Source organism: Mustela nivalis (assembly GCF_964662115.1).
Source record: "Mustela nivalis genome assembly, chromosome: 3".
Classification (NCBI taxonomy): Eukaryota; Metazoa; Chordata; class Mammalia; order Carnivora; family Mustelidae; genus Mustela; species Mustela nivalis.
In genome coordinates this window covers 49,230,888-49,302,976 of record NC_139022.1, presented here as the reverse complement: position 1 = coordinate 49,302,976, position 72,089 = coordinate 49,230,888, and the positions used below count along the sequence as shown (strand labels likewise).

Here is a 72,089-nt window from a genome sequence, read left to right as displayed (position 1 = left end):
AATCTTTAAAAAGAGAGAGAGAGAGAGATGCCACATGTTCTCTTGAAAAAGAATTCCATGTCCCTTAAAGCTTACAGTTGACTTTTCAGGGAGGCTGTTTGAAATCCTCTTGGGTCCAAAATGAACCCAATCCTATTTTTTGTTCAGAAAAGAAATGAATCTTTGTTAAGGAGGTTGTTAAACATCCTCTTTGCAAAATATATGCTCTCCACTCACAATTTTACATGAAGTCCACTTCAGTTAAAGAATCTGAACCTTTTTAAAAAGATTTTGCTTATTTAAGAGAGAGACAGAGAAATAGAGAGAGAACAAGCAAGTAGAGGGGCAGAGGGAGAAGTAAACTCCCCACTGGGAAGGGAGCCCAATGTGGGGTGAGATCCTAGACCCTTGAGACCATGACTTGAGCCAAAGGCAGACAATTAACCACTGGGCTACTCAGAAGCCCCAAGAATCTGAATCTCTTTAAAAAGGAAATTTAAGGGGCATCTGGGTGGCTCAGTTGTTAAGCGCCTGCCTTTGGCTCAGGTCATGATCTCAAGATTCTTAGAATCAAGCCCCACATCAGGCTCCCTGCTCGGCAAGAGGCCTGCTTCTCCCTCTCCCATTTCCCCTGCCTGTGTTCCCTTTCTCATTGCATCTCTCTGTCTAAATAAATGAAATCTAAAAAAATAAAAAGGAAATTTAAACAATCCAAAACTAGAAACAACCAAAATGTCTATAAACAGAGAAATAAATTGTAGTAGATTCATATAAAGGAATACTAAATAGCAATGAAAAATTGTGTGATATACACAAAAACATGGATGAATCTCAAGACATTATGTTGAGTGAAAGACATATACTTCCCAAATAGGTCTAGAGGGCAATTGGATGTGAACTTTTCACAGCTATTCCTATCAAGGTACTAGATAAGTGAGAAGATTCTCCAGTTGATAAGAAAAAATTAATAGGTCACCTTATATTTATTTGTACAGGTACAGATCAATCCCCAAGGCAGAGAAAAGGAGCTTTCCAGTAACTAATTAATCCCAGCCAGGATACCCCAGAATTTATGGGATGTACAAAAATACTCCTGTTCAATATTAATGAGACTGTGCCAGTTTCTTTAAGAAAAATGGGCTTTGGAGACAAAAAGACTGTCTACCATCAACTAAAGAGTATTCTTCGCCAAACTTCCTCAAATGACTTCACTTCTTGAAGGTAAAAGGAAAATTAAGTAAGATGATTTATTTGGGATAGTCAAGGGATGTCAACAGGTAAAAATCCCGAGATGAGATTCTCTCTCAGAAATCTGCATGCCCAACACATATGCAGAAAAATGACTTTGATTTCGTTTTGAAGAAAACACTTTCTCAGACACATAACTGAGTCTTCAGTAAGCTATTCCACCATTCTATCAGGCTATTTACTTCTGTGGTATCCTAATTACCATAGAAAATGGCAAAATCTTTATAAGCATTAGGAAAGAAAGCCAATCATTTGGATGATTCTTAATTACTTAGAATTTTTTTCCTTTCCCTTTAACTTTAGAACGTTATGACTCTTGATTGAATGGCAGCATTGATATGTGGCCCTTTTGAACTATGGAAGGGGAGAAGCATAGGGTTGGAGTGGAGAGAGGTGGGGTTGCTTACCTAGTGTGTCCTTGGTGCTACAGCAAGGGCAGAGAAATGTATTAGGTGACTGTCAGAAGAGAAAATGGGACATGTTAGCAGACTTGAGACACTGTTAAAATGATAGATTCCTAGTCTGAATTATCTACCAGCTCCTGTATCAGCTTTTTACATGTAAGAGCTTGAGGTCTCTGAATGTGATGACCCTCCACTCTGATATCAAAGCCATGCACATTATGTATGCATCTGGATGAATTAAATAGCTAAAGAAATGTTCATGGGCTATTGCATCTACACCAAGGCAGAAACTCCCCCGGGGCTTAATTTATTTTGGCTAATGAGTACGCTGGGCATTTTATCTAGACGACATACATGAATTTTGATTAGTTTCACAACTCCAGAGCAATGATTCTCAGAATGGATAAAGATGGAAGTATCTGTGTCATTAATCAAGGACTCGTAAGTATCACTAAAAAGCATCCATGGCAGAGGAAGCTTTCACTAACCAAATGGACAAGAAGACACCTTCTGTGGATGTCAGTCAGCCTCTCTCCTCAGTCACACTGGTGCTTCTTTAAGTGCCTCTGTGCAAAAGGGTCACGGTAGCAGGGATAGAGGCAATACATAGGCTTAAAAAAATACCCAGGCTGATCTACTGTTACTGCTGAGTGCTTTGCTTGCACACAGCAAAGACTATTGCTGAGCTTCCATATGCCAGGTGGACAACCTGATTGATGACAGATTGATTACACTGGACCTCTTTTATCACAGGGGGGACAGCATTTTGTTTTCTGAAGGATAGACTCATATTCTGGATATGCATTTGTGTTCCTTGCCTTTAATACTTCTGTCAGCATTACCACGTGTAAACTTACGGAATGCCTTATTCACCACCATGGTATTCACCATTCATCATTCATGGTATTCACCACAATATCACTGTGAATCAAGAAACTCATGTTATGACAAACTATATTAATGGGCTTATGCTTATGGAATTCACTGGTCGTACATGACCCTGAAACTACCAAACAAAAAACAAAAAACAAAAACACCCCCCCCCCAAAAAAAAACCCTATAGAAAAAAAAAGGACCCTGAAACAGACTTGATAGTCTGGTGGAACAGCTTACTGAAGTCTCAATTATGATGCTAGTTAAGAAACAACATGCTGAAAGGATGAGTATTATCTTATGGAAGGTAGTATATGTTTTGATTAAACAGCCAATAAATGGTGCTGTTTCTCCCATAACCAGAATGTCTTAATCTGAAAATTAAGTGGTAGAAGGGGGTGTGGCTAATCTATCACATTAAATAATTCTTTCTCAGAGTTCCTGCTTCCCTTCTCTAGTTTGAACTGTTCTTTTTTGCAAGTCTTGGTTCCTAAAGGAGAAATAATACCTTTACCAGAGAACAAATCAAGTTTCCATGGACTTGGAAGTTGAGACTCTACTTATCTTTTAGGTTCCTTGTGCCACTGAACAAATAGACAAAAGGAGAGGAAGAAGATGCTCTAATATCTGGGTCATTTCTCCTGATTACCACAGGGAAACTGTGTGCTACTTCCCTGGGGGTGGGAAGACTGGGATTCTCTTCAGTGTCTTGTCAGACTTCACTGGTAAGAGGTTGCAAGAGAGAGACTGCAAAGCTAGTGTGGGAAGACAACATTACTTTACTTGTTTGTTTCCTGTTCTAGACAGTAGCCCTCCAGCTGCACTTCTTTAATCTAGACCAGTGATTCATTCCATAAGCAATGGTTGGTTCTTGTTTGCATATATTCCAGACTAGGACCTCATAGCATTCACTCAGAGGCACCAGCACTAATTGGCCAATGCTGCCAACGACTGATATGAGATTTAATTCTACCTCAGTGTGGCAATGCTCCAAGTTCCTGAGGCACATGTACCAGCCAGGTAGCACCACTGTGCTCAGAGCTCTGAATTCCAGATCCTTGGGAGCTATGGCAGGATGGGATGCTAGACAGTATGCTTGCCTCTCTTCCTTGCTTCTTGGGATAACATGTTTTTTCCCTTTTACTTTCATAATTTCTTCTGGGCTTATATTCATTTAAATAAATATTGATGTCAAAGTTGAGTACGGAGGCCCATCTAAAGAAAAGAAGAAAATGAGGTGAAGGAGAAGGCATTGCTTCTGGAGTGAGACTAACACCAGGATCCTTGCAGCTTTGCAATGAGGGGTCTGATTTGATTTGGTGATTCACTTTCCTCTCTTTTTCATTCAATTCAACTGGCTGGAGCAGATACCTACTGAGGAGGTATTCAAGCCATCATACACATCAATACTATAAATGAGTAACAGCCCAGCTTTGTCTGTCCCCAAGTGACATGGCAGGGACATGCTTCTCACATGCAAGACAACAGGAGATAAGACATGTGCAAGGAACCAACTGTGAAGTGTTTTTTAATATCTGTCACACAGTGGCAAACAGAAAGTGCTGATATATGTGCATGCACTCAGGTATAGTGACAGGTCCACTTAAAGCTGGCGACAACCTGCCTAGGAGCATTCCAGATCTCAACACATACCTGGAGACCATTTACTGAATTACCAGTGGGTCCTGGCACACATCAACTGAAAAGCTGTGCATTATTTTACATGAAAACAAACACGTATATTATGAAGTGTAAAAAAGAAGTTTCCAAAAAAGTTGCCAAATTATTTCAAACCTATGACCCCCAGACACAGACTGATTCTTAACCATGAGGTTACTTCAGCAGAACACCATCTAAGAATGGGGGTCAAACAAACCCCCTCAGACATACAGCACAGGGAGGTGCCCAAGAGACATGCAATCCCACATGGGTGATAAAAAAGGGCTTTGTTGTGGATATGGCATTTTCCAAGAGCTCCGGTGAACACTGCATTTTTAAAACCAACACTTCAAAGCTGAAAAGATTCCAAAGCTTCCATCAGTACTGCTGTCAGGTGAGGCTTAATCTAGAAGCAATGTTTTCTCCTTTATACTTGGATATTGACAGAGAGGGCATCAAGAACATGGGAATAGGAAAGCCACATTGGAATATTTCAAGTAAGCAGTGTTAAGTGCCTAAAGATTACCATGTATTCAGGAAAGGAATGGGCTGAGTGTGGTTGTATTGTGGAATGCAAAGGAATACGCCCAGTATTGTGTTGTATTCTGGACTTGCATGGCAGAATGGGGCAGTACTCAATCCAGTGGCAACCAAGGGACTGGAATGTGGACAAGACAGAGCCAGGGATTACAGATACACTCAGACCCGAGAGGTGAGGGTATGCAGCCAGAGCAGTGAGAGGAGAACCTCTCAAATTCCTGTCTTTTTCTCCATAGTCTTCCTGTTTTCCTGATAACCGTTCACTTCATCACTTTAGATACACCTTATAAATGGTCAAAGAGATTATAGTTAAGGAGATAAGGTATGAAATAGTTTAAAGCCACTCATTCCACTAATTCCTGTATAGTACAAACCTTTGGCTTGAGAAAAGTCGGGAGTACAGACATCTTATAGGATTCTTACTGGTGATTCAGTTTTCCACAGCCAATAACTTTCTGGTCACTGAAAAGGTGCCAAACAATACGGGTTTTTAAGGAGTTTGGTGGTTATTATTTTTGAAGAAGGGAGAAGGAAGAGATATATTTTTAAGTTGCTATAAGTTTAATGAGAAAAAACAAAGTACTCTACATTCTCTGTTATTTACATTTGATTTCTTCCTGATTCACTTAAAAATGCAACATTATGGGGCGCCTGGGTGGCTCAGTGGGTTAAAGCCTCTGCCTTTGGTTCAGGTCATGGTTCCAGGGTCCTGGGATCGAGCCCCACATCGGGCTCTCTGTTCGGCAGGGAGCCTGCTTCCCTTCCTTGTTCTCTGCCTGCCTCTCTGCTTACTTGTGATCTCTGTCTGCCAAATAAATAAATAAGTAAATAAATAAAATCTTAAAAAAAAAAGCAACATTAATTATTCCCAGAAAGTGAGGTAACATATCTTCTCTCCTTCAAATATGGCATTTCCTTTTCTGTCACTTCTTAATGTAAAGTAAAATTTATACATATGCCTTTAGTTTTAAAAGTAACTGTTCTTTTTTCTGAATGTAGATATTTTCATGTAGATGATAACTTGAGATAGTTTTTAATTCAATATAAAACCCTTGAAAATATTCTAGCCTTCCCTAACACATTTCTTTTAATATTAGGGCTTACTGCTTTGCTTTCCATCTGTTGATTGAAACATTCTTTGAATCCTTAACTTCACAGGGTGTTGCTACTGACAGATAAAGTATTGAAAAGGACTCATCAGCACTTTGCCCACACATCCTAGACTACATCTGAGTGACTTTACTTCCTCATTCTGAATAAGCAGGGTGCTCCAGGAATCAACAGAGGGCACTCTGCCCAGCCATGGTTGTGGCAATGCTATCATGGGTATTAAGGCATGTGTCCAAACTCATCAAGATATACAGATAGATAGATAGATAGATAGATAGATATAGATATTACATGTATGCAATTATACCTTAAAGCTTTAAAAAGCTCCAATTATCCAATTAACTACTATGTTCATAATGACTTAGTCAGTTGAATGAGGACCTGAGGAGAACACGGTAGGCGAGAGCAATGAGACCATGTGGTACCAGCCCTTAAAATGGAGAAAGCCTGCAATTTAAGAGGCTATTAAAAAAGCAAGTTTAGGGACGCCTGGGTGGCTCAGTTGGTTGGACGACTGCCTTCGGCTCAGGTCATGATCCTGGAGTCCTGGGATCGAGTCCCGCATCGGGCTCCCAGCTCTGGGGGAGTCTGCTTCTCTCTCTGACCTTCTCCTCGCTCATGTTCTCTCTCACTGTCTCTCTCTCAAATAAATAAAATCTTTAAAAAAAAAAAAAAAAAAAAAAAAAAAAGCAAGTTTATAGGGGAAGCTGGGTGGCTCAGTTAGTTAAGCATCTGACTTTTGATCTCAGCTCAGGTCTTCATCTCAGAGTAATGACTTCTAGCCTAGCATTGGGCTCCATGCTAGGCATGAAGCCTACTTTAAAAAAAAGAAGGCAAATTTATGTAGGACAGCAGGGTCACATTCATAGATTTTTGCCACAAATGTTATCTATGGCTTTAAACCTATTTTCCAGATTCTTTTCTAAGAGCCAATTCAAAAAGTGTTGTGTTCATCACTCAGAGCTACTCAGAGATGGTGAACCAGACTCATAAGGCAGAAAAAAATTGGACTATTTGGACAATTTTAATTCCTTAACATAGTTGGGCACCTGGGTGTCTTAAGCCTCTGCCTTCAGCTCAGGACATGATCCCAGGATCCTGGATCCAGGCTCTCTGCTCAGCAGGGAGCCTGCTTCCCCTTCTTTCTCTGCCTAATTGTGATCTCTCTCTCTTTGTCAAATAAATAAAATTTTTTAAAAAATAATCAATAGTTTAAGAAGAGGGTTTTTTTGGTATTATGAACCAAAAGACAATGTCCGCTGCTAGTGTAACAGCAATGCCTGCCATTTCTTTCCTTCTAACAGCATCCCAGTTTCATGTTTAGATAGTATCCATTGCTTTCTTTCCACAGCCTTAGGGGCTAAACCATGTCCGGTCTAAGTTAATCTTTCCTCTTTATCAGTGACTAGCCAACTGGTAGCAATGTGAGCCAGGTCCTTGGCTGGTAGTTGGAAGTTTTTCCAATTAAAAGAACAAAGCTTCATATGAAATAATAATTTTGCCTCTCTCCAGCTTTTCCTGTTTGGGAAGTTTTGATGAGGTCTGATGTCTACAGTTGTTGGTAGCCATCTTGAGACCACAAACTAAGACATGAGGAACTTTCTTTCATTTCATAATTTTTATAAAATTTCATAAAAATGAAATAAAGAAAGCAGGGAATAAATACTACATCCTTTATAGTATTACTGAATAATTCTTGATGTATAAAATAGATAAGGCCCCCCCCATTTGTTAAAATCATGGTTAACTGTGATTTTCTGTTACTTAATCCTGAAATTGTTTTTAACTGATATTGTTTCTCCTTTCAGGGAAGAGGGTAAGTGTGCTTTTATGCGTATGGAGGTAAATATTGTATTATTATTGCTACTGTTATTTTTGCTGGGAATTTAACATGTGGAATAAGGGTATGTGTTGAGCAGCCAAGCAGAAAACTATGGGAAGACCAACTATTGACACCAAATACCTTGTATACACTCTTTCTATGCTTGGAGGATTTTCCACTTAAAATCGCTGCAACCCTAACATAGAACTGAGAAACTTTCTCTCTCAGCTTCCTTTGTGACTTGGGTATGGGTGTGAGCCTTAGATTGTTCCCAACTGGATGTGCCCTCGTGACAATATGAATTTTCAGTCTTTGCTATGGAGGAGGTGCTGTATGTAATCTGTTCCAGTGAGGTGATAGCCAAGAACCCCCGCCTTCAGAGGCACCAGGGACACCCAGCATCCAGGGCCAGTGTTGGCCACACAAGTGCTTTGGGATGATGGACATTATTCTCAGCCACAAAAGCCATAAAAAATTTGGAAAGATTCCTAATGTTCTTTAATAAATTTATCTTCTGGGCGCCTGGGTGGCTCAGTGGGTTAGGCTGCTACCTTCGGCTCAGGTCATGATCTCAGGGTCCTGGAATCGAGTCCCGCATCGGGCTCTCTGCTCAGCAGGGAGCCTACTTCCTTCTCTCTCTCTTTTTCTGCCTGCCTCTCCATCTACTTGTGATCTCTCTGTCAAATAAATAAATAGAATCTTTAAAAAAATAAATTAATTAATCTTCTGCTGAAAATAGGTGAAACTGATTCTAAACACCCACAGTGATACATTTCATTATATTACCAATTTAAATGTTCTTGATTTATCATTTCATTGTCTTAGCCCAAAGTTAGCCATCTACCTAGCACTAAATGAACTCAACAGATCACTGATCCCAACTAACCTGCAGTTGAATAGGATCCCAAAACCAGAGAGTTGCTCTGGCCCCACTGGCCTTCTGGGAGGATCTGAGAGTAGTAATAACTCATATTCCATATTTGGAACATCAGGTTTTGAGGCATTCTCAGAGATGGGCATTGGGTATTGCATACATTATACTACATAGTAGCACCTTTTGGTGAAGTTATGTGTTTTGTTTACCAATCAATTAGGGCAGTAATTCTCAATATTTTTGGTGTCAGCACTCCTTCACTCTTAAAAATTACTGAGGACTTCACCAAGTTTTGGTTATACACATTATATCTACTGATATTTTCTGCATTTGAAATACTGAGATCAAAAAGAGTCAAATAATTTTAGTATTATTATGAAATGTTTTTTCATAATACTTTGCTATTCCTCTGAAAGGATTTCGGGAACCCTCAGGGAACACTGGCCCACTCTATGAAAACCACAGAATTGGATATTTATTGAACACCTGTTGTTTGCCCAACATTGAAATGGACTTTGTAGCAAATTTGGAAGTTCATCGGAGGGCACAAGCAAAGGCAGAGCCACAAGAATGTAACTGCCATATTGGCAAAAGAGGAGGAAACCAGCCACTTGGAAGATGAAGAAAAAAACAGGTATTTTCCTGTATGACTTAAATTTATCCTAAGTGCCTCCAGACAGTGCTATTTGTCTCGGGGTTTTGCTAATAAGAACTATTTAAAAAACAAAACAAAACAAAAAAAAAGAACTTTTGTTTCAAAAAAAAAAAAAAAGAATAATTTTTCTTACAAATTAGTATTTTTTTAAGGCTGAAATTGGTTTCAGGCAATACAAGGTGTGGTATATTTGTTAAGTGATTGTCATTTCCCAGCAGGAAGGGGAATGGGTAATTTCCTTCTTTGAGCTCTGGTAAAGGGTAAAGAGATAAGCTAATTGGGAATATGTCTCTCTTTGACATTTAGTTCATCTGGAATCAAGTAGATTATTTCTGTTTATTGCTGAAGGAAAGTGAAACTCTCCACCCCGGTATTCCTCATGCTTTCTGGGAAACCCCAAACCATTCAGGTGAGGATTTCTTCTGCCAAGTGCTGCCCTTCCCACGACTTCCTGGAGGAGTTCCAGGCTAAGCCAAGCACGAGATGAGTCAGTGCCATTTCCACGGGTCTCCTACTCCAGCTCACGTCAGCCATGTGAGAAGAGAAGATAGGACCTGGAGACTATCTGCTCCCCTCAAAAAGCCAATGCAAGGGACCCACATTCCAGTAAGTGTGATCAGGTCAAGTGGTACCTGGAGGTTTGTGGAAAGGTCAAACTTTGTTCAGGCAGCAAATACAACTGTAGCTTCCAGGGGTCACTTTCCAGAAGGAAGTGAAATTCTTGCCAGACACATAGGATATATGTACGTAACAGTATGTACGCATGGATGGATGGAAGGATGGTAAGATACTTGTAAATTTTATTTGAAAAATTAAATGAAGAGAATAAATAGAGTAAAAAAAGAAACTACCAAGAGTACTGAAATCTATGTATAACAAAACTCAGAATCAACAGTTGTTAACATTTTATCCTGTTTTGTCTAATTATAAATAAAACACAGGATAGAATGCAGAAAAAGTTCAAGGGCCAAGCTTCCACACATCCCCAAAGGTAATAACTAGCATGCATTTAGTCACCCCTGATTTTCCACTGCCTTTTTCATTTCCCCTTGGTCTCTGAATTTTGTCTCTCTCTGCACCACCACCCGCCTACCACTCACCTTTCTTTCAAGATCCATGGCAGTTGTCCTCTTCTCCATGCAGCCTCCCCTGACTCCAGAAAGGCAGATGCTGTGCAGCCTTTCCTCCTCCATGGCTCATCTCCGGGAGTTGGGGGTCAAGAACCTCGTCTCATTTGCAATGGTATCTCCAACATCTCGCTGAACTCCACACAGAATTACTGGATGAAACAGTGAGGAGAGGGAGTGAGATGTTTGAGAGAGAAACACATACATCTACTTCCTCACTCCTTATAGTCCTGGCTTGTGCAGTGCCCAGTGCCCTTTACCTTACCTACCTCATCTCCTTGTTCTTGTAGCAATAGACATGAGCAACTCATTCTGTCCCCTGCCTCCACATTCCCATCGGGTCAGACTGTGTCCAGTTTGCCAAGAGAGAACACTGGCATTCAGCCCATTGGGGAACTGCTCTTGGATCCATGACCGGTGGTTAACAAGCAGGGCAAGACTGAGTCCTACTCTTCGTTTCCTTGATTCTGGCCAACTAGTACCAAACAATTTCCTCCACAATAAAGAGGCAATGTCTTCCAAGAAAAAAGGTAGGTTTTTTCCCTCCCTAATTATTTTATCTCTTCATATCCATTGTTTTGAGAAGTTACCAAAACTTTAAAAGGAGAACGGCATCAAAAAGAATGCTGGCGTCCTGTCATAGGGTACTTCCTCCCCGCCATGCAAGCATACAGGGACGTGCCGAAGCACCTGAGAGCTTCGGTCCGCATGCGCCCTCGTTGTGCACATGCGCAAGCGCACGCATGCACGCATGCACGCACGCGCACACACGGAAGCACACGCACGCACGTTCCTCACTTTGAAACAGGAACTCCTGGCAACCCGTTTTGCAGGTTGATGGCGTAGGAACAGTTTCTCTTTCATCTTTGCTCTAAAAGAGAGCGGAGGCAAAAGGACTTGCAAAATAATGTAAACAAATGAGCTAAAATTAAGGACCAGGGTCCTTGTGTGTTTTGTTTTAAGCATTTCAAGAGCATAAGATAGCACCTGAGCTAGAGTATGTGCTAAGTATCTGATGAGACAGAAGGAATAAATTAATGAAGGCAGGAGTGCAACATTGTTCTGGATAGGGAAGCCGTCACCTTTTGGTAAAATATACTTTTTTTTTTTTAACAAGTACTGAAATTATTTTATTGATTTTTAAAATAAAAATTTTTGCATAATAAAAATGCTACTGCTAGTAATCACTTCTCCCTTTGTAATGTACATTGGCTAACTTTTCTTTTCTTTTTTTTTTTTTAAGTTATTTCCAGCATAACAGTATTGTTTTTGTACCACACCTAGTGCTCCATGTAATCCGTGCTCCCTCTATAATACCAACCACCTGATACCCCGACCTCTCCCCTCCCCCCTTCAAAACCCTCAGATTGGGGTTTTAAGGAAATTCAGGCTGGGCAACCACTTGCCTGCCACTCATTCGTCCAGTGGGCTTGCACAATATTTACGCTGGAGAGCAGGGTGTGACCAGGAGTGAGGAAACTTGGGCCAAAATTCTAAGACAAGATGTCAGATTTGTAAAGTTCAGATGGAGACAAAGAGCCAAAATAAATGAGTTGTAAATACTGGAATTGAGTCAGAGATAATGGGAAAAACTTAAATGGTAGCAAAACAAAACAAAAAACAACTAACCAAACAAAACAACCCTAATTTGAAATACCCATTTCTGGCCCTAAGGCAAATAAATGATATTCCTAAAAATTATTTGTCTAGTATTTATGCTACTTATTTTTTCCCCAGTGAACATTATATCGTTGTTATCTACATATCTTGCTGCCAAATAAATCTTTTTTAAAAATGGAGATGAAAACTAAGTATTGAGCATTGAGTGTATCACTTCACAGGCATTTAGTAGAATTCAGTTGGATAATTGGAACTGGGAAATTCAGCATACAGTACAGACACTGAAAAAATCCCACAGAATTCTTTACATAACATTAAATTATCATCCATAAGCCTTCATACTACTGGACTTGGAGAAGGGGTGGAAGGTACAAAATTACCAAATAACAAGTCTCTATCTCTTCCACATTATTTTAGGCTTTTCTGAATAGTGAAATTTTAAGTTCAAATTTTGTTCCCTCTCAGTACTTCAGCCCAAGGTGACATGTGGGTAGAGGGAAAGCCATCTATGTTGCCAGATCCTCCCCTCCACTTCCCTCCTCCCACCATCCTTACCCTACTTAGCCTGTGCCCTCAATCTCAGCCAGCCTTCCAACTGTGCCCTCAGCTAGGATGGTGCTGCTATACTCTGCTCGGGGTCACAGCTCACTCTGCCACAGTGACACTATAGCCAGCCAGTTGGCACCCTACTCTCAACTCTGTGCCTTATTTCCCCTCAGAAAGCAGATGGAAACTTCCAGACTGTACATAACTCACCCAGTCATGGAAACCTGTATGAGCTTTCACAGGCCTCTCCCCCAGCCTAACTATGTCACTATACAGTCACCCCTTGACTATGGTTCAAAGTTTAAATGGGCTCATGTATCAGGATTTATATAATCACTTTCTAATTAGTTTAAGGGGAAAACATGTAAATTCAGAGCTGATTTACCTCAAGTTTTGATCACTTACATTCCTAGCACAAATAAAATTCTAGCACATAGTAGATCCTCAGTAAGTATCTGATGAGTCAGGGGGATGAGTAGAGATCTTGACTATACAGTTAGACAATAATGACAACAAAACAGAGCTCTAGAGACTGGCAGTTCTTAAGAAATCTGTGGATCTGGAAGTAGGTAAAGCCAGTATTATCCCTGGACTTTGTAGAGTCCTATGTATGAGTTGGATCTCTGTCACTTGCAACCAAACAATGAATAAAAAGGCATAACCCTGTGGAGAGGGTGGTTGGGTTATGGACATTGGGCAGGGTATGTGATATGGTGAGTGCTGTGAGTGTGTAAGCCTGACAATTCACAGACCTGTACCCCTGGGGCAAATAATACATTATATGTTAATAAAAAAAGTATAGCCCTTATATAACTTACACTAATAAATTTCAAAATCTAGATTAAAGTCATGATTTGTAAGGAAAATATAATTTACCAATACTGGCTTGAGGAGAGACGAATTAGTTTAGTAACCACAGGAAAAAACTAAATAGGAAAAATCTCAATAAAGACTTTTTTTTCCCTTTGGTTAAGCAAGTATTTGTTTTTTTTTAAAGATTTTATTTATTTGTGTGTGTGTGTGAGAGAGAGAGAGAGCACAAGTAGGGGAAGCAGCAGGCAGAGGAAAAAGCAGGCTCTTCGCTAAGCAAGGCGCCCAATGCAGCACTTGATCCCAGGACCCCAGGATCATGACCTGAGCTGAAGACAGATACTTAACTGACTGAGCCACCCAGGCATCCCTGATTAAACAAGTTTTAAAAATATATCAAGGATAGGGGCACCTGCCTGGCTCAGTCAGTAGAGCATGTGACTTGATCTCAGGGTCATAAGTTTGAGACCGATGGGTGTAAAGATTAAAAAAAAAACCAACCAAACAAAAAAATACCCAAAAAACAAAACACAAGGATCAATAACTCTATGAAACAGAAAAAAAATGCATCAGTTTCATCTTACTTATAAACAGTTCTATCCCAAGAATAAAAATAACTTAATGTTAGAAATCTTTGAACAAAATTCAAATTATACCCATTAAAGCACATCCTGAACCTCCAATATATGCTGAAAAATCACTTGATAAAATTTTATACTTCCTAATTTTTTAAGTAAAAAATTAATAAAATAGAATTTAACAAAGGATATCTACCAGAAATTCAGAGCATATATTATCCTTAATGGTGGAACATTAAAAGCATTTTCACTAAAATGTGTAACAAAGCAAATATTTGTTACACATCGCTAGTATTCAACCTTCTGGGCCAGACCATAGCTAAACCAATCCTAAAAACAATCAAATAAAACATGAATATTGTATAGGAAATAAAAGACTCACCAACTGCCAAAGATGGACTTCTTTTGGATTTTTTAGGTAAGGATATGTCAACAAACTTTTAAGAATTCGACTGCATTAACAGATTAACATATAAAAATCAAATTGCTTTTACTGTGACAGCAATGACCAATTATAAAATACATTAGAAAAAAGGTATATTTTACTATAGCAACAAAAACTAAATGTCCAGAAATAAATTGCAAAAAATGTATGATGATATAAAGATATCTTATGAAACCAAGCCTACAAAAGCTTTAGCGTAATGAAGACCTAGCTTGTTCTTAAAGAGAAATACCATTGTAAATCTCTCCAAATCCTGTGAATTTAGCACAACCAAAAACATAACTTCAAGATATGTTCACCAACAGTCAAGAAATTTTTGGGAAAAACATTAGGATGGTAAGTGTTACCTCTACCAAACCTGATCCAAACACCACAAAACTAGAATCAAATGAATATATTATTTATTTGGGATATCAAATACCTCAATTAAAGAATTTAGCACATAATAAAATAGCATTTCAAAACAGTGAGAAGAGTAGACTTCAATAAATGGCTTCAGAACTTCTAAATAAAAGTAGCTCTAGACGTTACTCTTCACAAAAATCAATTCTTTTTATTCTTTAAAGATTTTATTTATTTGACAGAGATCACAAGCAGGCAGAGAGAGAGGAGGAAGCAGGCTGCCTGCTGAGCTGAGAGCCCGATGTGGCTGGGATCATGACCTGAGCCGAAGGCAGAGTATTTCACCTACTGAGCCAGCCAGTAGCCCCACAAAAATCAATTCTTGATGAAGATCTCGCTGGACGCATACATAATAAATGTCTTAGAATACAGAATATACTTCATATTTTGGAATAAGTCATAAAAATTTATCAATTTGAATATATAGAGATATAAAACATTTATTAAGAGATACCATGTATGTCAAATACAAGTGACTGAGTAAACACTGGTAACAGATATAAAAGACTAATACCTGTACTATATGAAAAACTAACAAAAATTAATAAAGACAAATCATTCAACAGAAAAATGAGCCATACTGGGAAAAAGCAATTCACAAATATAAAAAAAAGATCTAAAATAAACATATGAAAAGATGCCAATTATTACTAGTGCCAGAGTTTTTAATTAAAACAAAAAATATTTTATTCATTAAAAAATTTTAAAAATCTAGTATCAAATGTCCTTAATGATATGGGGAACCGGTATTCATTCATTGCTCAGAAACTGTAAGTTGGTAATAGCCATTTTGGAAGCCAACTGAAGTATCTTTTTAAAACTGCCTAACTCTGGTCCAGAATTCAAAACCTAAGTATGTACTACAGAGAAATCCTTTTATGCAGATAGAGTCACACAGGATGATGTTCTTTAGCATTATTTGTAATTAGGGAGTGGGGAAGGAAACTCTCTTAAGTGTCCATTTTAGGATAAATAGATTATGGAATGATTTTTTTTTTTTTTTTTTTTTTTTTACAAAAGTACAGAGATTAGGTGTGATTATACTGAAATAAGCCAAATAGAAAAGTTGTGGAATGATATGCATATATGTAAAAATTAAAACTATACATTTTATTTTCTATGTTTATATACACCATGTATATACATGCATAGACAAAGGTCGAGGTGAAAGTTAACAATTGACTTATAGGGAGGATATTAGCATTGAAGGTGACTGCCAAAAGTATTTATTTCTGATGTAGTCAAATTACAAATAATAAATTTGTAATTTCAAATGTAAAGAAAAAGCAGTATACAGAAAATGATACATTTTGGGGTGCCTGGCTGGCTCAGATGGCTAAGCATCTGCCTTCAGCTCAGGTCATGATCCCAGGGACCTGGGATCAAGCCCCACACTGGGCATCCCGCTCAGTGGGAGGCCTGCCTCTCCCTCTCCCACTCTCCCGGCTTATGTTCCCTCTCTCGCTGTGTCTCTCTCTGTCTAATAAATAAATAAAATCTTAAAAAAAAAAAAAAGAAAGATAATGATACATTTTAAGAAAAAATATACACTCAAAATTATTCTTTGTATTTCTTTCTTTCTTCCTTCTTTCCTTGATGTAAACATAAAGGAGAGGTTCTGGAAGACTACCTGCCAAAATGATGCTACTACTATACAAAGATACCTCCAACAGAAACAATACATTCAACTCCTATATTCTCATTTAAAAGAGGTAAATTCAGTTCAAGATTTGTAAAAGCAATACAATTATCAGTTTAGAGTTCTTATTATTTTGTTTAGTTATTTATTAACATTCACATGGTACATGAGTATATACTAAAATTTTGCCATATCTTTAGAATTTAGTATTTGGGGCAGAGAGGAATATAATTTTTAAAGTTAGACTTAAGGCATTAACATTTCAGTCAATAGTTAAGGTTATACACTTTCTTTAAAAAAAGATTATTTGAGAGAGAATGTGAGAGAGAAAGAATGTAAGAGAGAGAGAGCATGAGACGTGGGAGGGCCAGAGGGAGAAGCAGACTCCCCACTGAGCAGGGAGCCCAATGTGGGACTCCGACACGGGTCTCCGGGATCATGACCCAAGCTGAAGACAGTTGCCCAACCAACTAAGCCACCCAGGCGCCTTAAAGTTATCAATGATAAACTCCTTGTAAGGACTGTTTTTTCTGGAGATTATGTAGTAAAAGCTTAATTCTAATGAGAATGATATTGGCATTCATATACAATCAGTTACATTTTATGAATAACATTACTTTTGAACGTATAAACTAAAAATTGTTTCTAGAGGTCTGTTCTTAGAATTACTTTTTATAATGTAGATTAAACTTTAAAAGTATTACCACATCCATTATCAATTTGGCTTCCAATTATTATATAAATTGCCTGTAGCAGTATGGTTTCTCTCACCTCTACAAGAGCAGAGCAAAGAGAACACCAAAGCAGTCATATTGCATTGTATCTTAAAGACCTAACACGTAAGTAGCAATTGTCCCTTGCTTTTTTCTGCTCCTATTTAGGAAACTGTTTGCATTTGTGATAGCATAATCCCACCACAAAGTCCTCTATCAACCTCTCATATTGAGGGGGCTTCAGTTAACAGGTACAAAGACTGGAAGTTTATTCACTCATTTGTGACCTTAGCTATATCCTTGAAAGCCTTTTTTTAGTAGCAAGGAAAGGGGACATACACAGGAGGCAAAGCAGCTTCCATGATGACCTCCCAACACTTTTCCAGGTAGAGGAATTGTTTATTTTTAATTCATATTTGCTCAAGTCTCAAATCATGAAAACACTAAGAGAAACCGCCAGAGCTCACACAATGGTTAGGAGAGAAAAGTATACAGGCAGTAGTTTCTTCCAAATAAAAAGGCATCAGTAAGGAAGATACACTCTGAAGGGTATCTTCAATGGAATTTAGAATTTCCCTCCCCTATCCTAGGCCATTCAGCTGTCTCCTACAGCAATTCACCTTCCTTATAAAATAGCAAGTTCCTTTAGAAAGGCTCCAGTGGAGAGAACACCAGGGTGGTGTTATAAACCTTATCTGTCACTGAGATCCCAAAATGACCTTAGCTAATTCCTCTTCCGCATTATAAGAGGGGTGCACTAAAGTCTGAGTCAATGCTCAATGACCATGTTTTCATCAGAGGCCACCAAGGAAGGAAACATACCTTTTTATTTCACATCATGAAGGCCCTCTTATAACTGTATCACATATCAGTTTTGTCTTCAATTCAGCAATATTTTACAAGAAACACCTAACATCTCTTACATTACAGGTGTTCAAAAAATAGGAGCTGATGACAACATTTCAGTCATATACAAGTGACTGATGTGAAGTGACTCAGAAAATAAGTCATTTGAGTAGATTCTATAAATCTTTAAAACAAAAGGCAAGTATAATTTTATTTCAAGAAAATATTTAGCATTTAAAGTGAAGAATGACTACTAGTTAGTAGTGCTGGCATTTATTTTCTTTTCACGGTGAAACTTGGAAAACAAGGTATGAGTTAAACTGAACCCATTTAATATAAAAGTCTTAGTCACTTAAATTTATCTTTATAACAAAGCACTTTTTATGTAATTCAAAATACACATGCTTTGATTGAAGAGTGACTGTAAATGGATCCAGTTTTCTTCCACCTGTGATGACAACTTCATCATTTCTTCTAGAAGTACTGGCTCTGAAGGAAGCATTTTAAGGTGTAACTGAAATAAAAAAATATTATAATATTTAAGAAAGTTAAAATTTTGTTTTTTCTAGATTCAACCTTCTTACCAAGGAACATCGTAAGATACTACTATGAATATTACTTCCTTAGATGCTGGCTTATTACTAGTTCCCATTTCCCTCTCCTCTATCAAACTTTATTGTGAGTTCCTTTATGGTACTGTCTGTCTCTCCCTTAGTAGAACTGAAAGTTATCATCATTCTCCTCCACCTAATGAATCCCTTGATACAAGTCTAGAAACAAGGTCCCAGTTCTAACACTAACTCCCTATTTCTGTGCTTCTTTAGGTTTCTCCTTTCACTGGAACCTATTGGTAATGAATGATTGATGGCTCTCTACTTTAACATCTAAGGATTAAAATAAATTTATACACAGGAACTGCAGTTCATTTGGGAAAGGATATAGAAAAAATATGTAGCATTTCTATTTTTTTCATCCTATATGCTACCATCTAAATATCTACTTCTAAAATAAATTTAAGTAAGTGAAAATTCATTTTATATATTCATGGGATAGAGGAAGTATTTTTTAATACTAAAAGTCAACATCATCTACTTCCTTCAATATAATATACCACTGAAATAAACATGAGTTCTCCCATTATATTAGTCATAAAAACAACTGTTCTCGACAAATCACCTGAAACCCCTTCAGCCAGGATAGAAGTATTTTGATTCCACCAGCAGAAAAAAACAAAAACAAAAAATAAACATGAAATCTAATTTTCTCTTCATGATCATAGAAAAACTGCCAAAATACAATGACTTAAAAAAGTTAATAGTTCAGTATACCGAATCAAATGGATAACACAGAAAAGTCAGGGGGATGAGTCAAATTGTACTAAGTAAAAGAAAAGACTACAAAGCTGTGCTATTTAGCTATCCAATACAATAACCACTAGGTGAAGATGGCCATTTACATTGAAATTAATTAAATTTCTATAAAATAAGAAATCTAGTTTCTAAGTCACATTAGCCACATTTTTCAGTGCTCAGGAGCCAAATGTATGAAGTGGCTGCCACACTGGACAAAGTGGATAGAGAACCCTGCCATCGCTGCAGAAAATTCTATCAGAGAACATTACCCTAAGGGAAGGCAAGCTGAGAAGTACCATGTTTCATTAGACTTACCTTTAGAAACAGTGCAAGATATGCCTGGGCTAACTCAAAATCACGCTTCCTGTCCAACATCATCCCGATCATTTTTAAGAAGCTCTGCATAACTTCTACAGATCCACCACAATCAGGAGACAGGCTTCGCAGCTCTGTTTCAATTCCTGATGGGCCTAATTCTTTCAGAAGGTTAAGAGCAGCTTCATCTGCATTTTTAAGAAGAATCCAGTTATTACCTACAATCACTTCACTTAGGAAACTATAGTTTCATTTCATACCCAAGCAACATACATTTAAATTACACAGGACATTCTTTCTATGGCTTTATTTTTTCCTGTTAAGAAGTAAAATGAACTCCAAATTAAGTAACAATCAGTATAAATGATTAGAGCAATACAATAAGAAGGACTTAAAGCACTAAAATTTTTGCATTTAAGTTTTCTTTTCCTGCTGCTCAAGCTGTTAAAGAAAATCTAATTAATGCCTAGTAACAGACACTTCAAGATGGTCTTACATCAATCAGATGGTCACACAACAATCAGAACAAATACAAATATGAGAAGGCTGTAAGTACATACCAAATTATTAGAGTAGTTGCATGGAGAATAGGATGAGGTGGGGGAATTTATTTTTCTTTCCTTTTATTGTTATAAAATTTTTTAAAGTACCAGATGATTATTAAGAAATACTAAAAATACAGAAATATCTAAGAGGGGGAACAATTCCACCTTATTCTTACATACCCCAAATTTACTCCTTTTCTCTAGAAATAAGCATTTCTGATTTATATGCATCATAAGAATACATATTCTATACACTTACAACTATTCTGTAATAGGTATTTGATATTATAATGGCAATGATTATGCTTTTAGCTTTTAGAAAAGAAGTAACACCAATGATAAAACTCTAACAAATTTTATTTTCTGTCCTTCAGTCTACACTAAATAATAGTGCTTTTCTTCTTTGCCTCTCCAGAAATATAACAAGTTACTTCTTTACGATCTTGCTATTCTTTAGTCATCTACAATGGCCCATCAGCACCATTATTTGACTTTTGCCAAGGTGGACTCGAGTGATGCTGGTATGAAAACAAAAGCATTTGGATCCCAAAAATAAGAGGATAAATCAAACAAAGAGAGTGACTGTGATTCTGATAATTGCTTATAGTTCTTATTATTTATCATTATTAGCTACAGGTTGTAGCTTTCAAAATTTAAATGTATTAACAATAAATACATTTTAAAACTGCCTTACTGGGATAACTTGGGAATATCTAAAAATCACCTAAGACAAGTCTCTGCTGTATTATAAACTGTATTTGTAAGTAAAAACAAAGAAAGAGATGGGGGTGGGGAAATAACTAATTTTCCATATAGAAAGTGTGAAATGTTCTCAAAAGGTAATTATAATATTGATACTCATCCAAGTTTAGTGTTACTCGTTTAACATAACAGTACAAAAGCTAAAATTATTTCACATTAAAATCAAAATTTCAATCCTTTAAAGATTTTACTATTTTCTTTGAGCTACTGAAAAATCTGCTAATATCATTCAATTTCTCTTCATATAAAGTATATTGATGATATTTGGTAAAAGATTTTATAACTTAACTTACATTTATTATTTACTAGTCCTTCTTCAAGTTTCAAGCAGAAATCTGATTTTTGAGCCAAAATTCCAAGATTTACCACTTTCGACTTAAACAAAAACAAACATACATTATTGCAAGAATACAAGTGTAACAAAAAAAATTATAGCTTATAATTAAAAGCTATCATTAATTTACTGTGTATCTTAATACTAGGTCTTGATAAAGAATTACAAATGCAGAATACAAAACACACCCTATATACTTAGAATCCTCCAATTTGGTTTTTACCTGATGGGGATCATTATTTTGTTCAGGTGCAGCATATCTGGGTACAAGGCCAGGAACCGTTGGAATAAAAAATGGTGCTGATTTGGGTACTTTGGGTGGTTCCTTTGGTTTATTCTTTTTCTGATTAAGAGAAAATGAGAAAGCGAAAAAGACTAATAAGTCCTTGCCAACAGTTTCTAATACTTAATTCCAAGTCAATTTTAAAACAAAGTGCAAAAAGTAAAAAGAAGGAATGAAACTTTCTCAAATTTGAATGCCAAAATAAAATGTCAACTGATGAATATCACAGATATCTTTAAACTAGGGTTCTCAAGGCAGACCTCTAGTACCCTTGCTGATAAGGCAGAAGAAAAATGACAAGGTTCAGGAGAAGCTCTCAGAACTCTCATTTTCCTCAAACATGATTTACATGAATATTTACGTAAAGAAGTAACAAGCAATTTTGAACTTCTACAATCTTTTTCACAAAATGGACTAGAAAACAAAACTTACGTAAATGCTCAACAGTTTCTTACATTTTTTTTTCTCCAAAAGAAATTTGGAGCTAGAGGTAGACTTTGCCATTAGAAATAATTCAGTAAATTTTCTTATGAAGAATAGCCCTGATTCTTCTAGTTCGTTGGAATTTCTATGGATTTTTCCTTCGTACTTTTTGTTTTTAAAAAGCAAAAGAACACTATTGCTCATTTATAAAATTACAAATTTTATAATTTATAATATATGTTATATAATAAAATTATAAAAATCATAAAATTATAAAAATGTTAAGTGTTAGTAAAATTTTAACTTTAGTAAAATTCTATCAGGAAAACCTCCACTGGAATTCCCACTGACAGAATTTAGTTTTGGTGACCATATGCTACACGTCACTCACCACCTCAGGAGTATCTGATGAAAGAGCCTTTCTATGGTAATCTGCCTTTATTAGGAGACTCACAATTTTACCTTACACTATTCCTCTTCCATTCTTTGGAGCTATCATACAAGATTCGTTTTTTGAAAGAAAACCAAGGATACTCATGGCTTTGTGAAGCCACAGCATAAAAGAAAGTTACTACATGAAAGCAGGACAAGGTACTGCCAACTGCAGGGTAAGCATGGCCCTTCTTGGGGGTGGTGGAGACTGCAGAATGAGTCACAGTTACACTTCTAACTCACTGTTCTTGAGTTAGAAGGGACAGAGTCACTGAGTTGTAGATATAAACAGAAGGCTTTTATAAACATTCGGTGCACGTGCCCCTTCGGATCACTACATTTGTATCTTTAGGGTAAATACTCAGTACTGCGATTGCTGGGTTGTAGGGTAGCTCTATTTTCAACTTTTTGAGGAACGTTCATACTGTTTTCTGTCTACAGAAACTATGGAAAGAACTCAGATCCATCAACAGATGAACGAATGTCCATCAACAAATGAATGGATAATAAAGATGTGCAATATACAGATAGATAGATAGATAGATAGATATACACACATACGCACAATGGAATATTATGCAGCCATCAAAAGAAATGAAATCTTGCCATTTGCAATGACGTGGATGGAATTAGAGGGTATTATACTGAGTGAAATAAGTCAATCAGAGAAAGACAATTATCATAAGATCTCTCTGATATGAGGAATTTGAGAGGCAGGGCGGGGTGTTGTGAGGGATAGGGAAGGAAAAAGTGAAACAAGATGAGAGCAGGAGGGAGACAAACCATTAAGAGACTCATAATCTCAGGAAAGAAACTGAGGGCTGCCAGGGGGAGAAGGGGTAGGGAGAGGGTGGCTAGGTTATGGACATTGGGGAGATATGTGCTATGGTGAATGCTATGAATTGTGTAAGCCTGATGATTCACAGACCTATATCCCCGAGGCAAATAACACATTATATGTTAATAATAAAAATAATAAAAGAACAGAAGGCCTTTGCAGGTCCACAGGGCTCTGGAAATGGTCTAATCTCACAAGGAAAACCAAAAGGAGAAAAGTTACCCACAGGACAAATACAGAAATTCTAACTTCTACCATTCAGTAAGAAATAAAAATATTGGAGATGTTAACGTATTTCTTCCATAAAGATCATTCACTCAGGTTTCTAAATAAGTTTTTATGCAGAACAAAACTGTATCTAAGCAAGGAACAGAGTGGTCCAAAACCTAATCTCAATTAATTGGGCATTATTTTGATTGCTCCATTACACACTGATCTACTTGGACTTTTCAATGCATTGCTTTTAAAGCTATCGCATAAAGTATTGCCTTTATAGCTGACACACTGGACAACATGATGGAGAGATTTTACAACTATGCTCCTACACAACATACTTTAAAGCGAACATCCAATCTCTCAAAAAGTGAGCAAGTAAAAAGAAGCATATTTAACTTCTGAGAGGAAAATTAACATGTGAAAACTTTTTCCTTAATCGAGACATACATACCTTTTCTGGTGCTAAGTAATCAGCTACAAAACAAATCTTGTCATAGTTATCTATGTCAATTCTTTACATTTATGCCCGGCCTAGCATGTGATTTAACACATACATAACCTCTAGTGAATATGAATATGTATCTATCCAATCAAGTTTCATAAAACAATACTTCCCGTTACTATCAGAGGATAAGCTTAAAAGTTTTCTATTCTAGTTTATTCTTTTCAATTACTTTTGCTACTCACAAATGGGGATCATAAAATATACTTTGAAAAACACTAATTATGCCATAATTATCCTTTTTTTCCATGTAAAACTATAAATACCTCAAAGACAAAGGAGCTAGGTTTTTTCCCACTGCTGTTGCCCTTGGGACATAATCTAGTGATAAGTTCATATTAAGTTATATGCCTGGACTCAACACAGCAAGCTATAAAAATTTTCTTGGCGTTGACAGAGTAAGGTATGGAATGGTAAAGGGTAACTAAAGTTTAATTAAAGACCAGAGAAAAGTCTTCTGGTCCCCAAACACCTAGCAATAGAAATGTCACACATCATGGCAGCAACTTTTTTTCCTCATTTTTGTAAGTACAAAAAAGTTTATTAGGTTAGATTTAAAACATCTAATTTTTAATGATTCTGCAGTTGCAGGCTATACTTTTGCTCAGTGCCCTCAAAGTCAATTACTATAGAGAAAGAATCCTATAATCACACTGGACCACACAGTCTTCAACTAAATGATATTTTCTACTACCTTAGGCTTTACTTCTGAAACCCTCCAAGTAGAGGAAGCTATCTCTACTAAAGAAAATGTTTCTCCATTGTGTTTTTAGGGACCAGTATTAAGTGTACTACAGCATTACCTTAATAACATCAAGATTAAGAAGGTTCTTCCACCGTGATTCAGGGAGGAGTGATAGAGTCACTAACTGCTCATTCAGCTGTTCTGGGGAATCATACTCTATCATTTCATCACTTGGTTCTATGGTTTCTTCCAATAATTCCACATCTTAAAACAAAAAATTTTCAGGTAAAACAAATTAATGCAGAACGAAAGTTTTATCATATAAAAAGGAACTTACTTTCTTCCAAATCCATTAGTATTTCATAACATGTCCACTGAGCAGAGCCTTATAAACTCTATTGACTTTATTTCCTCATTTTCTCATATTATCTACAACTCCCATCACCAGACCCACTGGTATATTATTTAATTTCTTATCAATACCACATCAATTATATTTTTGCATTAATTAATGAAGTCATTCAAAATATTTCCTAATACTCAGAAAAATACTTTAATTGAATGCATTAAACTCTACCTTCCCTCAAGTTAGGTTTATGATATTACACTTCAAAACTACTGTTTTGTGATTACCTTGAGTTTGACAAGTACCAGGAAGCATCACTACTGAAGGAACATAATCTGTGGGAAGCGGCCGTAGTGAAACAACTGAATACAGGGAAATATTGGACCTGAGAAATAAACATACAAACAATATTTTAAAACTTATAAAAACAGATTTTTTCAAAGAAACTTCAATTACTGGTAATAATCACTACTATCTTATACTTGGCTTCAGATTCCAATCACAAAAGTTAAAAAAAATCTAAAAGTCAATATTAATTTGAAAATGCCTTGATTCATGTCATAGATGTCATCATAAGAAAGTTGTGCATAAATATTATTTATTAATGGAGTCTTTATTTTTAATGTAATACAAAAAATATTTGAGAGATCAGTAGTGGATAATACTTTTATAAGATAACATAACCTCCATATATTTATATCATTTTGACAAATGGCAATCTCCATTTAGAGAAATCATAACTGAGGGAAAGATGGAGTCAGACAGTTAAGTCAGAGAGAATATGCTGATTAGATTCTTTGGGTTGCTGAAGTTATGGACTTTCCCTTCTCTAGAATGGTCTTCTAAAGTAGTTATGTTTCTGCTACTTGACCCTGTAGCATGGCCTTGGATGACTCATCAAGATGTAGATACTGCTCCCAAAGAGGGGTAATCAGATTCTCTTTCACATACATTATAATCTGGAATGTAAAATAATAATTGGGAATGTCAGGTTCTGAGTTACATTAATATATATATATTAATATATTATACTCCTGCTGACATCCCACAGATACTCTTCTCTTGTCTTGATTGTTCAAGCTTCTTAAATGCCAGGAAATACTCTACTTTGCACATTAAGGTGGCCAGAGTCCAATTTCTAAATATATATCATATATTTATTTTCATATCCTAAAAATCTAATTATAAAATTTTTAATTATAAAATTTTTAAGGATTAATTTCCTTCTCTTCTTTAATAAGAAGAGTTAAAGGAATTAAACATGAGAACTCAGAAAATAGGTAAAATTTTTCTAGATCAAGACGATGGACCATTTATTTTGAACTCTTACATGTTTATCATCACCACCATTATTATCTTTCCATGGTTATGTAGAGTTATATAACTAGAATGAATCCTAGAAAGGATTTTGATCATACTTATGGCTTATTCTGAAGATAAGGTAAGCTGAGTTGAAATGTTGGCCAAAGTTATAAAGTGGTCCTCGAGCTGTATCTAACTGGGGACTCCCCTTCCCTAGTATTTCAAAATTCACTTAACCTTTCTGCAAATAAAAGCTGAATATGATAGGGGCACTTGGGTGGCTTAGTTGGTTAACGGGTCAACTCTCGATTTTGACTCAAGTCATAATCTTGGGGTCCCAGAATAAAGCTCTGCATCTAGCTCTGCACTTACTGGGGAGTTGGCTTGAGAATTCTCTCTCTATCCCTCCCCCAACTTGCATTTTCTCTCTCTCTCTCTCTAAAATAAATAAACCTTAAAAAAAAAAAAGACAAATGCGATTGATAAAAATCAGTCATGTGGTTTAGAATTTCACACTTAAGCAGATATCTAAATTATCAAGCAGATGTTGAATCAGTCACAAATTTATGGTGAATTAACTCTAACTATGTGAAATTTCTATTTTATAAGTTAAAAAAAGAAAAGCTAAATGGCAATGTTAGCAACTATGATTTTCTGACAATATCATCCTCCTCCTCCTTACCCACAATAGAAATGTAAGAAATAACTTACCAAAGATAAATTCCAAGGTGATCCACGTGGGAAGTGGCCAGAAAGTCACCAGTAGGAGACATAGTAATGTTGAGAGGAGCGGAGTCCAACAAAAAGCTGTCTATAAGGCTATAAAATGAATTATAAAGTTATGAAGTATTTAAGCTCTACCAAAAAAGGACATAACTCACAAAATATATCTTTGCTAAAAGAACAAGGGATGAGAGTCAAAGAAAATACTCATTTTTGATTTTCACTAACCAATACCAGAAAGCTATCACTAATAGAGCTCTGTCAAGTAAATTAGTATGTAAAAATAATCTCTCTTAATAAGAAAGACGGAGAACATTAAATATACCAATTAACTGAAGAAAGAGTTTTAGCAATAGGGAAAATACTAGAGGAAATGCTCTATTTTTCTGGAACACCATTTTGCCTGACTGACTTGGGGACAAATTCTGAAGATGTAACATATTTAAAATAAATCTGATTACCAGTACTATCCTGTATTTTTGTTATTCCAGTGAAATTTTAAAAAGGCTTAGGCAAGAAAGGGAAGGAATAAAATAAAATGGCTGTAAAAAAGAGAAAGAAAATAATGGAAAAAACTTTTGAGCACTTCTACCTATTTTCCAAATAGGTAACCTACTATATGTGAAACATGAAAATTCAGTCTGTAAAGCATAACTATAAAACAGCTTATGGAAACCAGTATCACATCTTTGAAAGGCTTGGAGGAGTTAAAAAGTTGGGCAGGAATGAGGAGGAGTGATCACACCCAGGTAGGAGACACAAAAGAGGATTCTCAAGAGAATGAAATGATTGAGATAAGCCTTACAAATGAACAGGATCTCAGAGGATGTTGCTAGTAGAGAAAGTACTTCCTGGCTGAGGGAACTGTGAAGGTAAAATAAGAGGAAGTGCAATTGGGTATAAGCAAGAAGTGATTTGGTACATAATAGGTACATAAGCATAAGGCTGCAAATAGCACCTTAAATACCAAACACTTGAGTTTGTTTTTATCTTTTAATCAGTGGAAAAGTCACTAAAGGCTTTTGAGCAGATAGTGGTGCAATTTTCACTTTCACAAGAAAATCTGCCATCAGAATGTTGAATATATGTGAACAGGAAGTATAGTGAGATTATGGTAGCAGTCATCTAACCTAGCAATAAAGATCTGAACTAGAATGGTAGTAGCAGGAAATGAAACAAGGTAGATTTAAATAGCAAAAAGAAAGATCTAACCTGGGGCACCTGGATGGTTCAGTGGGTTAAAGCCTCTGCCTTCGGCTCGGGTCGTGATCCCAGGATGCTGGGATCGAGCCCCATGTCAGGCTCTCTGTTCGGTGGGGAGCCTGCTTCCCTCTCTCTCTCTGCCTGCCTCTCTGCCTACTTGTGATCTCTGTCTCTCAAATAAATAAATACAAATCTTTAAAAAAAACAAAAAAAGAAAGGTCTAACCCACTGGAATCTTGCAGAGGAGGCTTCTTACACAGGCTGAATGTGAGTACTTTGTATACTTTAAGATAAGCATATGGGTTTTAGTAACAGCAAACTACATTATTCACTGAAGCCAATACATTATCCATGGGAAAGCACAGCAAAACAACTGAAGTGTAAAATCCACATTAAGGAGCACCTGCGTGACTCAGTTGGTTAAGCACCTGACTCTTGATTTTGGCTCAGGTCATGATCTCAGGGTCATGAGATGGAGTTGCATGTCAGGTTCCATGCTGGGTGTGGAGCCTGCTTAAGATTCTCTCTCTCCCTCTCCTTCTGCCCCTCCCCCTGTTCTCTTTCTCTCAATCTCTCCTTCCCCCTCAAAAAAATTCCACATTAAATAAAATAAATTATTTCAAGAAAAAAAATGTAACAGCAGTTAACACTTTTTAGTTCTTCATGATAGGAAGTACCCTAAGCACTTGAGTCTACTTAATTTAATCTTCACAACCCTCTGAGGCAGATATTGTCCTTACTACAAGATAAAAAAAATGTGGTCCAGAAGATTTAAAAACCTGTTCAAGGTGGAAAGTAACCAAGCCAGAAGCAGTCTGAACTCTTAATCACTGTAAATTCAGCAAAACTGAAAGTAAAGATACAATAAACAACTCAGTAGTATATACAGACCCAGAGGATGCTTACATTGGTGATTCATGGAACACAACTCTAAGCAGCTCAAATGTAAATGAAGACTGTTCTGTGGTAACACTGACTTGTTCATGATAAAATCTCTTTCTCAATTTGTTCAGAGTGATTTAAAATGTAACCTTTAAATAATGAATGCAAAATAAGAAAACAAGACTAAAATAAGGAGCACTGAAGATCCCCAGTGACGTGTGCTCGGGACAATGACTACTGTTTAATTCTTAGTATGGGGAAAAAGATGAGTAATAACCTGTCTGATTTCTGTTCAAACCTACTTTGGAGGTTCAGAGGAATGGCTTCCCTAAGGGATTAAGGTGATGTGGGAAGAAGGGAAATATTTGCTAAACACTTATATGCAGAGACAGTTAAATTATGTTAATTCACTTAATCCCAATAACCCAGAGCAGAAACATCATCTTAGTGTATATAGATGAAAATGGAACCTAAATACAACAATTTCAGATTTCACCATTTGTGTCTTGTTTAATATTCATTAAAAGTTATGTGAGGGCTGGGGCGCCTGGGTGGCTCAGTGGTTAAGCCGCTGCCTTTGGCTCAGGTCATGATCTCAGGGTCCTGGGATTGAGTCCCGCATCGGGCTCTCTGCTCAGCAGGGAGCCTGCTTCCTCCTCTCTCTGTCTCTCTGCCTGCCTCTCTGCCTACTTGTGATTTTTCTCTGTCAAAAAAATAAATAAATAAAATCTTAAAAAAAAAAAAAAGTTATGTGAGGGCTGAAATATCCTAATACATTTAGAATCTGTTAAAAAGAGAATCTAATGCTTAAACAAATTTATTTTACTTGATACTGTAATTATTTTGTCAAATTCTTTGTACAACTTAATTTCCACAGTTGTTGTGTGTGGGTGGATTACGTAAAAGCATCAAACAGAGAAAGGTGGTTTCCACACATACAGTGTATTTTACACTGCCACATTAATTCATAAAGTGTTTATGGCTTAATAAAGGCTTAATCCCAGACCTAAGTACCATCTAGCCTTCTGCTTATCCCACAAAATGAAAAGTCCTGGCTAAATTGTATTTTTTTGAGAGAACATTAATAAAATTCCCATTCTAATGGATCTGATTTTTAAGCACAGAGATCTGCATATACAGGTAATATTAAGTAATTTATTTTCTTTTTAAAGATTTATTTTTTTATTAACATATAATGTATTATTTGCCCCAGGGGTACAGATCTGTGAATCATCAGTCTTACACACTTCATGGCACCCTCCATAGCACATACCCTCCCCAATGTCCATAACCCAGCCACCCTCTCCCAGAAACTCTCAGTTTCCTTCATGAGATTAAGAATCTCTTATGGTTTGTCCCCCTCCTGATCCCATCTTGTTTCATTTTTTCCCTCCCTGCCCCCATGACTCCCCGCCCTATCTCTCAAATTCCTCATATCTGAGAGATCATACGATAATTGTGGTTAAAGATTTATTTTTAGAGAGAGAGAGCAAGACAGCACACACCTATAAGTGTAGGGTGGGAGAGAAACAAGGTGAAAGAGTCTTAAGCAGACTCTGCACTGAGCACAGAACCCACTTCGGAGCTCAATCTCACGATGCTGAGATCATGACCTGAGCCAAAACCAAGAGTCAGATGCTGAACTGACTGCCTGACCACATACCTCTAAGTAATTTTCGACTATATTTTAAACAAATGTAGACAGTGTCTAGACAGTTCAATCTTCAAAATGAGAGAATTACCTTACAAAGGTATCTTTAATGAATAGAATGAGAGATGGTTTTGCCTTAGTGAGAAAGTCCAAAACAATGTTCTATTCCAACTATTTTCATGTAATGGTCCACAGAAAGCAGAGGTCAGAGGGCAAGGAATAACAAAATGCAAAATTTGATTAAACTATTTACTTTTATAATTTTCTTATCCCAAAGGGGTTCAATCCGAACTTCTAATATATTAAAGACAACCAGAAATAAGAGGTGGTAATGGTAGGGGATGGCAGATAATTTCAGAGATAAAAATTTCAATTCTGCTTCTCAGAGAATCTTACAAACACAAGAATATTTTTAGCATTTCAAACACTTTGAGGAAACTGTTCAGAATCTATGCAATTTGTTTTAGATAGGTACTACAAGAGATGGATATACCCATATGTTGCCACACTCAAAGGTTTGCTCAAAGATAGTCTGACTTTTCAGACCATATAATAAGTAAATTCACTCTTTAAATATTTAACATGTTATAAAAATGATGAAACTGCTTACTGAAGAAAGAACTAGGAATATCCAAAGACTACCCTGGTAACTGTGTTTTTTGAAAAGAGGGGGAATCTGGGGCGCCTAGGTGGCTCAGTTGTTAAGCGTCTGCCTTTGGCTCAGGTCATGATCCCAGGGTCCTGGGATCAAGCCCCACATCAGGCTCCCTGCTCCACTTCTCCCTCTCCCACTCCCTCTGCTGTGTTCCTTCTCTAGCTGTGTTTTTCTCTGTTGAATAAATAAATTTAGAAGAAAAGGGGAATCAAAAAACCCAACAGTTCCCTATGGCCATATGACAAAATACTGATCTTCACTTCCTTATTACCTTCTACATCAACAAAATCAATTCACCCTTAGAACATGACACAACCAAGAAAAGCTGATTACTGCAACTATTGGGAAATCTGTTTCTTTCTCCTATGCTTATCAGAGCAAAATTTCACTTAAAAATTATGCCACCTTGGGTAAATGGTATCTCTGAGTCTCCATTTCCTCATTTGTAAAATGGGACTAATAACAGTACTAATACCTACAGCTATTAGGATATTAGGGAAGACAAAAATAAAAGCATATAAAGTACCTGGCACTCCTGCCAAGTGTTAGCTTAGTTGCAATGAGGCAGCATCAGTTGTGATACTGCTTTCCAAGCTCATAGCTGAACCAAATAAGCACCTATGTTTTTCTTTTTTAAAATATATTTTGGTTCAATCAATTGGTGTACAAATTATTAATTTTCTTTTAACAATCCCTATGTGACCCATTTCTTGCTTGTGTGTCTCCCAATGTCCCTCTGTATTCACTTAATATTGTCTCAGTGCTCATCTAAAAATAAAATATCAGAGAATGGAAAACCTGTCAGATTTAAATCTACTCAGTTTTGGGCACCTGGGTGGCTCAGTGGGTTAAGCCACTGCCTTTGGCTCAGGTCATGATCTCAGGGTCCTGGGATCGAGTCCTACATCGGGCTCTCTGCTCAGCAGGGAGCCTGCTTCCTCCTCTCTCTCTGCCTGCCTCTCTGCCTACTTGTGATCTCTCTCTGTCAAATAAATAAATATAATCTTTAAAAAATATATAAATAAATAAATAAATAAATAAATCTACTCAGTGTTTTACTGAAGTAAGAAATTCAGCAAAAAGGCCAAGGTTGAATCAAATACTGGTGGCTTTGAATGCTACTTGCAGATCATAATTCTTCCATTCCAAAGATAAACTTTTACCACTTTAAAAAAATATTTTGCCAATTTAGAACGAGTGAACAATAACCCATCTCTTCCACCTACTGTGAAGTGAAACTAAAAAGGTAAGTAAAAAAGGCATTATGCCAACTCTGTTACTTGTACAACTTTCCTACTTTAAAGAAATTCAATCATAATATTCATTTTTACAAGACAGTGAAAGTTCAAGGAACAACAGACTACCATAATTCTCCTCAGGTAGCCTTCAAAAAAAAAGGGTTTTTAAAAAATTTAGGAAATACCAACTTTATGTGAACTAATTAAAGCCAGAAGACACAACCAACTAATTAGATTTTGTTTTACTATATTTTAAGTGAAAGAGACACACCTGTTGACAAGTGTCCCTAGTTATTAGAGCTGGACCCATTAGACACTGTTGCTGTGCATATTCCAAATCTTGTATGTATACTGGATAGACAGCTGTGCCTCATTCCTGTATGAAACTTAAAGGGAAATGAGTACATCAGGGTTTTTCCTTTCTAAAGGTCAAATTACTTTCAGGAATGAACTTATCAATTCCTGAGAAAAGAGGAAGTACAATTGGACAGAGCTTTATTTAGGAGTATTTCAGAGGCTTAAAAAGTACCATCTTCCTTCTCACTTTCCCCACCTTTCTTTATGGTATGTTCCTGTCAAAATGAACACGTCACTGTTCCATCACTACTTTCACACTCACCTAGGAAATTCTGTTAATTGATATGATTTTAAACTGTGTCTATTCCTATAAAATTTTCAACAATAAAGTTAGCTCCCTTGCTCGCTCTCTGTAGGTCTCCACTGTTCAAATTATTTATCAGAAGTAGGAAATTTTTCTCTTTAAATGCTGTTTTTGTAACAAGTTTGACTATGAAACAGATTTCTGAACATTGCTGGGTTTTACCCAAATCTTTAAGAAACACTTTTTCATTACTTTAAGGTATCTAAACCATCTTCTTTCGAGAATTATGTTAGAGACAGAAAATAAACAATATACACAAATTAAAGTTAGGGTTTTCAGCCTTTTAAACTAAATTCAATATAAACAATGACAAAAACACACTCAACAGAGTTTGCAGTTCTAAAGTCAATCTCTATTTTGGAGTATCAAAAAGGTCAAATGAGCTTTCTTAAAGTTTATGCAACTTACTTCTATATCTCAATTTTGCAGGAGAGATTGCATTTTCCTTACTACTATCTTTTATAGCACTACTTCCTGCTGTTTAAAAGATCAAAAATCCTCCAAGAACAAAATATAGTAAGGTCAGAAAAATCCCCAAATACATTCTCATTCAAAAGGGACACAACCGGGACGCCTGGGTGGCTCAGTTGGTTGAGCAGCTGCCTTCGGCTCAGGTCATGATCCCAGCATTCTGGGATCGAGTCCCACATCGGGATCCTTGCTCCGCAGGGAGCCTGCTTCACCCTCTGACTCTGCCTTCCACTCTGTCTGCCTGTGCTCACTCTCGCTCGCTCTTTCTCTGACAAATAAATAAAATCTTAACAAAAAAACAAAAAAACAAAAAAAAACAAAAGGGACACAACCATTAACTATAGGTAAAAGTTACAAGTAAAGACAATGACTGAGAAATCTTCTGACAGAGGTTAGGGATTTAAAAAAAACTCACCACCCAGATGGAAGGTCCCAAGTTCTAACAGAACAATCCATTGAAGCACTTATTAACCAACGACCATCAGGACTGAAAGTCTTCAAATTAAAAAGAAAAAAAAAATACATATATAATGTGTAAAAGCTTAATGTCTGTGTATTTAACAGCTTAAAGAATGTAAGAAATGAAAGTAAGATGCAGGCTTCATGAAAAATAGTTTTCATGAGTAAAATTTAGACCACCTTATTTTATAAAAAAGAAGGTACTATTTCTTATATATCACTGTCTGGATATAGGTAAGAGTTAAGGTTTTATACGAATTACAAATAGCTTTAAAAGTTAACAGTATCATCCAATTTTCCAGAGGAAAAGATTACTCCATAATCTTTCATACTTAGGAGACAGTTAACAAACTGACTACAAAACATTTTTAGCATTCTGAGGACATTTAATTAGAAATATTTTGTTAGCCTAATTTCATTTATAAAGTTCTATAAAACAGAAGTTCCACTAAAAAGTCTATATATTAGACTGACTTTCTAAGAATCCAAAATGATTTTGAAGAATATAAATTCTCTTAAAATATTAAAGTCACTAAAGAATAACTTCTACTTTTACTTGTAGCTTCAGTTAAAAAACTTTTAAAATGATGTCTAATTTCTAAAATATAATTTAAAAACTACAGTAATCAGAATTTCAAAATAAATTTAAATAATAAACTACTTATGCTACCTTAAAATAGCTATATTTGTTCTCTTGATATAAATATAAATAATATTTATGATATGATATAATAATATGACAATATAAAAATATGAAAAATAGCTCTCATTTTCCTGTAGCACATATGGGGCTTAGATCAGCTCATATGTGAAAGAAGACCCCAAAACAAAAAACTTTAATTTTTATAATGGTAGATTATTTATCTAGGATTCTAAACACACCACAGGGATTATAAACATCTATATTAACAGCTGATAATGGGATGAGCAGACTCCAATCTGTTCACTTGGTTGCAATGATATAGTGGAAACTCAATCTTAAGGTACCATGAACCCAATTTACAGAATAGTGCACATTAACAAAGGAGGGAGAAAAATGACTCTCAAAGGCAAAGTTACGTCATAAATCCTCATAGATTTAATTGAACAGGAGTAGCTTATTACTAAATTGGAGATAATCCAGACACACAAGGTCAAAGTAACATCTGCAAAGGAAAGAAACACAAAGACCAAGCTGACACTGACTGCTTTCAAAAATGCATCCAAAAATTTCATCAAAATTACTCCACTCCTGCCCTCATTTCTATAGATGCTATCACAACAAATTCTGTCAATGGGTAGTTCTGCCAATCTCCTATCTGCAGAACAACACAATTTCCTGACATTTTCCCCCTATTTTAAGGAAACAGGTAACCATTACAAATTCTGACTTCTGGTGTGAGAATGGATAAATAAACGTAGCTGTTGGAATTGCCAGTGAATAGTTCAGATATTGTTTTAGTTTTTTCCTGTTTTCAAGTAAATTAAGGGGTCTGTAATTGATGAAAAAGAGCAATATATATTTAATATAGTCCTTACTTCTATATCTCAATTTTGCAGGAGAGATTGCATTTTCCACTTTTCAAATTATCATATCCCATTATATCATATCACATATCCACTATAAGAACATAATACCAAATTACACATCATATCACATATCCTATTATGAGAATGTAATAGTAAGCTCAAATACATTTTTACTGATTAAACTATTTCAGAGCTAAGAAATACAAACTAATTTTCTCACTTGGTAAATTATATACTCATATTAAGATTTTTACTAAAATCATCAAGAAATAACATTGAACTAGAATAAACCAGATACCATATACTTCAGGTTCCTACTATTTGTTACACATGCAGAAAATCAGAAATGAGTTCTCTCGGCCTAGTTTAATATTAAGTTAAAAATGATATACTTAGGTTTCAATAGGCCATTCATTCTCCAAAGTATACTTTAGCCTTATTTAGAGTTTAAGAGAAAAAGATGAACTCTAGGATTTATACTTTCCCCATCCTCCCTGATGGGATTAACTCCTTGAGAAATATTAAACTTTATCTTCTAAATTTTCTTTAAAAATCTATTCTTTGGAAATTAGTTTCCAAATTATTTATCTTGAGTATCTCAAATGATAAATTTAATGCTACTAAAAGATAATAGTTATTTTTACCCTAAAAAGAAACAGAATTTAGCCAATTTCTATTTAAACATCAAAAGTTCATTTTACCAGGTCATTTATTTGGCCTTGGTGTCCAGAAAACTCTCTGACAATCTTCCTAGTTTCAATGTCCAGAACACTAATGGAAAAGTCATCCAAAGCAAGTCCCAGAATGCCACTAGTAAGATAAATACACAAGTGTTAATAAAAAACCAACAAACCTTTAACTAAAAACTCAGTCATTTTTATTTTGCTAATAATCTAGTATACCCATGAGGAACAAGCAGAATTCTGTCCTTTTACATTAAATGTCTAATTTTCTCACTTGGTTAATTAGGTACTCATATTAAGACTTTTACTAAAATCATCAAGAAGAAAATCCATAATCATTAAAGGAAAAACTTTACCTGTCTCTATGTAGCAGCATCATATTTGGAGATGAGTCAAGGCTCATAGAATGGATTAAAATTTTGTTTTTAAAGTTCCAGAACTTGAGTAATCCTTCACTACCAGTTGTAATCGTCAACTGGTTTAATCCATCCACTGCAACACCTCTGACAGATCCTTTATGAGCTTAAAAGCACATGTTAAAAGAAAAAAGAAATAAGAATTGGCATTGCCTCCCTGAACACTACACAAAGTAATTCCATCATTTAAATATCTAAGTTCCCTTAAAATCTTTAAATTAAGCTGGATTCCAGGGAAAAGGGAGATTATTATATTGCTCTAGCTAAAACAAACCCATCAGGATGATGCTACAAAGATGAAGATTTTCTGTTTAATGCAAGGGGAAAAAAACAAAAATTTTAATTTGAATAATATTCACTTTCCCCTAATCTATCAATGATTTCATTCTCTTTAAGTATTTCAACATGGTGTTTATAGTAGGTGTAATGGCAGTAACTGCCAGATAGGGTTGGCAATAACCCACCTACAACTTTAGCAAATGGCCTGGCACTCAAGAATTTAATAAATGCCTGAGACAGTTATTAGCCTTGTATCTTTCTACATTATTATTTTTTAAATAAGAAAAAGGAAATGAATTCAATACCTTGATCCTCACCAAAACTTCCTCGATGTATACCAGACTGCATGTTATATACATCTACAGCTCCTGATGAGAGACCAATTACAGCAAAGTTTCCACAAGAAGTTATATCTACTGCCTTAGAAAGAAAAAAAATTTAAACAAACAATACAGAAAATAAAATTTTTACTGTACTTTATCCTTTACAAATATCTTTTTACCTATTAATTATCTCTTTAAAAAAAGAAGCATGCTAAATGAATTGCCTCATTAATTTTCTTAAACACAATGTAATTATACTTGGACACATAGGAAATAGCTGCTTGATTCTATTCCCATTCTTGAAGAAGTATAAAGAAATATTATCCAAGAAAATAAAACATAACCAAAGTTAACTCAATTGAAATGTACGAACTTAGGAGAACTATATTTTTTTTTTATAAGATTTTATTTATTTGAGAGAGATTTATTGAGAGAGATCACAAGCAGGCAGAGAGGCAGGCAGAGAGAGAGGAGGAAGCAGGCTCCCTGCTAAGCAGAGAGCCTGATATGGGGCTCGATCCCAGGACTCCGAGTTCATGACCTGATCTGAAGGCAGCGGCTTAACCCGCTGAGCCACCCAGGCGCCCCACGAGAACTATATTTCTGTTGGCCTTCCATTTTTAATTTATTCATAACAGTGCTAAAGTCAAAGTATTCTACTGCTTAATTTCTTTATGTTACCTTACTTAAATAACTGCATATACAGCGGATATAAAACTGAAAACATATCATTAGTTAGCTTGTCCAAAGAAAAGGCCCAAAATGTCTTGATTATACCTACTAGGAAGGGACTACATAAGATATTCCATAGAAAACATTTAGTTTGTAAGTAGTTTCTGTAAAATAACTCATATTTTAATATTAAAATGTCACAGGGGTGCCTGGGTGGCTCGTTGGTTGGGCAACTGCCTTCAGCTCGGGTCATGATCCCAGGGTCCTGGGATCAAGCCCCGAATTGGGCTCCCTGCTCAGCAGGAAGCCTGCTTCTCCCTTTCCCACTCCCCAGCTTGTGTTCCCTCGCTCGCTGTGTCGCTCTCTGTCAAATAAATAAATAAAATCTTTAAAAATAATATTAAAATGTCAGTATTTTATTAACAAAATATCTTTTTTTCCTGTGTTAAAAAGTACTGGAAGGGCGCCTGGGTGGGTCAGTGGGTTAAAGCCTCTGCCTTCGGCTCAGGTCATGATCCCAGGGTCATGGGATCGAGCCCCGTGTTGGTCTCTCTGCTCAGCATGGAGCCTGCTTCCCTACCTCTCTCTCTGCCTGCCTCTCTGGCTGCTTGTATCTCGGTCAAATAAATAAATAAAATCTTGAAAAAAAAAAAAAAAGTGAGACTGGATATGTACTAGATAGCCAGAGAAATCCCTGAGTGCCACTGTGTGTCAATCAGATATCATTGATAAAATGATAATTGAAAAGATAACTGAAAAACTTGGTGAATTTATGCCTAAGAGAGAGATGACTTTTAATACCTATAAGAAAATATTTAATAGAGGCTATTAACTGTGCAAAGAAGCATATAGCTGATAACCAAGTCAAGAAAAATTTATATAGCATTCTCAGAAGTATGTTCCATTACATATATATTTTTCTAGGTAATTATAGTGCATTCCTTAAAAAACATTTTAGGTAGGAAATTATAAACTTTTTTTTTTTAAAAGATTTTATTTATTTGAGAGAGAGAGAGAAAGCATAAGAGAGAGAGAGTATGAGAGGAGAGAGGTCAGCAGGAGAAGCAGATTCCCTGCCAAGCAGGGAGCCTGACGCAGGACTCAATCCCGGGACTCCGGGATCATAACCTGAGCCGAACGCAGTCACTCAACCAACTGAGCCACCCAGGTGCCCCAAAATATGGACCAATCTTAAAAAATATCCTATTTTCCTAAGTAGAACACATATACAATCTTACCTATTTTGAATAACTCATAAATAAATATTTATGCTATGTTATATAGTTATGCTCTCAGAAACTAATAGAGATACTTGGCTATATCCTTCAAGTAATAAAGGCCCCTAGAATTTGCATTTATTTTAATATTATTTACTACTGTTAATGGGCCTGTTTCTGGCTCCTCTTCTAATTTAGTTATGATCTATTATCAAACAAAGCAATTATAAAAAATGAATAAGCTGAGAGAATTACCTTGGGTAACAAACTACTTTAAGTACAGACCTCTGATAAATACTTTTGTTTGTTACTTATTGGTTACTGGTTTTGTTCCAAGTAGCTTTGTGTTTGCCAAATGACTCAGCACCAGTTAAGTATCATTGTATATACATATACTAGATGTCACATGAGTGATCACTGTAAGCTATGAGTTGTTAACATAGGTCCTAGAATGAGTGGTTGTAGGTTCAAATTCCAGCTCTTTCATTTACTAGCTTTGCTGACCTTAGGCATGTTCATCATTATTACACTAAGCCTCAATTTTATTGTCTATAAAAAAAGGCTAATGGCAGACAATATCATAGGATTATTGCAAAGATAATATAAAATAATACATGTTAGGCACAGAGCCTAGGAGAAAGTAAGCACACAAAAAAATGTTAGCTGTAATTATCATCACCACTACTAGTACACAGCTACTCAAAACTGTGTAGGTAAACTTAAGAAGCTTAAGATAAAATATCTACAATTCTGAAAATAGTATAAGTACTTAAAACTGGACTTTGTACTGTGGAGAATAGAGCATACACACTTACAAAAAACTATGTCCAAATAGGATCAAATGTGGAATTACACTTTTAATAAGTGAGCAATAGAGGTGCTCTACTAAATCTAATTAACTAAATAACCATTAAATCTAATTAAGTTCAGCAAGATTTCAATGTACTAGGAATGAACAAAACAAAATTAAGGAATGAACTCCATTTATATTAGCATTAAGAAGAGTAAGATACCAGGAAAAACTTAACCAAAGAAGTATGAGACTTGTACACTGACAACTACAAAATATTGCTGACAGAAATTAAAGCTCTAAATTAATGGAAAAACATCACATGTTTGTTATCAGAAGTAATGTTAAGATGGTAATGCTCCTCAAATTGATCTACGGAATCAACAAAACCTGTATCAAAATCCTAGCTGCTTTCATTGCAGAAATTGACAAACAGATCCTAAAATTCACCTGGAAATGCAAGAGACCATTTCCTTGCATTTCAAGACTGTTTTGGCAACCAAAACAATCTTGAAAAAAGAACAAACTTGGAGGATTCAATCTTTGATTTCAAAATTTAATACAAAGATACCTTAGTCAAGACAGTATGGTACTGATTAACAACAGACATATAAAACATTAGACGAGAATGGAGAAATCCAGAAATAAACCCTTACATCCTTGTCAAATTTATTTTTGGTGAACATGAGAAGATTATGCAATGGGGTAAAGAATATAGCCTTTTGAATATGATGCTCTGACGACTAGATATCCAAATGCAAAAGAATAAATCAGGACCCCTACATTACACCATACATAAAAATTAACCCAGAAAGGATCACCAATTTAAATTAAGAGCTAAATTTATGAAACTCTTAGATCAAATCACAGGGGTAAATCTTCATGGCCCTCAGTAAGGCAGCGATTTCTCAAAAACCACAGTCAATTAAGAAAAAAAAGACAGGCTGGACTAAATCAAAATTAAAAACTCTTCCAATGAAAACGTTATCAGTAATAAAATGAAATGGCAGCCCACAGAATGGGGGGAAAAACATTGCAAATCACATATCTGATAAGGGACATGCATCCAGAATACATCAAGAACCTTTACAACTCAATATAAAAAGAAAAATAACCCCTTAAATGGGCAGAGTCTTGAACAGAAATTTCTCCAAAGAAGACATATGATGAGCACATGAAAGATCCTCAACCATTGTTAAATCACGAGGGAAACACAAATTTAAATCACAATGAGATACTATTTCATACCAACTAGGATGGCAATAATCAAAAAGGCAGACAATCACAAGTGTTGGCTAGGACAGACAGAAATTAGAAACCTTATACACTGCTAGTGGAAATGTAAAAAGATATAGTCACTTTGGAAAACAGGTTAGCAGTTCCTCACAAATGTTAAACACAGAGCTGCATTATGACTTAACAATTCTAGTCCTAGGTATAAATGCAGAGAAACAAAAACATATGTTCACATAAAAACTTACGCAATGTTCGCATTGTTTATAACAGCCAAGAAGGAGAAACAACAAAAACCCATCAAATCATCAATGGCTAAATAAAATGTGGTTTATACACAAAATGGAATATTATTAAGCAATAAAAGCAGCAAAGTATTAAACATGCTACAACATGAATAAACTGTGAAAACATTATGCTAAGTGAAGGAGAAGCCAATCAGAAAGACCATATATTATATGATTCCATTTAAATTAAATGCCCAGAATAGAAAAATCTATAGAAATAAAAAGCACATTGCAGTCACCTAAGTTAAGGAGATGGGAGAGGGGGATGTGACAGAATGGAGTTTCTTTCTTTCTTTCTTTCTTTTTTTAAGATTTTATTTATTTATTTGACAGACCGAGATCACAAGTAGGCTGAGAGGGAGGCAGAGAGAGAGGAGGAAGCAGGCGACCTGCCGAGCAGAGAGCCCTACGCGGGCTCCATTCCAGGACCCTGGGATCATGACCTGAACCCAAAACAGAGGCTTTAACCCACTAGCCACCCAGGTGTCCCCAGAATGGAGTTTCTTTCTAAGGTGATAAGAATATTCTAAAATTGGACTGACTGAATTTTAGTAATGACTGCACAATCCTATGAATATACTAAAAATCACTGAACTGTACACTTTAAATGAGAGAATTTCATAGTATGTGAGTTATATCAGTAAAACTGTTTTTAAAAAAGCAGGAGTTATACTCTGGTTTCTCTTCAGATCGCATAAATCTTTCGCATTTTACTAAAAAAGCAGGAGCATCAATTCTGCAAACCAAATTTGACACTGCTACTTTACATCTTAAATCTGAACCCAACAAAGTAGACTTACATGTAAACTAAAACAAACAAAAACAAAATTTCTTAACATAAGTAAAGTTTTAAGTAAACACTAGCATTTAAAAGCTGCATTTAAGAAAGGCTTAGAATTGAAGTCAGAATTTATAAGGCACTTCTCAAGAGACAAACGTAAGAAAAAAAATAAAATATTTAAATAACTTGTTTATTAAAGAGTTAACTAAAGAGTTAACTAAATCTTATCCCTGTAACGAAAGAAATCAAGAAAAAAAGAAATAAAGAAAGAAAGAAAGAAAGTTGGGGGCCTGGGTGGCTCAGTGGGTTAAAGCCTCTGCCTTCAGCTCAGGTCATGATCCCAGGGTCCTGGGATAGAGCCCCACATCGGGCTCTCTGCTCAGCAGGGAGCCTGCTTACCCCCCACTCCGCCCCGCCTGCCTCTCTGCCTACTTGTGATCTGTCTGTCAAATAAATAAATAAAATCTTTAAGAAAAAAAAAAAAAAAAAAAGAAACCTTAAGATTCACATTCCCTGAATATAGTACTATACATTCAACATAATTAAGGTAAGAAAGTTCATTGATAAATGCTGAATTCATCTTCAAAGGGTATTCTGAGTAATCCTATATCAATTAGAAAACTAAAATAATGGGACGCCTGGGTGGCTCAGTGGGTTAAGCCGCTGCTTTCGGCTCAGGTCATGATCTCAGGGTACTGAGATCGAGTCCCACATCGGGCTCTCTGCTCAGCAGGGAGCCTGCTTCCTCCTCTCTCTCTCTGCCTACTTGTAATCTCTCTCTGTCAAATAAATAAATAAAATCTTTAAAAAAAAAAAAAGAAAAGAAAACTAAAATAATATACTATATCTGATTAAGAAAAGCTTAACTTAAATCTAAAATAAATCTCTACCATTGCAAAACTTAACATTATTAGGGAATAATTTCAAAATGTTAAATATTTTCTTTCAACCAGTATTATCATTAATAAACCTGAGTATAAGATTACCACAGACAGTTTTATAGGAGAAAATGCTCTTATAAAAAACTCACGCTCACTTACAGTTGCAGTTATGTCATCTTTCTTCAGCTCTTTTGGCTTGAGAAAGTAAGCACCTATTGTAGATCTCTGATAATTCCAGGTTGAACAAGATAATTTACCTTGATGGCAAGCAATGATACTATCCCAGTCACTTTCACGAGCTTCCTCTAAAACATAATAAAAATAATAAATCAAATTACATTTTATTCCCTCATCATTCGCCTTTTATTAAGTATATAATATTCATATTTTTATTAACCTCTAGACACATGATGGTTTTTTTTGTTTGTTTGTTTGTTTGTTTTTTTTTTTTAGACACATGATGGTTTACAGGTAATTCTGGATAGCACTGAGCTTCTAATCTAACAAGGGATTCTGATTAGAAGAAACTATATCACTTCTCGGCCTTTCGGCTAAGATCAAGTATAAAAGAAACTATAATAAAGAATATAGTGTCTAATAAAAGCACTCAGGAAGTTTACTAAGAGATTTGAGGACAGAAATAACTGGCTCCCAGAAAGAAGCAGTAAAACAAATAGCAATTAATGGGGGAGCAGGAAACAGGGACACAAACAGGTTCAAGAGTAACATGAACAAAATGAAACATAGCTAGTATTTCCCTGAGAAGGATGGGAAGCAGGCAAGGCAACTGGGGCCACATATCACAAAGAATCATGAAAGCCATGTTATGGAGAGGAGACTGCATCCTATAAATAATAAGGGCCTCTGAAAGGTTTTTAAGCAGGTGAGTGACATGATTCAGATGTTTTAGGAAGATCACTCAGCTCTAAGCAAAAAATAGGAGGTGGTCAAAAGTAAATTTACAGAAAAAAGAAACCATTATCTGGTTGATACAATAACCTCGAAATGGAAATGGTGCCTTATTTCTATGATAACTTTCACTGAACAATCCCATCACCTGTCTACATTTTTCTTAGAATCACTTCTTTGAATCAACACCACTCAAATGATGTAGCATAATAAGACCTCAATGTATTCTGATTTTGATTAAATTAGAGCTGGATGTTCTCCATTCTTACCTTTTTAACATTAGTGACTCTCATTATACCAGGCATATAACAGATTAAGAAGTGTTACAAAATGAAATACCAAACACTATTTATTAATAAGTCTTACAGAGAAGAACAAAACTTGAAATTAAAAGGTAACAATTTCAAATTATAGGTGACCCTTTTTTAGTCTTCACATTAGATGTGCATACACTTGGCATTACTTCCAAATGTTTATTAATATTTGCAAAAACATTTTTTAAAATGAAGAAAATTTAAAAACAGATAGTAGGAAAAATAAAAAATAAAGTAGAACTTCTCTCAAAACAGGGTATTAAGTTACTTACCAGCTGCAAATTTTGTGATGGGTGGAAGTCTTACTGATATGGCATTCTGAAGTCCTTTACGTTTGACTCTTTTTTTATTTATTAATCCTAGGGTTGAGGGAGAGGAGAATATAGCTAAGAGCTTCTTAATGAAATAAGTATGTAACAGAAAAGCTATTCCTTGTCACATAACTACAAAGTTCAAGATACTCCTATTTAAGTCAGAAGCCATATAAAGATGTTATTACCACTATTATTTAATCATTTATGAAATTCAATCTATAACATAAGTAATTGAAAAATGAAAGTAAAAATAATCATTTTTTACAGATGACAGTCATACACTCATGTTAATCAAGAAAAACAATCAAATAATTATTTGAAGTAATAATCATTTCATTGGACCACATATAGAAACAATTAAAAAAAAAAAAACAATGACTGGCACAAAAACAGACACATAGACCAGTGGAATAGAGCACAGAGTCCAGATATGGACCCTCAATTCTGTTGTCAAATAATCTTCAACAAAGCAGGAGAAAATATACAGTGGAAAAAAGACAGTCTCTTTAATAAATGGTGATGGGAAATTGGACAGCTATGTGTAGAAGAATGAAACTCAGCGATTCTCTTTCACCATATACAAAAATAAACTCGAAATGAATAAAAGATGTCAATATGAGGCAGGAATCTATCAAAATCCTAAAGTAGAGCATAGGCAGTAACCTCTTCAACATTGGCCACAGCAACTTCTTTCAAGACATTTCTCCAAAGGTAAAAGAAACAAAAGCAAATATGAACTTTTGGGACTTCATCAAGATCAAAAGCTTCTGCACAGCAAAGGAAACAGTCAACAAAACAAAGAGGCAACCCACGGAATGGGAGAAGATACTCGCAAATGACACTATAGACAAAGGGCTGCTATCAGAGATCTATAAAGAACTCCTCAAACTCAACACCAAAGAACAGATACTCATATCAAAAAATGGGCAGAAGACATGAACAGACACTTCTCCAAAGAAGACATACAAATGGCTAACAGACACATGAAAAAATGTTCATCATCATAAGCCACCAGGGAGATTCAAATCAAAACCATATTGAGATACCACCTTACATCAGTCTGAATGGCCAAAATCAACAACACAGCAAACAATAAGTGCTAGAGAGGATGTGGAGAAAGGGGAACCCTCTTAGACCGTTGGTGGGAATGCAAATTGGTGCAGCCACTTTGGAAAACAGTGTGGAGAGTCCTTAAGAAATTAAAAATAGAGCTACCCTATAACCCTGCAATTGCACTACTGGGTATCTACCCCAAAGATACAGATGTAGTGAAAAGAAGGGCCATCTGTACCACAATGTTCACAGCAGCAACGGCCACAGTCGCCGAACTGTGAAAGAATCAAGATGCCCTTCAATGGATGAATGGATAAGGAAGATGTGGTCCATATACACTATGGAGTATTATGCCTCCATCAGAAAGGAAAAAATACCCAACTTTCCTATCAATATGACCAGGACTGGAAAAGATTATGTTGAATGAAAGAAGTCAAGCAGAGAGAGTCAATTATCATATGGTTTCACTTACTTGTGAAGCATAAGGAATAACACAGAAGACATTTGGGAAATGGAAAGAAGTGAGCTGGGGGAAATCGGAGGGGGAGACAAACCATGAGAGACTGTGGACTCTGAGAAACAAACTGAGGATTTTGGAGGGGGTGGGGTGAGCTTGGTGGTGGGTATTATGGAGGGCACATACTGCATGGAGCACTGGGTGTGGTGCATAAACAATGGAATTTGGAACACTGAAAAAAAATTAAATAATAAAAAAACCAAAAAACAAAAAACCACAATTGAGTTCCTATGGTGCAGTAATATCTAATATCATTGTAATTATGTTGTAATTACAATGTTATGTATTCTTATATGCTAATTATTAAATATTAAAAATTACAGGGTAGAAATACAATGAACAAAGATCACACCCATAATACTAGCAAAAAACTAAATTATTAGCAAATTATATCAAAATACATAAAATGCCACTGAATAATCTCAAATATGTAGGAACAATAGGAGGAAAACTAAAAATAACTTCACTGAAATACAACTTAATGAGGATATATCATATCCCTAGATGTGAAGATTATCTTACAAATAATCAATCTCTTCTGTGAATTTCAGTTATCACTTTGGATGCTGATTAAACAATGATCCAAAAAGGCATGCCCGGGTGGCTCAGTCAGTTAAGTGTCCACTTTTGGCTGGCGTCATGATCCTAGGGTCCTGGGATCAAGCCCCACTTCAGGCCTCCTATTCAGTGGGGAGCCTGCTTCTCCTTCTCCCTCATATTTTCTATAGCTCTCCCTTTCAAATAAATAAATTAAAAAAAAAAATCCTAAAATTCATCTGAAGTATATATATGCGTAACAACTAGGACAGCAGCTTAAAAAGACTAATTATAAATAAAACTGAAAAACATTTTTGTTTAATATATAAAATCTCTCAAATGCTGGACATGATGGGAAGGGACAGAGAATAATACAAGCCCTTTTTCCAAAAAGTTGGGACACTGGTTACTTTGCTACTTCCTCTAAGGTCCTTTCCATGTTTAAAATCCTACACTCTACATATGGATCCAGTGAGATCATCAGTGTCTTCTGGGTGCCAGCAGTATGTTTTTACCACCCAAGATGTCTAATTATTTTCAATAACTTTATAGCAACACCTCAATCACTTCCATAGCAACACTGATCTTAAGAATCTTACTATACTCTTCTGTACAATGGTTTTTTAATTTCAGTTATGAAAAAAGGAAATTTATCAACAAAACTTCCTCTGGTTGTCTTACAGTATCTTGAAATATTTCTTTTGTGACTAGTAGCTTTATTTTCACCTTGCAAATGACCTACCGTGTCCTAAACTCTTGTTAAATTTTTCATGTATTGTGGAAAATGATTGAAGAGTTCCATCTTGACCTGTTGATATAGATAGAAAATACTTAGTTAAACTTCATCACAATAATGGATCATTTGAATGACAGATCTTATAAAATTAGATTCTTAAAACCTTAAAATTGTAATTTGGAATACTTTAAAAGGAGAGCTGGATTGCAACTACCATATTCACCTGTGCAAAGAATGTCAATTAGTAAGAACAAAGGACAAAATGAAGTATGAATAATTTTCAGCATATTATTAGACTAGTCAAGGGCTGCAGTTTCAGAATCTGACCATCTCTGAGAATCAATAAATAAAATAACACTCCAAATGCAGATAATATCATCTACAATGTTTACCTGAAATATTCAAAAAGAATCTCATTTCCCCAGATTTCCAAATCACTCTAAGGGGTATCTGAATTCAAAATTTGTAAATACCAAACCTAATAAATGTTAGGTTAATAAATATTAAGCACCCTGCTCTCAATACTTGCTTGAATAAACTAAAAGCACAAAACGGAAACTCACTTGCACTAAGAATTTGCTGTCCGTTTTGTCCATAATATCTGATTTTGGTAAGAGGAGCACTATGTCCCATTCTGAATCTCAAAAGCCGACCTTCACCTGTGGGACCATCAAATATCCATATCTGCAAAGAAATAAAAAGATAAGGTTCTTTTGCAATGTGTTAGGTAATCTGAAAGCAGTGAGACCATCTTCTACATATATCAATTGGCACCTAGGTGGTGCTTGCCAGGCTGCTGACCCTGGAGAGGGGCCTGGGGAGAGAGAAACTATTAACTTTCTCCCTTCACTGCAATCATGTAACCTGCTGTGCTCTTTGCTTCATCTATACCATTACCTTATCCCATTTTCCTCTCAACTTCTAGGTTCTAGAATCAGACACTAAAACATGATTAGGGGCATCTGGGTGACTCAGCGGGTTAGGTCTCCACCTTCGGCTCAGGTCATGACCCCAGGGTCCTGAGATAAAGTCCCGCATCAGGCTCTCCGCTTGTAATAACCCCAAGGACAGAAGCCAGGAAAATGGTAACAATGATAATCATAATACCCTCAGAGCATTATCAGCACCATTTGTGACAAGAAGTGGCTCTCTATGGAGAAATGTCAGCCCGGCAATTGCTGTAGAATGTGCATTTCTCATTTGATTGATTAATTTTTTGTCTTCTAGATCCCAGAGTCCAATATGGCCACACGGGCTTCCAGCTGCCATTATTGGATGACCATCTGTTATAAAAAATAAAATATATTAAGAAAAACATGCACCAAAAATCTTAAAGACACAAAACATGCACCATAAAACTACCAAACTTAACAATTCTTCTCTCTACCCTTCTAACCCATAAAGATAAAGTTAGAAAAAGACTATCCTCCAATAATCTATTCATAATCCACTGGCTATTTGTAATGCAGTATTTCAGTCATTTCTATTAAATACATTAAATTGTAAGCAAAGATCCATTTGGAAAGTTTCTATGGACTTCAAAGTAATGCATTTTAAATTTTCTTAATACTTATTGATAAGTTAAAAGTTACCTGTGCGAAATGAAATCGAAGTAATAGGTCCCCAGTCTTGATGAAATTTCATTAATGTTTCATCAAATTTAATGTTGTGAATGATAACCTGACCTGACATAAGACCAACAGCAACAACATCCACAGCTGGTGCCTGAAAATTAAATTATTCAGCTTTTTATTCTTAATCAAAATAACTTTAATAATCCTGATGTTACGCATCATTACTTATGTGTTATCAAAAAAATGGAGTATCTTTGAGGATGGCAAAAAAACAGTATTACCATTCCAGCATGCTTTGTTATTTCATGTATAAGTATTTAGGAATGATGTTTTCAAGTTACTTCCCTGCTTCACATGTGGTAGCCACCATCAACCTCCTCACTCTAAAACACAGCTGACACGGTAAGAAAATGGCCATGAAAGAGAAGGAATCTGATATATGAAATCACTACAGATCACGGACAGGACAGAAACAGAAAATAGAGACAACTCGTAGAAAACAATATATAAAGGCTTGCCATATGCATGGCAACACAAAAGGTCAAGTATAAAGAAAATGATGAATTACGTATCCAAGGAAAACAGGAAGAGCCTATAAAACATGCTAAAAGGCAAAAAAGTTTTACAATTAGTCTGTTTCAGCTCTAATAATCTAGGAATATACTCTTCACTTTATACAGCAGTCTTAGATATAGGCTCCACAATAAGTTTCTTTATTTTAGCAAAGAAGATCAGTCTCCCATACCATTACAGAATGGAATCAGGCTAACCATTTGATTAAATTTTCATCAAGCGACTATTATGTATAAGACCCTAGGGAAACTAAAACAAGTATGATTCCTTGTCCTCAGGGGATCTAATGTCAGATACCTTTGCGGTCTTATGGGTAGGCAAAAGCATAGCAAAGTTGATGGTAGTAAGAGAGAATGAAAGAATAAATATAAACTGGGCACGTATAAGCAATAAATATTTAAAAGGACAAGGATACACTGGAAGTTCATGTGTCCAATATATGCAAAAGATTCTCTGCAAACATATATTCATTCATTCATACATGTTCTGCAAACTCATAAAAACAAAAGCAGATATTTATGGAAGAATCTAGCTGATGAAATATCAGGATTTGGGTCCCAATTGTTCCAAGCTACAACTCTCAAAATTCCGACAAATTTCTCTGTATGACCTACAAATCTCCTTTACTGAACAACTAACTCATCTTCATCATTTGCATTCTGTACAAGGCACTGGACTACATGCTTGCAAATGATTGGTAAACATAATCCCATATAAGCTTAGAGCATAATTTCAGGCAAAAAGATTTCTACAAATGTTCATAGGGAAAGGCATTTATTTTTCATTATATTTCCAAAGCACTCTTTTGTAGGGTAATATTTATAAAAATAAATTAGTCCTATATATTATTGTCGTCCTCAAGCCTAAAAATATGGTTGACCCCTGAAATTGAAAGATTACACTACTAACTTCATTTCTTCTTTGACTTAAGAGTAAAATACTAACCTGTTGAAGGGCTGTTACTCCAATTTTCCATCCCTGAAATGTATATAGTAGTTTACTACAAGAAGAAAAATAGTTGAAAGGTTTTACTTTTTTTAGGAAAACAAAATCAACTACATATTAAAAAGTGAAATAGTAACAGAAGACATTTAAGTTGTTACTTTGCCCCACACTATTTTAAGTACATATATTAACTTATTTAATACTCAAAATAATCCCATGAGGTAGATATTATCACCATTTTTCAGATATAGGAACCAAGAAACTTAATTATGTGGAACAATTAAGCTAAGGTTATATGGCTAATAATTCAGAGCCCAGACAGACCAATTCCAGATCCCATGCCTGATGCTACTAGTAATTACTATACTATGCCAACTCTTTAACAGAAAAGAAAAACACATGACTAAAAACCATTTTATATTACAAACTGTAATAAAAAAACCCATCAAAGAATGCAGGCAGATCTCTAAAAAATATTACAGAAGGGAATGTTACTATGATACTAATGTCAAAAACGATTAAATCATAAGTGATGCTGCTCTAAATTTTGAAATCAAGCCACAAATGTAAGTCCTTGAGGAAACAGATTCTGAAATTTTTATAATGATACTCAATAAAATATTAAATCACATAGTAAATTCAGTAAGTGGGCACAGATTAATTTACTCAATGATTATCCAAGGGATACTAATGTACAATAGTGTAAATATCACATGAAGAGCCTCAATAGATAAGCTTAGGGGCAGAGAAAATACCTCTTAGTCATTATCCCTGAGATAAGCAGAGTGAATAGTCAATGATATCTGTTAAACTGAATGAAAATGCTGATTTAAAACTGAGAACTAGGATGAAACTTTAATAATCTTATTTTCCTTTTCAAATTTACAAGGGCTTTAAAAGGACAATTTGGATGTTCAAATATTTTTGTCTCTTTAATGCCATATAAAGATGACTGAGCTGCCACTTTCTTCTCCAGATAAATGTTCAACTAACATTTGTCTTGCCTTTCAGCTATATTAGTAAGATTATAGATGTCCATCAAGTTTGTGGTTGCTAATAAAAGTACTTCTACCCTGAAAATGATTCCTAAATACTAGCACTAAATTAACACTGATTTACTTTGCCTTCTCCTACCTTTTCAGTTTATTGAAAACTAGATGCTATCCATCATAATTACTTTCTTATGTTACTTTGCTATAGGCTTCTCTATAGCTATATGGATTCTTTACAATAGATTACGGCGATGGCCATAAATATCCATCAAATGGGTATTTATAAAGCTGCCCACCATGTCCCAAGACCACGTGCCAGGCCCTTTTGCATGTCATGCCATGAGGAACAACCCCAAAGACAGATATTGAAAGCCCTCCAAATAAACATATAAAGGCAGGGAGAACTGCAAGACTTAGTATGCATTAGGGAACAGTAGGTAAGGATAAGATGGGAACCACCTATGTTATATTCTAAACAAAGTGCTTACTTGGATTTTACATTCCACAACTGTAGGCTTCCTTGTTCACTGCCGAGAAGTATTTTATTCAAGTAGGTACTTGGATGCAAAATTGCAGAAATTTTAAACACCGATTTATCAAAAGTCAACTGCAGGTATTCCTCTGCAAAAGTCAAAGTTATAAATAATATGTAATTATTTTTTATATACCCATATTATTTAGCCCTTAAAGTAAGTCTACCAAATCAAAAATTTATGTCCTAATATAAACCAAAGATTTATATACTAACCTATGCCCATTTCTTGAAAAATTAAACAAATGTGATGAGGGGCAACTTGTAAATATAATTTAAACTGCCAGAAATTTTCTAAGAGTTCTAATATCAATACTATTAAAAATTTCACTCATTGCTAGATTATAGGAATAAAAAATTAATTATTAAGGAAAAGTGACTCTAGGAATCAGCCTTACTATTTTTATAATTTGACCAAGAGGCAAAATAAATATTCCAAGTGAAGTGCTTGTACTGAGCTCTAGAATGAATGACTGACCACTCAAAGATGTAAAAAAGAGGCAAATCTTGGTAAAACTAAAATAGGGCTTCTCACACATTTCCACAGAACCTCTAACAGAGGAAAGAAAAAGAACTACAGCCCTGTAGAGTAGAGAATAGGAAACCCAGCCATTTTTTGAAATCTTACCTTTATTTAAAATTCTTATGTGCAAATTTTGTTTTCTACTTCATAGTTCATGCATAATGAAAATAATTTTTCTTTTTCTTTTTTTTTATTTAAGATTTTATTTATTTGTCAGAGAAAGAAAGCACGCACAAACGGGAAGCAGCAGGCAGAGGGAGAAGCAGGCTCCCTGCTGAGGAAGGGGCCCAAAGTGGGACTCAATCCGGGGACCCTGGAATCATGACCTGAGGCAAAGGCAGATGCTTAACCCACTGAGCCACACAGGCATCCTGTAAACAATTTTTCACTAAATTTTCTCCAAAATTTGAATATCAAACAAGGTAAATTTCACTTAATTTTCAGTCTCACATACTATGTGGCACACTGCTATACATTCCTAGAGATATACTGTATATTCTGTATATCTAGAGATATACTGTATATTCACCTTTTTAAACTGTACCCAGTTTAAAAAGGTGAAAATCATATAAACCTTAAATCCTACTTTAAAAGAGCTTTGTCTCTATTTGCAACCAGTAATTTTACTTATTAAACAACATAAACAGCTCCCTAAAGACAGGTTCAATGTGTTGCTGTAACAATAATAAAAAGCTGGCACCAGCAACAACAGAAAGCCTGCTGGACTATAAAAATCAGATTCCCTAACTTTATTAAAGTCTTTTAACACCCATCTGCATAATGACTATTTCAGGAATTCTGCTCCCTTTACTTGGGCAAAGACAGAACAAAGGTCTAATTTGAACAAGAACATAGATTAACTTCCAGGAGGGCAATTTTTACTAAAAACAAACATAACTCATAGAACAATGAGTTAATCAAGAGAAAATGTAGGCTAAAAAATGTAAACAGATTAAAAATAAACCACATAAAAGCTTGAATTCATGGGAGATCCATAGTCTTTTATTGAGGGGGGATATTCTGGGTATAAATTCCCAACCTTTGAAGATTAAGACAGTCCTACAGACACAGCTCAGTACCACTGTATAAGAGTATCACAGTTAAAGGACACTGACTTACATTCTTAGAAACAGGATGGATACTTTCCTTCAGATTACAGGTTCTTAGTTGACTACTCTAATTTCCTTTACTGAAGGTTGAAAATACAAACCAAGAACATATACCAAAATTCACTCCATAAAGAAAATTTAGCGTATCACTGAACTTGGAGAACTGCAGTGTAAAATATTATTTGCAGAGAGAAACACATTTAACAGACTGTAAATAGCTCAGCTAGCTGACTAAAATTGCTTATCCATATTTTACTTAAAACCTTTTTCCTCATACATATTAAAGGGTCTAAAATTTTTTCTGATTACATGTGAAACCTGACCTAGAAGTTGTGTTTTTATACATTTTTAATTATTAAATTATATTAGTAAATTTAATAGTAAATTAAATTATATTAATTTATTATAAATAATAAATTATTTATTAAATAATTAAATTATTTAATTATATTAGCTACACATATCTACCCCCCAAAAATAATGCAATAAATTGGTTGATTCTTACCTTCCGAATATATGTGCCAAATAATAAGAATGCTGTCAGTATCAACAGAAATAATGTGATCCCCAAAGGGTTGCAAAAGATGGATTTCTGCCTTATGACCCTTAAAGGTGTGTACTACCTACAATGTCAAAGTGCAAAAGAATTTTATATTATTATTCATTTACCATGTATTATTCATATTAACTAAAATCATGCTAATCATAAAGATGCTGATGTTGAGAAAAGAAGTACAACTTTTGATTAACCAAGGTTAAAATAACAAACAGCAAAGAATCAGGCATTTCCACCTGCTCCGCCAGCCAGTCCAATAATAAGGAAGCATGGACTAGAAACCCAGAAAATGAGACCTCTGAGACTCAGCCTTACAATGGACCTTAGGATACATACACACAACTGGGTCCCTCACCCAGTCCAACCAGCACAACTCTATGCATCCTAAAAAAAGTGGTTATGTTCTAGAAGGCTGCCCTCTACAGACGCCATCACCAGCTGGTTTCCAGATGAGATGGGGGAGATAGAGCATTTGCTCCTCATAGCTTTTAGTTTTGACAGAGACCATTATCCTTATAATAGCTACATCCCTCAAAAACTACAGACCTCCCCATGGTTTCAGTTCTCACCAAGCTCCAGAAACACTATTTCTTCTCTTTACCCTCTTGACCCTAGATTCCTACAGTTAAGTTTCTGATGCCTTGCCACCCTTACTTTCTCCCTATATATATATGTATCTTCCAGGAAAACTATAAACTGAAGTATTTTGAAAAAACACACAAACAACAACAACAACAAAAAACCAATAAGGATATTTTCCTGGATTCTCTAAAAATCCAAACAAGTACCCTTAAAGAACTTCACAGGTAAAGTGCCTTCTTCTGCCATAGACAGTGATGATGCAGGACTCTGCGAACAATTGTCAGTCCAAGTCAATCACAAGCACAGTGATTCAATAACCTGGCTATCTAGGCAGGCCCACTGCCACTTTCCCATTCATTCTGGACCATGAGAGCTAAGTCATCTCCCAAATCAGCTGTTCTACAACAAACTTAGAAAGGAACTAATAGATTAGGACAAAGAAATACCTTTCCTTAGCAGTGTAGAAGAGAATCTAGTTTTCTCTTAGAAAACTAGAAAACAAGCACTTGCTTCTTAAGAAAAGAAGTCATGGACTGAGTTGTTCACAGTGAAAAAGTCAATTCACATAAAGCAGTGGTATAAATAGGAATCTCCCAGGAAAGCATTTTCAAAGGCATTTTTAAAAAATTCTTCCCCAACCCAATATACAAAGTAGACAGCTCAGGAGATGGAGGCCAACTGAACAAGAAAATTTTGAAGAAGTTGCCCAAATATTTCTGAAATTCATCCATGACAAAGAAACTGAACTAAAGTACCAGTTTTAACTAATTTTGAGAATTCAGAGAAATCAATTTCTCCTCCTTCAGAAAACTACATAAAGGTTTACGATTAAAAAAACACCATGTCCAGAGTGTCCCAGCTGAAGAATGGCAACGATAAAGTTCTCTCCACTTTCATGACAATCAATCAACTATTGACTGCAAAGATAAATTAACATAGTTCAGTGATACAAACCTCTTTATTACGGGCAAATGCAGAGAAAACATTCCCATAGGCAGCAAAGACTAGCCTCCCATCAGCTGCCATACAGCAGATATCCTGTGGAAGAGAGTTACCTAGGTAAAAGGAAATAGAAAATAAGTATGAAATTTTAAGATCTTGGCACAGATAGAAACCTCAATATACATGGAACATTTTTCACGGCTAGAATTTAAAAATATGTAGATATGTGTGTATATATATAAATAAAAACTGAGAATCAGTATAAATTTGACATCAACGTTACTTTATACATCTAATACTATCAGACTAAAACTATGAAATCACCTTTACCTTCCCTAAGAGAACTAACGTCTGGTATTTACAGACATAAAAACATAATCCTGTAGAAATGAAGAGCTTTTTTTTTTTTTTTTTAAGATTTTATTTGTTTATTTGACAGAGAGAGATCACAAGTAGGCAGAGACAGACAGAGAGAGAGGGGTAAGCAGTCTCCCTGCTGAGCAGACAGCCTGAGGCAGGGCTCGATTCCAGGACCCTGAGATCATAACCTGAGCCAAAGGCAGAGGTTTAACCCACTGAACTACCCAGGCACCCCAAAATAAGAGCTTTTTGAAATTATCTGGATAAAATCCTCAATATAAAAAACTGGCAGATAGTTACCTACTCCTCATATAATACCTCAACGAATATCAAGCTCACTAACAACTCTAGCAAAATTTTTAAAGTTAATAGAACCAAGGACCCTATTTAACTCTACCCTTTGAAAAAACCTCAGGGAAAAAACCCATCTGATAATCTACATTCTCACCCTTAAAATAAAAAATACGGTATCTATTCAGTCTACAAGGTAAATATGCCCATCATCTCTACCAATTTCTCATATGATATGATTCCTTCACTCTTTTCTATCATGGTCACACTGGCATTTTCTTTTTATTCCCTGTTTTGGGGGGGGCAGGAGAGTTAGAAGACAGAGACCTGTTTTAAATATTTTTCATGCTACATATTCCACTTTAAGATTTCACTGCCCAAATATTATTTTTATAGGTTTATCATTCACTTTGTATTTGACTTACATTATAGTGCCTTCTTTTGCATTCTATAATCTCCTAAATAATTTTTTTTAAATTTTATTTATTTATTTGACAGACAGAGATTACAAGTAGGCAGAGAGGCAGGCAGAGAGGCAGGAAAGGAAGTAGGCTCCCTGCTGAGCAGAGAGCCAGATGCAGGGCTCAATCCCAGGACCCTAGGATCAAGACCTGAGCCAAAGGCAGAGGCTTTAATCCACTGAGCCACTCAGGTGCCCCCTAAAATTTTTTTTTAATGAGACTAATAAAGTCCTCTGTTTCTGTTACAATGACCATATTTGATGGTAAAACTAGGCTCTCTCAATCCTGGCAAGTCCTTCATTCTGTTAAACAGTTTCCATTAGAAAAAAATATCAAAATGGACGAAAAGGTAAAACTCTTCCTTACAGTAGAAAGAATGATGGAATAAAAAAAATCACTATTTGGTAGTCATCATGCTAATAATTGGTTCAGGCAAGAATCATCACTAAATGATAAAAACAGTGGGTAAAACTCTGAAAAGTAATAGTACATTGACATAGTCTCAGTGGATCTTACCACAAGATACTTATTAATTATAACAGGTAAAACTTCAAAATGGAGCCTCCTGATAAATGTCACCTTAATAAAATGATCAAAGTTCACTGCCAGGACTAACCAACGGCATGCACCTGCTAATACGATTCACTGAGAATTCTGCATTATTTCTTTGTTTTTCTCGCCATAGGGGATAACCTGAATCTAATCACGAGGAAACATTAGAAAAAATCCAACTGAAGGACATTCTAAAAAAGAACTAGACTAAACTCTTCAAAAGTGTCAATGCTGAGAAACACAAATTTAAAAAGACTCAAGACACAACAATAAAATGCAGCATACGATCCTATCCTGGACTTTTTTTTTTTTTACTATTTAAGTTTATCAGAACTACACACTGGATTTCTTATATACTCTGTAAGTCTTAATGTTAAAATTTTTAAGATTTTTAAAAGATACTAAAATGCATAAATTCAGCATAAAGTTTACACTTACTTACTGCCACCAGACTAAGTTTCTGAACCTGTTTAAAAAAAAAAAATAGATTGTAATTGCTTTTGTTAATGAACATTTAACACCTAAAAATTAGAATATAATCTCACACATAAGTTTGCTATATTATCTTTCCTTAAAAAGACACTTACTGATCCTCATTTTTCATTATTAGGAAAGCTTATATTTTCAACTATTTCATCAGGAGTAGTGATGGAAGGGGTAGACAAATGTTTTCTGTAAAGAGTCATACAGTAAATATTTTCAGGCTTTGTAGGCTATGTAGTCTTTGCTGAACTGCTAAGAAAACATGGAAACATATAATAAACACATATATTAACAAATGTGTATGACTCTATTCCAATAAATTTTATTTATGGATACAGAAATTTGATTTTCATGTAATTTTCATATGCCATGGCATATTATCATTCTTTTGATTTTTTTCCCCCAATGATTTAAAAATGTCAAAGCCACCCAACTCTGAAGCACAGAGCCGAGAGGGGTTTATGTGGAAATTCAAACTGTAGAGATGCAAGAATCCTAAGACTGAAAAGGCCCTTGGAGATCAAATTAAATATCCTATTTCTTAAGTTGAAGTAGACACAGGTTTCCATTCCATGCCAAAATTCAATTATATTGAATGCTACTATTGTGCAAAATTTCCTTGGAGGTTGTTTTATTAGAATAAACACAAATATGTCTGTAAAAATGCTTTGAGTAACTAATGCTTTGAGTACTAATAAAAATGCTTTGAGTAAACAAAAACAAATGGTGGGCAGGATTGGCTTGCAGGGTGTAGTTAGATGACCCCAATCTATGGTTATTGATCCAGTGGTATAACCATGACAAGGTTACCCTACTTACCCACTGCCTCAAATTCATCTACAAAGTAAGAATTAAAATTGGTACCTGCTTTATGGGATTATTATGAGTATTCAATGTCAAAATTTGTATATAATAGAATGGAGCCAGTCATAATTAATGCTCAGTAAGTGTTAGCGACCATCACCACCACCATGTCCACCTCGGGCATGATCTTCACTTTCCTCTTCCACTAACTCAACCAGCTACAACTACCTATCCTTGCTAATAACCCATTTGCTTTCCACAATCCTTCAAAGAATACAACTTTACGGTTCGGTTTCCTGAAAAAGCAATCAATCATTATTATTATTCTCAACATCGAGAAAAGGTCCCCGCTTTCACAGAGCATACCTTGATTTGGAGATAAAGGAGAAACGTAAACAGCAACCAAAGACCATGACAATGATGAGAAATTAAAGGAGAAAACCCATCAACTAACAGGCAGGAGCACCTGGGCAAAGAACTTAAACTTCAGAAACTGTTTTCTAGTTTACGGAAGGGTGCTCCGAAAAAAAACCATACCTATCTCGTAGGGAAAGGAATTGCTGCAAGGTTGAGATGGAAGAGGCACGGTGCCAAACCCTCAATGTTGGTAGAAACAGATGCTCTGGGGAAGTTTTAAGGAAACTAGTTTGCTACCAAATGGGGACAGTCTCCCAAATCACAATTAATCTCACCCCTCTAGTTCTTCCAATGCATTTTAATCTAATTTTCTAATCCAGGCTGGGTCAGAAATCGCACAATGAAACCTACAAGCCTTTCTTGTTAAGAATTCAGGGGGCTAGGACTTGTCTTAACCACATTTACATCTTCAAGAGAACTTCAACAGATGTTTAGTGAATAGGCTGCCACAGAACTGAAATAAATGCTTTCTGGTCTTTGCCCCTAGCGAGCGGCCTCCGAAAGTCGCCCCACGCGGACTGCAAGGGCAAAAGGAAGCAGCACGTGGATGTGAAGCGGCGGGGAAACCGGACAGGTAGGGGTTAAGGAAGAGACGGGGAGAAAAGGGAAGCCCTGGGATGGGCCTGGGGAGGAAGGCGGGATTGCTCCCAGGAAAGGGCTGGGGGCTCGGAAGGGGGATTCCTGGGAAGCGGGCGAAGGAAGAAGTCACTCACGTCGTAGGTGTGGAAGCTCTTGCCCACGCAGGTCGTCACGTAGAATCGGCGCTTCAGCGCACTGAACCGCACCACGTGTGGAATGTCAGTGCTAAAAAGCCCCAAAGCCCGGAACCCGGCGAACAGCGCACTGCTGGTGCGACCTTCGGAGGCCCGCTCCATCGTTACTGAGGACCGGGTTCCTCTACACTCCAGTCCCGATGGAAAGCGCTGACCAGGACCTTCACGGCTTCTCGTGGCCCCGTACTTTGCCGGCGCTACATACTTACAAGCGCGCTTCCGGTACCCGCTGCCGAGGGCGTTAGCGGAGACTGCTCTAGTGCAATTGAAAAAGAACTCCCTCCGGGGCTCTCAGGGAAGGCGCGACTTCGGTTCCGCGGACCGCAGTCTCCAAGTGCTCTTGTTAAAGTCCCCAGCGCTGCTGAGGCTGGAATAAACTGGAATCAGTTTTCAGCGGGACCTTGCGGGAGGGGAGGGACACGGGAAGCCCTATACCCAGAACGGCGAGGGAGGCTAAATGTAGTCTTTTTTTTTTTTTTTTTAATTTATTTATTTGACAGATGGAGATCAGAAGTAGGCAGAGAGGCAGGCAGAGAGGACAGAGCAGGCTCCTTGCTGAGCAGAGAGCCGGATGCGGGGCTGCATCCCAGGACCCTGAGATCATGACCTGGGCCGAAGGCAGAGGCTTAACCCACTGAGCCTCCCAGGAGTCCCTAAATGTAGTCTTAACACAGATGGAGTCAAGTTAAACGCGTAATTATAAATGGAGAAAATTTGAACACTGGGTATTTGATATTACAAATTATTGTTAATTTTTTTAAGATTTTATTTATTTATTTGACAGAGAGAGATCACAAGTAGGCAGAGAGGCAGGCAGAGAGAGAGAGGAGGAAGCAGGCTCCCCGCCGAGCAGAGAGCCCGATGCGGGACTCGATGCCGGGACGCGAGATCATGACCTGAGGCGAAGGCAGCGGTCCAACCCACTGAGCAACCCAGGTGCCCACCAATTATTGTTAATTTTTATAGGTCATAGTAGTATTGTGATTTGCTTTTAAAGATTCTTAATCTTTTATATATCTGTAAAAGTGAAGTGTAGCGCTCTATCTGGGGAATTGCTTTTTAAAATAATTGGGGATGTGAGCGCCTGGGTGTCCCAGTAGCTAAAGCCCAGGGCTCTTGGTTTTGGCACAAGTCGTGATCTCAGGGCACTGGGATCCAGCCACTGCCTTAAGGGGCGTTTCGCGGGCGTGGGGGGGTGGGAGGTCTGCTTAACCCTCTCCCTTGGTCCCTCACCCTGCTCTGCATGGTCTCTCTCTCTCATCAAATATATAAATAAATCTTTTTAATAAAGAAATAAATAAATAATTGGGGATGAGGCGCAGCGTTTAGATGAAACAGGATTGCTGATTGTTTAATCTGGGGGAATGCGTATTTGAGAGTTCATAATATTATCCTTATGCTTCTGTATAAAATTGAAATATTCCATAATACGAAGGTTTTTTCTTTGTTTTTTACTGAGTTTGCTTAGAGTGAAAAATTGTAATTTTAATGTTTTTTTTTACTTTGAGTCCTGCAAATGCGTACAAGTGATTTTAATTACTAGATAGACATTTATAAGTTGTGTGTAATGCAGATGTTGCTTTTATAATCCAGAACTAAGACTTCTGCATAAATTAACAGTTTGGTAGGAAAATTGAAGTTTCTTCAATTAGGACTTTACAGTTCACAAAGCCTTTGACACCCATGATTTTACAATTTTAATAACTTAATAATATATTAAATTTTAATTTAATATAAACTAACTATAATTTAATCAATTATAATTATTATTTAATCCTCAAATCAAGGCTGTGAGGTGTTGAGGGCAAAAATTATTATTACTGTTTTACAAATAAGGAAACTGTTTCATTCCGGGTTAAGTGGTTTGTACAAAGTTCTGAGATTACTTAGTGCCCAAATCCAGACTAGCACAAAGGCTAAAAAAGTATGAGAAGGGGAGCTGAAGCTAGAGGAGAGGAGAAATATGCATCCAGCAAACACACTTTCAAGACCAAACCTTGGGCCATAAAACGCGTCTGGATTCACATTAGATAAGGAACCTGAAATTACCTGAGATTACCTGTTACCTAACTTGTTGAGGGTCCACTTAATTAATGGCAGTGTAGCAATTTGAATTTGGGCCTGTCTGATACTCAGATACTCAGTTTTAAAAATTAGAACCATCATGGAAAATCCAGCAGTGTATTAGCAGTAGATGTACATGCTAGCTATTGTGCTGTGATCTTTTAAAGGGGGGATGGTTAGGGCTGATTGTGAGTTTTCCAGTTTAACAGTTGGCCCAAGTTCCATTCTTTCCACCAGGTGGAAACTGAGTTTTCCTCCCTAAGTTGCTTGCTATTCAGCTGCCAGCAAAGTGTGTGAATGTGTGATGGGAGATAAAGAACAAGCTCTTAGTCTTTTTGCCTCCAAGGATACGAGTCACAAGTTAGAATAAAAGAAAATGTGGATATAGTAGATCATTGACAAATGATCATTTTCAATTTAATTCAACACACTAGGGATTCACAATATTCAGGTTAATTAAATATACAGCTGTGCCATGTTGTCATTTCTAACTTTTTTAAAAGGGTTAAATATGACTGTTTCTGAGTAGTTCACATGATAAAGACCTTTTTTGTTGGTGACTTCACGTATTGTGATCACCAGCCTCCAGGATGGCCCTCAGTAATTCTTACCTCCTGTAGTCAATGCCCTCTCACACTAAATAGGGCTAATTTGTGTAACCCGGCTAGGTCGGAAAAGACTTCGAAGGTTTTGATTTGCTCCTTTCTGGTCACTTGCTCTGCAGGCAGTCAACAGCCACTTTGGGAGGATACTCAAGGAGTCCTAAGTTCAAATATTTCATAGGAAAACCAGATTATTCTTGTAAGAATTTACAATATGATGTTTTATCAAATCAGATTATTAATGACCAAGAATGATTTCTCCTCCTCTATGACTGCTGGGGTGAGAGAGCCACCCCAGGTACCCCAATATGGTAGTGATTCTTTACAAGGGAAGCCAGGGAGAACTCTATGAACTGACTTTGCCTTGTTCTATAAGCTCTAGAGGAAATCTTTTTATATTTTTAAGATTTATTTATTTATTTGACAGATAGAGATCACAAGTAGGCAGAGAGGCAGGCAGAGAGAGAGGGTTAAGTAGGCTCCCCGCTGAGCAGAGAGCCCCCAGGACTCTGAGATCATGACCTGAGCCAAAGGCAGAGGCTTAACCCACTGAGCCATCCAGGCACCCCTATAGAGGAGATCTTTAGAAACATAGATGTAGCTATAAGAAGATGGACATCTGAATCACAAGAGAAAGGCTGTGTAATGCAATAGAATACTGAACTAGGTGTTGTCCTTTTCTACCATTTGACCCACATCACTTAACTTCTCAAGGCCCGAGTTTCCTCTTTAACTGGTGCTCGTGGTTTGGCTTCTTACAAAGACAGCAATGAGTATTCTTGGAGCAGTTTTTCATTATTGTGATAACAAATAACCTGAGTGGACTTGATCAGGCATAGAGCAGGGAGGTCGGTATGTTTGATTGCCCTGGGTGAAAGCTGCAGTGGGACATTCAAACTCAGAAAAGAGGAGCCCTTATAGACTCTGGTGAGTACAACTATGACTTGAGTAACTTGGATGGGTACAGGTGCCCCCTGGGTAAATAAAGATAAAATTTAAATGTTATCAGGAGACCTGAATTGAAATAGTACTCTCTGAGGTCTGCTGTCAAAAACAGAGTGAGGGCTCTAATGAGGAATTAATCATAACAGGAAGAGGAATCTAGGCATATGATTAGAACTTAGAAGTACCTTGGAATGCTGGAGATGGCTGATAGTGTAGCTCCATGTCTCTGGAACCTGATGCCCTCCAAAGATGTAGGTTTGGGGAATAGACTCTGAGCATGTAAAAATAAACTAAAACAGTGGCGATCTAAGAACCAAGGACCAAAGTTCAACCTACAAAATAATCGCTTATCCTTATTGTTCTGTTTCTATATGGTTTTTATTTATTAAAAAAAAATCTTGACATCCTAATAAGATTTGGATCAAGTGACATTTAAAAAGTAAAAATGCACATGACCATATTTGTACCTGACAATGGTGACAAGGTCTTAACCAATTATATTTAATGAACAGTGGCCTAAGTAGATAATCTCTTAAGTTTCTCCAAGTTCTAAAATGTTACATTTTATTTTAAAGATGAGAATAACATGTCACCTAACTTGAACATCTGACTAGTACATTCTTGATCAAGAAAATCTTGATTAATAGTATTTGGCACAGAAGAGTTTTGAACACTTGGGGTTTGGGGTAATTACAGAGCAGATGCTTACAGAATGATACCTTGTTATCTGGTTCTTGACATATTGTACTTACTTGAACTTTTATTTTTACCCCAGATTTCTCAATAGCAGTGCACATTTCTGGCCATGTTTGGGGTGTGCCTTGACAGTGATTAAGATGCTAATTACTTGCAAGTATTTATTCAAATTCAAAAGGAAAGAGAGCTCCTTACTATATTATTAGCTTATCTAATACATTTATTTTATTTTATTTTAATATTTTAGTGGGTAAGTTCTTTTCCTTTTGTTCATTGATACATAACAAGCGCCCAGAACAGTGCCTGGAACAAAAGAGGTACTTAAAAAACATTTGCTTCACACACAAAAAAACCCTGTATATAAAATGCTAAAAGTGTGAAATGTTTCTTCTTTTCTATATCAGTCATATTCCCTCCCAGAGTAATGAGCTGTGTGTATTGTCACAGGATTCCCAATGTTTATGCTACCTCCCTACAGCAAGATTTATATCGCTGCCTCTTGCCCGGGCTTTGCATGTTTCTGCCAAGTCATTTGCTCTTCTTCTCTGCCACAAGAGGAAGATATATCGTAGCTAGGGCTGCTTTGTTATCCTGGATCCTGGAATGAGAAGGTATGTGGACAAACCTGGAGCTGATTTGCCATTGCCAGTTGTAACATGATGGACAACTCTTGATATCACAAGCCAATGGAAGCTAATGGTTATTATCTCACCAAAACCTGGTGAGAACCTATATGAATTCTGGATAAATGTGAAAGTTAGCATATAAAAATGATTTAAAGAAAAAGTGTAGGGTGCCTGGGTGGCTCAATGGGTTAAGCCTCTGCCTTCAGCTCAGGTCATGATCTCAGGGACTCAGGATTGAGTCCTGCATTGGGCTCTCTGCTGAGCAGAGAGCCTGCTTCCCTCTCTCTCTGCCTGTCTCTCTGCCTACTTGTGATCTCTCTCTCTATCAAATAAATAAATAAAATCTTTTTTAAAAAAAATTGTAGGATGTTTTTCTTTATAGAAGTATTAAGACTGTGTTACAGGAAGTAAGGGAACAAGTTTCATAAATGATAAATATCCTTTGGTAGGATTTTAAGATTTTCAAGTTATTCATGTTCTCAGCTATGTGCCCAGGGATGACATAAAATAAAGGTTTAGTAGATGTTTAATGTTTGAATGCTTTCTTTTGCATTTTGTGGGGGAGGGAGTAAGTAGAGGAGGGTTGTTAAAAAAATAACCTGTTGGGGTACCGGGGTGGCTCAGTGGGTTGAGCCAAAGGGGGTGGCTCAGTGGGTTAAGCCTCTACCTTCCGCTCAGGTCATGATCTCACAGTCCTGGGATCCAGCCCTGCATCAGGCTCTCTGCTCAGTGGGGAGCCCGCTTCCTCCTCCCCCCACTCCCCCCCCCCCCCGCTGCCACCACCCCCGCCCCCCGCCCCCCCACAACCACACGCCACCTGCCCTCCACCTGCCCGCCTCTCTGCCTACTTGTGATTTCTGTCTGTCTAATAAGTAAATAAAATCTTTTTTTTTTTTAAAGGAAGGCTGTAGAGAAGAGTGGCAGACTACAACAACATTGATTCATTTTAGAGTATGCTAATTCTTTGCCTTTTAGATACCTATAGAAATACTGTTGGGGAGAAAGCAGATGGCAGACACCAGATAGCTTATCCAACTGCTGCTGCTGATTTCATTTTTGACTCATGCTAGCCTTTAAGGAACAGTTTCTTCTTGGGAAACAGATATTTAACTTTTAATTTCAATTTAATGCATTTGTTCATTTACTCAGCGTATTTACTGAGAATCCACTGTGTGTTAGGCATTGTACCAGGGCAAAATATGAGCCATACTCATAAGATTTCACTACTTCAAATTCCACATCTAAGTGATCTATTTACCCCAAATTATTCCACAAATTTTCATATCTAAGATATCTGCTCCAAACACAGTCTAAATTCATCCTCAACACAATCTGAAATCCCTTACCATCTCTTTTCCCATAAGAAGCATAAATAGTGAAGGGGAGAATAGAAGAGGAAGGTCATAAAAGTAGGGCATCCGGGAGCACACTCTAGAAAAGTAGCAGCTCAGCTATAATCTCCAAGGCAAGAAGAGACTTGTTTAGAGGAAGCAATATGAAATATGCTAAAGAGTGGTATTTTTTTTATATGCCAACTTCTCCAGTACTGCCCCTTCCATCCCAGGTCCCAACTTAGGCTCTTTGTTCCCCGTGATATTAAGACCTGGCTTCATCTTGCTTACTACCCCCACACCCAACCGCACATCCAATTATTCCTTCAATTAAAGCCTCTCTTTTTGGCATTCAGATAAATTGCCTCTTTCAGCAATAGGTAACAATACACACAAACTCAAAACCAAACCTTTACTCATCTCACTCACATAGTGGGAAATTAGGATGGACTTCAAGTTTGGTCGGTCCACCCATTCATTTGTGCACTGAAAACCTCAGGTCCTTTCTATCTTATTTCTCTGCCATTCCCGGCTTTATCTGAAAGATGATCATAAGGTAACTTCCAACTGCAATTGCTGCTGCGTGCTTTTTTGTTTCCATCTCACGAGATGAGGATATAGATGATACCAATAGCCTAATCAACAAAGGAACTTCAGTAGATATATACGCTTAAACCAGATCTTGCAACTTTCTTTCCACAGACCATGGAACATTTATAGAATGGACTATATATGAATTCACCCTGAAAACCTCAGTGCATTTCAAAAAGTAGACATATATAATCCACATTTTCTTTACACTTGGCAAAGTTCTTACTTGATTAATATGGTGCATCTTCTTGCACATTACTTTTATTGACAGCAAGTATTTGTATTAAAACACCTATGGGGTACACAGAAAAATAAAATACATAAATTATACAAAATTTTAAAGATAAAACAGGAAACTCAAACTGCATTCAGTCAGATGACTTTGAGCTGCCTCTTCTCTCTGCTTACAGGGAAATTGGAAAACACCTTGAGAAAAAAAATGTGAAAATATTTATTTTCACAGTTTAGTATAATCTCATCAGCTCACTGCTAGTAAAATGGAGCTAATAGGCTTAAACTGTCATCACTTTTCCCACCTTTTGCATAGGAAATGAATGAATACTAGCCTATGCTAGACCCAAAGGAGTTTCTCTTATGATGACATTTAGGGTCCTGAGGTTTTTAAAGAAGACTTTGTTTGTTGGAAAGAGGACAAAGAAAATTCCCTCAGGGTAAAGGAAACTGCCTATTCAGCAACACTCTGAGTTTCTCGGGTAAAATCTGTGTTTTACTTTTGTATACCTGGTACTTGGCTGAAGGCGTGGCACACACTAGGTGCTCCATAAATGTTTTTTAGATACATAATGTAAGCTTCCTCTTACCTGTTGGCAGGTAAGATGGATTTAGGAACCTTGAATCTCTCTTCTTCTGTGAGCACCAGCCCTCAGAGCAGTGGTCAGGGGAAATTTTCCACTCAAGGAAAAATCAACATACTGCTATCTTTTCCATTTTGGCCTGGGCTCTATGGCTAGGGTGGCGCCTCCCACAGGAAGATGAGTGAGAGGTTAACCTGCTACTCTAGTTGGCAGCAGGCATTCCAGAATAGGAGAATGGATTTGGCATTGTTTACTTTAGACTCTATTGTCTCCTCCAGATGTGGGGGAAGTTAAATAGGGTAAGGAAGGGAGGACTAGAGGCACAACTTAGGAGAAAGATAATTGGAATGCATTTTGAAACCACCTTTCCCCAAATGTTCTCTCCATAGGCAGGGCTAAGGCACAAAGCAGGAGGGTTGTAGCCAGTAGACTTCAAGGATGAGGGGATAATGGACTGAAGAAAAGTAGATCTTAAAAGTTTTCATCACAAAAAAATTAGTTTCATGACAGATACTAATCAGGGTGTGACAATCACTTTGCAATATATATGAATACTGAATCACTATGTTGAATACCTGAAACTAATATAATGTTACATGTTAATTATACTTCAGTAAAAAACATTGTAAATTAATAGAAATTAAGACTAGACCTCAAAAAAGACCTGAAAAAAGTGATACCCCTCAGAAAGTTGTGTGTGAAACTGTCTACTAACTATACCAAAAAAACCATTCATAAGAAGATAATTTGAGAATTTTTTATTAAGAAATATATAGTGTCAATTACAAAGCAATATGTATATTTTTAAAAGTGCTTACAAATAAATAAAAAATATATTCCATAAATGTTAAAATATATATATTTTAGCTTTAGCAAAGGCACTTCTTCAGAAACTACTTGCATATATATATATATATGTATATATATAAAACTTGTCAGATAATTTTTAAAACTTGATTTACAATACTTCTACAAATTTTGCTTGGAAATTCTTTCAAATTGCTTCATTAGATGTACAACTTTTTGTGCACCTCTTTTTGCTTTTATTTTCTTCTTTTGTATGTTTTTGGTATGAGAACATAAGAATTATCAGTACATGTAGAAGAAATTCTTGCCTTTTAAACAGATGTTTCTATGCTGTTGAGTTCAAGCTTCTCTTGCCTTAACTTTCTCCTTTCCCCTTCTACGTTGTGTTTAGATACTTCCCTGGAAGTAAGGCTTATGTAGGTGCAGCCAAAAATCACCTCACACAGCCAGTGGCTCAGGCATCTCTGCTACATCCCTCTCCATTTGAGGGATAGTAATTCCCCTGCCCACATCAAACAACAGCTTACAAAAATAAGTTAAGAAACCCTACCATAATTAAAAAATAACTATCAGTGGTCTTCTAAATGTCACAGTTAGAGTTAACATTACATCTACCTAATAAAGATGATTTATTTTGTTGCTATGAAATACAGCCTTAAGGAAGGTGTATTTTGTTTCTAAGAAATGCGACTGAAACGACGCCACAGTCCCATTAAGTATGCAACTTGTTCCCGGCATTTATACGTTGTGACTTCTCTTTTCTTTCTTTTCTTCTTTGCCTGGGTATTATATGTCTGTGGAATAAGAGAATCAATGGTCAGGACTGTCACTATCTTTAACAACCATCGAATGGCAGGGTTTTCTTTACGCAAATCCATGTCTCAAGTGTGTTGCCAAAACACCTACTAACTGGCTTCTCCTGTGGGCTTTCTCCAGAGGAATGCCCTCCCATCTCTCCACCCGCCTACTCTTGGTTCAAGGCCAAGCACCACCTCCGTTACAAGGCCTCTGCTCAGACTTTTCTTTTGGAAACTCTTCTGGTGCTTCGGAGGGTTGTTTCATTTAACTTGGCTCACACTTACGTGCTGTTTTTATTATTGCATCATGCGTATTCCCTGTAGTGTTGAGCACAATGTCTTTTACGTAGGAAATGTTGAATATTTATTGAATGACTAAATAAATAATTCGGTTGATGGTTTCATGATCTCTCTGACAAGGCCATAAGTACCTCAAGAACACAGTGTATGTATGCCTCTTTATGGATATAATCCAGTAGACCTATTATTTGGATCCAAAGTTGTCCTCCTTTCTGTCCCTCCCACCACCTACTACCTACATGTGCACAGACTAAAGAGGAGTTTAAGTTTAAAAAAAAAAAAGATTGTGATAATCTTCCTGTGTGTTCCTTCACCTGAATTACTCTTGGGTAGTGGCAGACTGGGCCTTCTAGACACACAGTATTGAGATCAAGCAAATTTATCAGGTTACTAAGCAAAAATCTTATAATCTAAAATCTGTTGAATCATAAATATTATTAGACTTAGGCTCTCCTTTTAGGCTTGGGAGGGGGCTGAAATAAATTAGTCAGACTTTCTCTTTTTCACAAGCTGTCCAGAACTTGATCTAGATTGTCTTCTATGTTCTTCATATGGATAAATATAGTTATGGCCATCTGTAGATTTGCCAGTCTGTTTGATAGAAAGTATAGAGCCAAACAGGTTTTTCACATGGCTGTCTGGTATTGAGTGTTTAACTCATGCCCAGTCTGGATGGACCATATGGCTTAATCTTTAAACTCTAAAGTAGTGACAAGGCAGCTACACACTTAGTGTGCAGACTGAGAAAGGTCACCAGTTAATAGGCAGGCAGTAGTCACACATACCCGCACTTGTCTCTCTTTTCTCTTTTTAAAATTTGTCATCAAGGAGAAAAATGCCCTATTTTACTTGCCTGCTGAAATAAGTATTTACTGAAGATTTGTCATGTGCCAGGCATTACTCTAAGTACTTCAACATCTATTGACTGATTTATTTCTCATAAACACACTATATTGAATTTGCTAATAAGACCCTCATTTTGCAGATGAAACTCACACTGAGCCTAGAAGTTAAGTTAGAAGTTTTGGGGCTAGGATTCAAAATCAGGCAAGAGCTTCTCCAGATTTCCTGCCCCTAACTCTGTACTACTGTTTCTATTTAAAGTTACACATCCATCCAAATGCATATAACTGCATATACAAGAATCCATTATGTAAGGAGACAGCCATACAAACAATTAAGCAAACGTGGGTAGAAATTAAAAGTATAATTTAACATTTTAAGAGAGAAGCACACATTATTAAGTGATAATCTCCTTAGGAGCCCATGCATCCGGATTGTGATTTTGTTTTTGTTTTTGTTTTTTTTTAAAGATTTTATTTATTTATTTGTCAGAGAGAGAGCGAGCGAGAGAGCGAGCGAGAGCGAGCACAGGCAGACAGAGTGGAAGGCAGAGTCAGAGGAGAAGCAGGCTCCCTGCGGAGCAAGGAGCCCGATGTGGGACTCGATCCCAGGACGCTGGGATCATGACCTGAGCCGAAGGCAGCTGCTTAACCAACTGAGCCACCCAGGCGTCCCTGGATTGTGATTTTGAAGGTCTAGGTTGGGTCCTTGGGTGGATAATCACCCTCTCATGCACGGGCAGCCAGGACGGAATACTGCCTAAAGTTAGAACTACTATTCTTCCCAGACAACCAGAACCTTAGAAGTAGATGGGTTTGGGGTCCCCGCGTGAACGTGGGGCTAAATCTACAGCTTTTACCCGGCTCCTTTGCTCTTGGAAAGATAGGTCCCGAATAAAAATCCTAACGACTTCTGCAACCAAGGCCCACTTTAACTAAGGTTAATTCTAAAGCGAAAGTCCAATGTATTGGCTTACTTGCATTCCGGAGTAGCCTGGGCACTGGAGAGTGAGCGTAGCATTAGTTCCTATCGCAAAGATTTCCTTGGCGAGAGACGTGCAGCCGTGGGTGGGATAGAAGGTAATGCGCTCGATTTTAGTAAGGCAATCCGGCTGCTCACGGGCAGCAAGGTTTACGAGTAAAGACAAAAACACCAGGAAAAACAAACAAACAAACAGAAAAAAAAAAAAAAACCACAACCCACAGTCGGTAAGAAATGAATGGAAGATGCGGCGGGGGAGATGCAGGATGGGGAGCGGGAGCCACAACAAACTCGTTTCGAGCGGGAGGAAGAGGTCTCGGTGGAAGAGAGGGAGAAAGAACCCATGGAGGGAGGAGGAAGAGGGCGTTTTGAGGTTCTCGCTCCGCCCGGGTCTCCCGGCCCAGGCGACTGCCAAGAGACGGCGCCCAGAACCGAGGCTGTGCACCTCGGGAGGGGCTCTGACGTGATTGCCTGGTCCGGGTTCCCGATTTGCCTTTCCTCCCAGGGGCGCGGGGTGGGGAGGTGGGGCTGGGGGGACTCTCCCGGAATCCCGCTCGCTCCGGGGAGAGACTTCCTTGCCCTAAATTGGAACAGAAATAGTAT

The 72,089-nt window shown here is 36.6% G+C and overlaps 1 protein-coding gene and 1 long non-coding RNA gene across 2 annotated transcripts; both read right to left on the bottom strand.

Annotated features, from left to right (window-relative positions):
• Positions 1-3,429: 3,429 nt before the first annotated feature.
• LOC309861155 lies at positions 3,430-10,922 on the bottom strand. The gene is made up of 4 exons (XR_014309789.1): positions 10,561-10,922; positions 10,265-10,443; positions 5,078-5,165; positions 3,430-3,719 (listed from the first exon to the last, which is right to left on the bottom strand). It is a non-coding gene; the product is annotated as an uncharacterized lncRNA (long non-coding RNA).
• A 5,540-nt stretch (positions 10,923-16,462) lies between these two features.
• On the bottom strand, positions 16,463-60,356 carry WDR36 (WD repeat domain 36). The gene is made up of 23 exons (XM_082723718.1): positions 60,029-60,356; positions 58,050-58,077; positions 55,960-56,060; positions 54,373-54,490; positions 52,192-52,324; positions 50,712-50,766; positions 49,212-49,344; positions 48,727-48,902; positions 48,183-48,303; positions 47,626-47,691; positions 44,735-44,821; positions 43,399-43,544; positions 37,361-37,475; positions 36,717-36,882; positions 36,379-36,487; positions 34,125-34,204; positions 26,937-27,044; positions 25,211-25,308; positions 24,696-24,841; positions 21,422-21,541; positions 21,158-21,239; positions 19,558-19,745; positions 16,463-18,404 (listed from the first exon to the last, which is right to left on the bottom strand). The coding sequence occupies exons 1-23, from the start codon at positions 60,188-60,190 to the stop codon at positions 18,255-18,257; spliced, it is 2,688 nt and encodes an 895-aa protein (XP_082579844.1). The 5' UTR covers positions 60,191-60,356; the 3' UTR covers positions 16,463-18,254.
• Positions 60,357-72,089: the final 11,733 nt, after the last annotated feature.

Coding starts and splice junctions, on each gene's coding strand:
- WDR36 (XM_082723718.1), bottom strand. CDS start 60,190: ATGGAGCGGGCCTCCGAAGGTCGCACCAGCAGTGCGCTGTTCGCCGGG. Junction 43,545..44,734: donor CATCACAAAATTTGCAGCTG/GTAAGTAACTTA, acceptor ATTATGTTTTAG/AGGAAGCTCGTGAAAGTGAC. Junction 36,883..37,360: donor AAGTTTTGGTGAGGATCAAG/GTATTGAATTCA, acceptor TGTGCTTTTAAG/CTCATAAAGGATCTGTCAGA.